The sequence below is a fragment of the Leptosomus discolor genome, chromosome 9 (genome assembly GCF_034619465.1).
Source record: "Leptosomus discolor isolate bLepDis1 chromosome 9, bLepDis1.hap2, whole genome shotgun sequence".
In the NCBI taxonomy this organism is placed as follows: Eukaryota; Metazoa; Chordata; class Aves; order Leptosomiformes; family Leptosomidae; genus Leptosomus; species Leptosomus discolor.
Genome location: NC_141399.1, coordinates 32,594,950 through 32,667,038, shown reverse-complemented (window position 1 = coordinate 32,667,038; position 72,089 = coordinate 32,594,950).

Below are 72,089 nucleotides of genomic sequence, written 5' to 3'. Positions count from 1 at the left end.
CTGGAGTTCCAGAGGACAAGAGCTACCTACCTACCACTGGACCTTCGGAGGAAGACCAGACCCTTTTACAAGATCACTGCTTCAACAGAACTACATCCATCGCTTCAGGAGGACTGCAGCCACCATCTTATCGGACTGCTACTGCCACCCAAACTGGGTGTCAGGTTGTATTTCTGACTCTGTCAGTGTAAACCAGTGGGTTGTGGGGTTTTTTTCCTGCCTTGTGTTATATATATATATATATTAGTAAAGAACTGTTATTCCTATTCCCCATATCTTTGCCTGAAGGCCCCTTAATTTCAAAATTATAATAATTTGGAGGGAAGGGGGTTGCATTTTCCATTTCAAGGGAGGCTCCTGCCTTCCTCAGCAGACACCTGTCTTTCAAACCAAGACAGGCAGGCACCTGGCATTTTGGCCAGGGTCAACCCACCACAAAACCCCAACCAAATAACACTTTCTTTTACTGAAATAGAGAAACACAGAATGGCAGGAGTTGGAAGGGACCCTGGAGACAGTCTAGTCCAAGCCCCCTGCTAAAGCAGGTTCACCTAGAGCAGGTTAGAGAAGCTAGTAATTGACCTCAAGATTAGCTCAGGCTTTAAGAGGACTTAGACAGTTTTTCTTCTCAAAATGACTTGACACAAATGCTTATTTTTGCTGATGATCAATGCCCATCAACAAAGTGTTTTCTGTACATAGAACAATTTCTTTACTTCCCAGCAATTAATATAATTTCTGTTTCACAGCCACCACATATATTCATTAGAGAAAATGGATGGTTAATATAACTGACTGGTCAATGAGACACCAGTTTTAATACTCAGGCATTTAATTTCTTTTTTAGATTCTTTTTATCCAGGTTTTCAGAAGCATTGAACAATAAGGAATGATGGAATCACTGACAAATGACACATTTTAGGACGTGCTTTTACTTTCTAAGAAACCAAACTGCAGGCCTGAAAGGAACAGAGGAGCCTGTTCAGGCTGAAACTTCCCTATTTCATCTTCATTCCTTTCCTCAAAAGTATTTTACCTTCTCTTGCTGCACCCTGCAGAAAATTAAGCCATAAATCCTGAATTTATTGGATATAAGTAGAAGGTACGTGGAATTGCAAATATGTTTCTATGAGCAACACAGATTTTAGACTGAGGCCATCACAGCAAAATGGCAGGCTCTCTTCCATGCCTGGAGAGACACGGTTCTGTAACTCTCTGGCATTAGAAGGTCAGCAGGATTAATCTATTTACTACCAAACACCTAGTATTTCAGTTCTGGGAGCTATTTCATACTCTTACCTTAGCAGTCAGTTTTACAGGACCAAAACACTCAAACACTGAGGAGTAGTTCAGAAGTACTCCTGTGAACCCTTCAGAAGCCTCTGTGCAAACTAAAGAGTTCCCCCCTCCACCCTTATTACATCATCTCTTTTCTTCAAGAAAGCAGAAGATTATATAATCAAATTCCAAGTACAGTAGATTCATTTGCCTAGATTTCGAACTTCCTAAATATTTATGCTACTAAAAAATTTTGATTCGACTGGAAAAGGAATGTGGATAGAAGATACATAAATATAAATAAAACCAAACACTAAAACTAGAAATGAAGGCAAGTATCTATCCATTCACATCATTAAAGAAGTAACCACCTTATGCTCTTCTATAAATTTATTTTTCCTTTTTATTTATTTTTTAATGTAAATTAGTTTCCTTCTGAAAATGTTAAGTGAAAGTCTGTTTATAAGTACAAAATTCCTCTTCATCCCCACCCTACACACAAGTTCTTCAATGCAGATGTCATCATGAAATACAGTATGTGCCTTTCAAAGCAATCCAAGGCTTCAAAGATTTATCAAGAACTGAACAGACTATAGTCAGACAGTTAAAGCTTTTATTTCCCACAGAAAAAATATTTGAGTAGGTCGGTGTCTGAATCACAGGAGGATTAAACTATGAATGTATGTCTATAAATCCTCCTTGTATGTATACAAGTACACCACCCTACAAAAGACTTTTAAGAGAAATAAGGTACAATTCCTGAAAGATTAGTACAGCAAAACTTCTTTCAATTGTATCATCTGAACAGGAGGCCCAGAAACTGTGCAGTGTTCTGTTTAGCACTAATGAAAAAAACCCAACCATCATATCCTTGCACAGAAGATGCAGAACAAGTGAGAGAAAATATGTTTGAGTACATCACGTTGTCTTATGAAGTAAAGCCAGTTGATCCCTGGACTGTATATGCAGCAGGTTTGAATGGCATTCAACTAAAATGCTTTGCTAAAGGAAAACATTCCATAAATCTTAATAATGAGATCTCTTAAGGTAACAGCCAATCAATCCTTTTTAACAGAAAAACGCACATCCTTTTTGAAATAGATTCAATCGCAGCAGTATTCAGATAAAGCAAATAGTGTTCCTTGATTGCAAAAATCAAAAAGGCAAATTGAAGTGGCAGGCAGCAGAGGATGAGCTGCTTCGTAATAGAGTAACAGGAAGGTAATATCAGGCACATGGAGCAACATACACACATTAAATTATATCTGTAACACAATCAGTAAGATGGAATACAGAAAACAGCTACAAATAACTGTGGTGACAGTCCATAAATTTAAATTAAACAATACAAAAAACCCCCCACATAACTACTCCCGTCTCCTCCAAGGCAGGAATTTCCTGCCAAAAATACGACCTTAAGCATAAAGAGCAGGACACCACTCACAACTCCTGAAGAACCATAGGCAAATCTGTGTTAACTAATTAGAAATACAGACATACTCTCGAACATATGTTTTTTGGGGTGGTGGTTGTTTTTGTTTGTTTGTTTTTAAACAGCATTACTGCTTGTAAGGTAAGAAAAAAGCAGCATGACCTGATAGCACCACTGAGCAGGAGAACAGGAGTCTGTATTCCAGTATTCCTGAGCAGCTCAGTCCTCAGAACAGGCAAAAATTACTATTGACATATAATCTTTATGCTGGAGAGCCTTTATGTTTTATTACAGTAGAGATGTAGTAATGCACCATAGTAAGGAAAACATAACTTGTTGTCAAGGTCAATGTTTTAGCACTAAGCAATCACAATTTGAGCACAAGCACAGAGCTAAATCCATATTCACATTTGACAATCAATCCAAAGTAATAAATTAGCAGCAAAACATCTTTAGAATCATAAATATAAAAAAAAAGTCTGCTAAAAATGATCCAATATTACGAGAAATCTACAGGAATGCTGATTAGAGTACAGAGATGTGTAAGCACAGTACAAAATGTGATTAATTTCACAGTAGTTAACACAATATGCAAGTTTAGGCATCACACAGATCACCAGTATATAAAAAATGTTATTGCTGAGATCACATATGTACCTTAAAAAAATTTTTTTTAAATCACAAAAGAAGTCTTGACTACTTCTAACTGAAATTTAGATTGTCTTTGTAACACAAGTCTGAGACTGATTCTCTGCTTTTTCTCCAAATGATCATACCTCTAAAGTGTTTTAAATTGCTATCATATTAAAAGACAAATTATTTTAGAAGGTTAGAAGTCACCCCGTCACCCTGTAATTTCTTTAATTACAACACTGTGTAGGAAAATAGAATCGGAAATACCTATGAAACATACCTCTGTTAGAGAAGTTCTTGCATATTCTCTTCATAATACATACCAAGCCAAATTTAAAAAAGAAGTACAGTTCTGCCTATTACTCACAGGCTGGGCTTTATAGGGCAGCGCTGCTTCCATTACATCCTGTTCTAAACAATTACTGGGTACCTTCTAGGGTGCTGCTAGACAACAGGTGAAACAGCTACTCAATTACTTCATTCATGGAAAATAAGTATGAGTAAAGGCTTGAGGAAGAGTTTCAGGATTCTCTGAATCTGTCAGGCCTTAGCTCAGCAAAGATTTATCTACCTTTTGCACTTGCAGACCATTCAGCTACTCACTACTAAGAAACAAGCAGCTATGATGCAAGATTAACATAGCATTAATGAGAGGATTTGGTAGAACGATTCTGATTATTCTGTAATGAAAGTCTAATGAAACTAACAAAGCTTTATCACAACCTGCAGGAATCTTACCAGAAGTCAGACAGAGTATTTGAATTAGGTTGTGGGAGGTCTTCAGAAAGACAAGAGAGGAGCAGGTGCTGAACAAAGAAATTTGGTAACATATAGGCAAGGATATGTAATGACAGGCTGCATTGGCAGTTAAGAAGAAAACAGTATTTATGTCCATGTGTTTTGGTTCAGGCTATCTTGAGTTGCTAGAACTTCCCATACATAAGCTTCCAAAGGGCATTGAGAAGTTTTACACAACTTGACACAACTCCTCTGTATTGTTGGCTTTAGACAATATTCTTTCTTCTGAAGAGTTCAGTATTAACTAGCAAGAATTTTAATTCTTATTAAAGAATCACATTTATTACAATGGTATTAATGAATGAATGAATCTGATGTCTCTAACACGCCTGCAATTTCTGTTCTTCACTACATATTTTCTGTTAATCTCTCCTGGAGTCTATCTACCTCTGTGAGCACCACAAACCATCCTTTTCAACTATTGCAAAACCAGAAATATAGAGAGAACACTACTACAAATATGCTTTTCATTATCCAACCATTAAAAACCTGTTATTTAGCATTCAAGCATTCTTAAGATGATACCATAGAGCGTTTTCTGAGATTCAAACCAATTTCATAACACTACATTTCTTTTGCTTTCTTACACTTCACATTTCTTACTGTAAAACAGAAGAACACCTTTTGCTTTCAGGTCTACAGTCAGTCACCAGCTTAGTTGTAACTCCTGAAACAACTGTCAATGTCCACTACTGTTAAAAACTTACTTCACAAAAGGAAGATTGGTGTTTATGAACCTAAACAAAATTAGTGCAAATATAATTCCTGGATTCCTCCCTTACAGAATTCACACTGGTTTCAGAGGAAGCTGATCAAGACACTCTCTTGAAAGCTGAGGAAACCAGCCGATGGTCCTGTAGCTCACCTCAAACTCTGCAATGTGGTACTGCCTTCAACCGTTCTGCTTCCCTCTTTCAGAGCAAAGGGAGTTGCAGTACTAATGTGAGAAGCTGGTTGTTTCCCTAGAACACAGTCCTTGGAACACAACTTCTACTCTTCATGCTGCTACAGCACCAGCTGACTCATTTTTGGCTCTGATCTAGTTACAAACACTTCCCACTTCAAATTTCTGTTGGTATCACCAGCAGAGAAAGACAACATACTCAGCCAGGCTGTCTGCCTACAACTGAGGTTCCTTACAATGGCTAATAAACACACATAGTGTCTGTCGCACTGAAGAACCACATGAAAGCTATCCAGAAGAGTCACTCTAGTCACTTCCTCTAGTTTGTCACTAAACAAAAAGTTTTTAATAATAGCAGCTGTATTTCTTCCTTCTGCATGCTGTTTAAAGATACAGGTATAAGACCTGCTTAGTAGAAAGCAACTGGGAATCAAATAATCTTAAATCTGTTAATCAACCCCTGAGACTTGACTCAATGAGCCAGTAACGAGCTACATGCATTTAGTCTATCTAGATTATAATCAATAATTTTAAATAAAAACAGACTGATGAAAGTCTAAGATTCAATGAAATACTCATTCTCACCTGAATCAACAGAAAGCAGGTGAAACATTTTAACTCATGTCGAACAAGGCATTGCCTGAAGTTCTCAAAGCAGTATCTATGTCTCTAATGAAACAAAGCAATCCTTAGTTTAAGTAAGAACAGCCAGGTGCACTCCTGGGCAGGGAAGATCCTATTTCAGGATAAAACACTGAATCCATCTAGACTCTGAAAAACATTCTGGAGCAGAAAACCACCCGTAAGAGTTAATATCCTCTGTGAAGAAAGGAAATCTAGAAGGATGTTGTAAGAATCTGAAGCACAGTCTCTGAAAGCCATCCTTGGATGACAACAGCTCAAGGGAAACCCACCTTACATGAAAATTCCTTAGAAAGGCTTCTGAATTTGTCCAACAGATGCAAATTGAGGTGCGCAAAGACTGAAGGCCTAGCTGCCACTTTATCAGTAAGTCCACTTCCAATACAACCTCAGTCTAAACAGCTCAAGCACAGTTCCCTTCATTTCGTCACCTGTATCTTTCATAGGCCTTTTTAACTGCAAGTCTTGGGTGTTTCACTGTTGGGTTTTTTGGTTTGGTTGGTTGGGCAGGGCTTTCATTTCAGCATAGCTTAAATAAATGTTAATTCTGAGCCTAATCAACAAGCTTGCAAAGTCAGAGCACCAGATAGCTTAATAAATATTTCACCTGTGTAGCCCATTTTCTGCTGTATCCTAAGGGCAACAGAATGGGCCCTACTTCACCTGCACTGGCCAGGCAGAGTTTGTGCAGCAACCAGTGGCAAGCGGGAAAGTTCTCTGTAAGAACTTGTCACAGTCACTTATTAACGCATTGTGTGCTGTTCCCAGAAACAGTCATTAGCAAGGCTGAAAAAACACCAAATAATTTAAAAACACCTTTAAAGTTTAAGTAATACCATTTATATTTAAAACTGTTTAATGATTAAATACTTATTAAGCAAATAATTTAAAATTCATTTAATTAATTTTTTAATTTAAATTAAAAATGTTTGTACTGCATTCCACAGGGTCTGTCCCTAGCCCAAAAACTTCTAGTTTCTTACTGCTTTGACGTTATCCTGTCTTCATTTAAGAATAATGCTATCTCAAAGACAATGAAAAATGAAAACAACTGGATGACATATTAGTGCATTTCCCACAGATGGTTTGGGTTAGCATTTTTTGTTTGTTTTGGCTTTTTGTTTGGTTCATTGTTTTGGGGAGTTGAATTTGGTTGGTTGGTTGTTTTCTTTGTAGTGGCACAATAGCTCCCCTGTAGCCCCGTCTGCCATAGAGGACTACAGGTTGCTAGGCAGGGAGTATCCAATCTCAAGCCTTTACCAGAAATGCTCATCTCAAGAGTACACTAGGTCAAGCAATAGTCACTTGCTCACTGGACAACTGTTTAGAACAAGTCAAAAGCAGCTCAGGCCTAGACCAAGCCCAGAAAAGTCCCAAGAACCTGCACTGGCGGGTTGCTGCAAGGCATGTTGCTGCCTACTAGTAATGGCAAAAATGTATTTATGAGGCTACACCGTACTGTGAGTACTGGGTACAGTTTTCACCTCTATCTCAAGAGGATACAGTGGTGGGAGACATTGCCAACTAAACTGATCCGAGAGGATGGAACACAGTTGCTTTTACAAGGGATGGTTGAAAGGCTAAATCTCTTCCATCTAGAAAAGGTTGAAGGGGATACACAGCGAAAATTTTCAAAACCATGAAGGTGACATACCCATCTGAATACAGAACTGTTATTTGTATAATCTTGCACTACCAAAACACACAGTAAAGGGAATAGCTAACATTCCTAACACAGTAAGCGTGGATGCAGGAGGACTATGAGAAGAATGGATAACTGGAAGTGACTAGGCTCACACAATTGCCCTAAACAGTATTAGTCTAAAAAGCCACTGTTGGAGATCACATATTGGCCTACATGGACCAATGTACCCAGCAGGTCAGTTCTGTTCTTAACAATCCAAGCTGTATAAAGGGAGATGTCCTTGGGCTAAATATATTGTTCATCTGCCATCAGGTCAACTCCAGACACTTCTTCCCTGTGGGATGATTCTGCTCTCTCATGAAATTGTGGATGCGCCTCTGTCTCATAACAGAGTGGTACAGGAAAGACAGAAGCAAGCTGCTACTGCTGCCAGAACAATTAATATAGCCCATAACCAACCCCAAATTTCTTGACAGCAAAAAACCTGCAGGCTAGATTAACTGCATGCTCTGGAGCAGCTGATGAGCTGTTGGTGGGCACCACTGAATCTGTAGACCACTTGAACAGGTTTATCCTGCATAAGAGCAGAAACCTGGAACTACGCATGTTGGAGAACACATCATTCTGAAGTGGCACTTAATTCAAAGGTAGGTTAGACAACTTCCCAAGGACCAACTAACAGAATTGCCTTGGGTGTGCTGGAGTTAATGCTGATAAACCATGAAAGCCTCGTTAATGAAAAGTCTGTGTTAATCATGATAGGAAACAAACAGCTCTTATCCTTTTGAGAATCACTCCTGCAAACACACTGCTGATCATGGGGTGTGTGTGGGGGGGAAATCAATCAACTTTTTCCTCATCTCCAAGGGAAATATTTAAATGCTCAGAAGTTCAGCTTGCTAACTGTTTAACATCATCTTACATGCAGTGTTCACATTTTTTTTCATACCACAAAACTATCCTCAACCTGAGTTATACAGAATATACTTGCTTATTTTCCAAGTTATTATACATCATCTTTTCCTTATCAATTTTGGTCTTTTAAGAGATATTTGAACAGGTATGAAAAGGAAACGCTTTCCTTTCTTTGACAGTGATAAACATGCTTTAAAAAAAAAAATTATTACTGAACTACAGCACAAATCAGTCTATTCTTATTATTAGGTACACTAAGTATTTGCAACCTTCATACCACTGAAGGAGAAACAGCTCCATCTAAAGGTTAATTGGCTGCATATTCTCCTGCCTTGCGTTTTCCTTTTTCACATTAGCTATGTCATAAGCATATTAAACGGCAGCAGTAGTAGTATGTTTATAGGAGTTTGACAGTGAAGGACATAGATTGGAAGGCCTTGTCCTAAAGCTGTGGGGAAGTCGATTTCCCTAACAGAACAGAAACTTGGCACCAAAAGACCCATTAACATTTTGCTCTTCCTTTGAATAATCTCAAACGTTCTCAGTTTACTCATGTTTTCTTAGTCCCTGCTGTATTAACTAACTTTCGGCTTGCAGCTTACGATCCAGTACCACACAAACAAGTCTTCAGTTTGGAATTGGTTTTACCATGAAAACAAGAACCCAAAACCACTTAAAAGTGCCCTGTCTTTTAAAGCCACCCAGAAGCCTCTTATGCCTCGTGAATTTGACTTGAAGGGAAGTATACGCCAGAAAGAGACCTTTTACTTGCAAATATATGATAATTCTTATTAAAAAAAAAATTACAAAAAATTTTTGGACAAACAGCTTTCAGAAACACATTCCTAGCTGTATTGACGCTGATCTTTGAAAAAACGTAGTTTAAAAGCATGCTACCTTCCTCAACCAACAGCTTTTTACTTGTCCTTATAATGGTACCACGAAGTTCATTCTCAAGATAGTGTAACTGCATTTCCCAACATTAAACCTGGAAAGTTACTTTTTACTCCTTATTTCACAGTACATTGAGAGTTAGCCACAGCTAATAATTAAATAGGAAATTATTTTACATAACTTTAAGAATACTCTGATTAAAGGCTTCTAGATTCTTTTTAGGCTCTCATGTCTATGTAAACCTGAGCATGACTTCTGCACGCTGTCAAAGCAATAGCAATGTTTTAATAAAGCCGTTCAGCGGGATGAAGTACTTTGGGACGGCAGCCATAATTACAATCATAATTGGCATTACGTTAATCATGATGACAAAAACCCAAGCTTTTCAGAGCAGAAATTGAGAAGTGTTCATTCTAACTGTGCAGTGTTTAACAAAGTGCTATTCTTAATCTAGACAGAGCATGAGGAACCAGAGAGGAAAACCCTGATTATATTCCAAGTAGCAAAATATTCCCAGTGCATACAGTTATGCTCAAAGTAAATTCATCAGCACATCATTCCTATCTAGGACATAGCCATACTTCTCCTATATTCAAGGCAGGACTGCTTTGGATCTACACTGCCTCACTCCAGTACCATTTTATTCCATAATTTCCATAATAATGTTGATAAAATATATTTACTTTCTATAATTTATTCAACATAATTTAGAAAATAGTAAATTGAGTAATAACAGAGCCCATACTGAAAGTTCTACTGAACATTTCCTTGATTGTATGAGATGAAAAAGACAACAAACCAAATAATTTATGGAGCACCTAAGCTATCAAGTTAGCAGTCTGGTTTTGGTTTTTTTTTTCATTTTGGATTTTTATCGATCTGTGTCCCTGGTCCCCATGGTGCCACCTTCCCTAGTCCTGAATCTGTAGCATTCCTGCTATTTATCTTGTATCACAGCATCAGACTCTTACAATATGCTCCTATGCACCAAACTTCACAGTAATTCCTCTCCACCTCTTCTCCTTGAGAAGACAGCTGGTTTGCTTTATAATATAGAGACTGAAATTTTAAATCCAATGAAGTCTACTTACAGTATAAATTCCATATTGATTAATCATAATGAGGATAACAGCAGCACCCAGAGGCATCCAGAAGAGTCCAGCGGGACCAATACCAAACCAGACACAGTGAACAGGACAGTAATCCTTCTAAGATCACCCTATGTTTCTCATAACTGGCTTACTTAGCCCTTTTGCAAGTTTAATCAGAAGACACCTCCTGTACTTCATTTTGGACTATTTCACTGAGGCAATCATTTGTATATCATTCAGTACAGCCACTCCCCGTGTTCACCACATCCACGTGCAGCACTGTGATGGTTTTAAATGGAATTTCTGTTACAGACTTACCAATGTACATCATATTTTCAGGATGAAAAACAGAAGTGACACTGTATCATTCTAAGAGAAGTTAGTCTCTTTTCTGACCAAAAGATGTAAATTCATTGCTCTTAGCAGTAGTAGTCTTTAGGTGACAACACGTAAAGATGTGTAACTATAAAAATTTATACAACAAAAAAAGAAGTCAAAGTAACAAGCCATAGAATTATCATTTTTTTTTCTAGCAAGCACATAAAATTTAGGAGTTTAGGGGGTTTCTTCAGTTTCTGTTCTGTGACTGAAAACAAGCAGCACAGGGACTGTCTTTGCAGGGCTCCCCACATGGACTAGACTTCATCCTGTTCACATTATCTAAGAACAGAACTGCCCTGCTGGGTCAGACCAATCACCCACGTAATTCAGTACTCTGTCTCCAACTAACAGCAGCGCAGTAGAGAAACAGGGGTTGGGAACAGGACATCTGTGGCACCTAAACTCTCAAAGACTTTTACCCATTACTAAAAATATCAACAAACAGAAGTGAACAGACCACTGATTTCTTGACTAAACAGTATCACCAACTTTCCTTTGAGATTTCAGACTTTATCCAGATAAATACAATGGGCTTTTACATCAGTTATCACTGGCTCCTGTTTTGTCCCTTGGGAAAAAAAAAAAAAAAAAACTTGGTTCACCTTGTTTTTGCATAGGCCTCAGTATCTTCAGCAGCGGTTCTGTACAATGCTTGTGATTGAATAATCCTCTGCAAGGAACTAACGTGGCCAGCCTAACCTTTGTGTTACACAGAATCTGTAACCCAGAGTAATGGTATACATGAGAGACATGGACTATGAAAGTAGAAGAGTTTGTTGATCTGATTTAATCTCTTTTATACATCTACCACACAATGTCCAAGACCAGTTCCGGAAATGTCTGTTTTATCTATGATAGTGCCATCAGTCTATGCTTTTCACTCCAAACTTGCTGCTGGCTGGAGCAGGAATACTGCAGAAGCAAGTACCATGAAGAGTGGGTTTTTGCTTTGCTTCCACTTACTTAGTTTCCAAATACATGACAAACCCAAACTGTAATCCTACCACGTCAGTAACAAGACTGGCCATATGCTTTGCGCCCCTCTCTGTACCCCCCCATACCACCAATGGCTGTTCTGCAGCAATCAGCATAGGTGGCCAATACATGTTAATTCTCTTTTATATTAGTTCTTAAACAGTAGAAAGTACTTCATCTCTAAATTTATCATATTGGCAGAAAGTTCAGCCTGAATACCAAGAATTGGCATGGGGGGAGGGGGTGGGCAGAACTGATCAAGACATTTCATGAAGATTTTCCAGTAAATTCAATTATAATTTAAAATACTTAAAAGCATTGTTCTGTGTCTGTCAAATTTCTGTGTTCAAAACAATCCTTTAGAAAACAAGTCCTTTTGAGACAATGTACCCTAGAGAGTTTTCCCAGAGACTGCTGTGCTTGCTTCTGTTATTGTTCATCAATTCTGTAAAAATATTAGTACTACAGTCACAGTTTAAAGTGTGTGATCTGTGTTTTTTCTTCTGTCAGGGGTGGGAAATAATCTCGATAACATACTACCAATAACAGGAATCCTGGTAGCTTAAATGAAGTTTCCAGTCTCCCTCCACACCTTCAATTTCTTTAGAGTTCACAGTTTGTCTGATCCATCACTGAACTGTGAGTTGTGACTCCATGTCCCACTTGGTTCTCCCTGAACCTAACTAGTTTAAGCCCCAGCCAGCCCCCCGTTGTCCCCAGCACGAATCCTCACTTAATGCCTCTATTTCTGCTGGCAGCCTTGGATAGTCTCCCCAGAGGATGGCACTCCTCACAGACCACAGCTGGAGTCTGTTCCAGCCTTGGAGGTCAACCAGAAGAAACTTCAAGACTGACCCATGCAGAAAAGGTTCCTTTCCCAGTACATCCCTTTCCAGTAAAAACATATTTTATACTTTATAGGAATGTTATTTTAGGTTGGCAAAGGCCTTTTTGCCATGACTACCGAGACGTGTCACAGGGTGCAACAGCTGATGCCTGCTAACCCAAAATCAGTCCTCCAGGACAGAGCACTACTTTCCTACATCCTTCACCAACCCTCACCTGGGCCAAGCCAAGCTGTAACATTATAAATAACTTCCTTCCAGATTTCCCCCCACCCCAACTCACACAACTCTACAGTGTAATTTCCCAGCTATATCTCAATAGGGCGCCATATACACCAGCAGACTTAAACTTTTAAGTCCTAAGCCATTTAAAGCTTTATGAATAGAAGGCCATAAGTAGTTTAAAGCTTTATTAATAAAAAACTAGTAATGCGTTCTAACACTCTTAAAATGTTTTGTGGAAAAAAATTGTAAAAAATCCCAACTTTTTCAAAGCATGCATTTTTTTTTCATTTTATAAGGAAAAGATTGTGAATGACAGATTTCTATCAGGTATGATGCAATACATACAATTAAAGTGACGCACTATAAAATTATAGGAATACAAACTGAGTAGCTGATTAATAATCAGCAAGATTAAACAACATTTATTTGTTTAATACAAGTTCTCAGTCTAATCCCACATACAGCTAAGTATTGACTGCATGCACTTCTTCCCTGTTTAGCCAAATTCTTAAATCACATCAACTCCTATGGTATTATAATACATCCTATTACTAGTGCCCAGATAATCTAAAAAAATGTTACTGTATCTCATAAAACATTTTATTAGGGCTGCTCATGTTAAACCTAAAAGTATCTATTTGAAGAGTTTCCACCTTGCTTTGAATAAAAATTGTTTTGTTTTTTAGAAGCTATTTTTAAGAAAATTTCTTTTTAAACAGACAACTGAAAAATTTTTGTACACTTGCGACTACATTGATTATTCTTAAAAAAACCCATAAAACTATTAAAATAACCTGAGTTAGATCAGTAAAAAATTGCAAGACCCAAATATTCTAACAAAAACGCAATTCATTTGCAATATGCCATTAGGATAACGTACATCAGCTAGAAAAACAATACACTGGTAATTAAGGTGCTGAGCACCAGCCAGGAAAGAATGATATTCTGCATGTAACGACCACTACAATTGCTCAACATAACTGTAATCAGTAATAAGAACTGTCTCAGGGAAGTGTATAAATACTGGTTTAGTCCTTCTTAGTTCAAAGGCAGACAGTCAACTTAGACAAGTAATTTTCACCAGATGTTAGACTTCTACCAGATTTTTATTTAATAGACTATTCTCCTGTGAATTTACTATCCATTTCAGAGATCACATTATTTTAAGATCTTCAAACAACTTCTCTTTCTGAAACAGTAACAGATTTGCTTCTACAGAAAAAATGATTAATTTGGTCTTTGCCAGTAGATTCATGCTTCACTTTCTTATTCCTTATTTAGGTCCCCTGCTGGACCCATACTGAATTAAGGAACGATGACTTTTATAGACTATTCAACTCCAGTGAACATCTAGCATACTGTGCACACAGTGTGCATAAAACATTCATACACCAGAATTAAAGTCTTCTACTATATCCTTTATTTGAGTTCAGGATATACCTTCTCCTCAGAGATTTCACAAACATTAAATATTTTCTTTGGAGTACCTCAAAAAAATCTACATGCAATCAGTTCAATCCGCACACTGATTCATAATCAAGATAGTATATGGACTCATATTCCCTCATCCTCTTACTTGGATTGTAGGGCAATAGGAAATCATCAGAATTACAGTGTGCATCATTATGTCTGCAGCTTTTTTTTTTTCCCCCCTCCTCTTCAGAGCTTCAAGTAAAAGTCAGTAGCTTCTGCATTCACAAAAAATTAGAGAATGACTCTACATTACCTTGAATATCTACATTAGAGCAGCAGAACAAAAGTGGTACTTCTGGAAAGCGGAATCTTAACAAAAGATATCATCCTTTGAGAAACAATACATCAAGACAGAGGAATTAAACAACTCCTAGATGTAGCATCTTACTCTTCAACTGCTGTCTAGGCACTTGATCAATCCCCGGCTACATGTCAAGTGTAAGTACCACCTCCACTTAAAACTGAATCCTTAAAGAAATGTGTTAATCACTACTGCTCCCTCTATCACGAGTGAAGAGCCAATCATCATTACAGTACCAAAATACTTGAAAAGGTAGCTGGGATGTAATCATCAGATATCATTTCCTTCCCCCTACCAAGAAGAACAACATCTCTTACACACTGTACTTTATTATGTGCCACTAAAGCACTTCAGCTCCCTGGAACCTACTCTAACATTATTTTCAAAGCATACCCAACTATGCCAAGTTAGCCCTGATCACACCTCAAACAGTACTTTGGAAATGACTTTAAATACTGCTTAAATAAGTGTTTTCCATCTGCAGACGGACCACTGATTCCTGTGCAAAAGTATCCCCACATTGCATCTTGACATTATTTACACACCTTTTTCCAAAACAACAACAAAATACTAGTCCAACCACTAGAAAAACCCATGAGTATTTCCGATGTATTGCTTGGGGAAGAAAAAAAAGCCATTGTCATTGAGTATTACTTAAACAATATGAAGTTTTACCTGATTAAATACAGTTCACTTGATCAAGGAAAGCCAAATTCAAAAGGCATTAGTTCCCTACAAAGTCAGGTTGAAAACAACAGATACAATTAATGTACTTCATTCACCTGAATTTTATGTATTTAATCACAAAATCTTCGCAAGCAACAGGGAGAAGCCTGGCTTGAATTATTTCCTGTTTTACTAGGTTTTGTTTACAAATCAGTCAAGGGGAAAAAAATATGAATACATATTACAACACATTATTGCTTAATCTACCTTCTGGGATAAATAAAAGAGAAAGACACTGGCTGCATTACAAAAAGAAATAGTGAAGATTGCTGCTCTCTCTTTTCTCACAGCACTGACTTCCAATGGCACAACACTAAGAACATCAACAACTTTGTAACATATAAACTAACCAGTACAACTTCAAGTCTGGGTGCACCTGCCAAACTGACTATGCTGAACTCAACCCTCCACTGAAATTTCATAGAAATATACACAATGGATTTTCATTTTATGGACAAAGGAAAGCAAACTGGCTTAAGGGGCTCAGAGGAAGATGATGATCACTCCAGTAAGTTAATGCCTCAAGCTTAAAATTTCTGTCATTGAATGAAACTTGCTTTCAATCCACTAACCTGCATTTTCTGAGTTTTGGCACTATAACAACATATATATTACACTTCATTTCTGCCCAAATTTTATTTATGTCTGGGAGGCAGGGGGAGCCACCAGCTGCGGCTGAGGTTACTTCAAAGTACCAGAACCTGAAGATCTAGCATTAATCAGCTAAATATACATTTTGTTAATTGAATACATAAACACATGTTGTATTCAAACTTATTTAACTACGTACTGCTTACCACGAAATCATGAAATTGTATTTTGGGTTTCAAATGTACAGCAAATAAATACTCTTTAAACAAAGCAAGCAAGCAAGTCAACCTAGAAACACTGTTTAAATAGTTTAATTTATTAAATATGCTGGGAAATACGAAAGCAGACATTTATGACTGTAGAAAGTTTCAAAATTGGCAACTAAAATTAAGCCTATAGACTTAACATTCCTCTGCACTAGGCAGCAGATGAAGACGACTTTAAAAATCATTACTGCACTGGGCAGTCACATCTGGTTTTGTTATTTAGCTGTAAGTCATTAAAGACCTCTCTTTATGCAAAGAATGGGTAAAGTTACTCTTCAATTATGATGGCATCCAAATAGAACAGCATCTGCTTAATAAACACCACCAAGCCACTCCTGTTTATTAAACAGTAACTGCGAAGAGATAGGAAACAGCAAATAAAGTAGCAGAATCAAAATTATATATATTACCAGTCACGCTGTAATTACGTATCTGACAAATGTTTCAATGTTAAACTTGTAATACAGAACTGATCTCTTCAACATTCCAAACACATTTTGCAACCAAGCTATTGAGCAAATTAAATTTTCTTTGTCATCATTCTCTTTAATGCACTGTCTCCACCGATGGCTATTCATTCTGTAAAAAGTTGACTAGCCAAAAGAACAAGATTAATGGAAACTTCCCTTGATCTATTTTACAATAAAAGGTGGGGCTGTAAATTACACACTCAACTGCTAAGCAATAAAAGGAAAATAATAATCTTCATATTCAGCAGTTATATCAGCATTAACCATATAACAAAACACACAAAAAGGTTTAATTAAATACCAATGAGAACTCTTCAGACATACAAGATCAAAAGTCTAACATTTCTAATGGTACTACATGTTGTTCGTTCAAGCTCGATTCTTACTTTATAATACAGGCAACCATTTCGCTCTATGCAATTTCATATTTAATTAATTTTTAAGTTGAAACTCCTTGTGGAGATCTTTAGCTAAAGCAAATCCAAGCTTGTATTTATTGAACGTCATCATTCAGAATAACATAAAAAAACCCCCACCAAACCACCAAACCTGCAGGTTACTTCTAACATGAAATGAAAATGCCTCCCCACACATTCAAGTTTGGTTGCTGAGCCACAAGGTCAGCTATTTGAGCAACCTATTTTAATTTCTCCTTTGTAGTGGAGGTGACAATCTACATTTATAAATGCTAAAATAAAGCTTATGTATTTAATCATTATAAATGACACTATCATTATAAATACAGGGCTACAACCAACTACTGTGTTCAGTTTTTGACTTCTGACAGGCTCTTTTTTTAAATACACTTTGTTCTGAGTAGGAACATAAGTACACTAACCATTTTGACATTACCGTTTTCTTTATTACAAATAAGCCTACAATCAAGACCTTCCATTCCTCAATACAGCAACATCACTATTATTTCTAGAAATACTGTGGGGTTTGGAAGCAAATTACCCAGTGAGATAGGTCTGTAAGACAAGTACCTATCTCGTAAGAGACACAAGACAACCCATGTTCCCAGTACTGTGTCCAGTCACTTATACTAATGTTCTGGCTCCAGAACCAAATAGGAGCAACTGCATGAGTTACTGCAGAAAAAAAAATAATTCAATGAAGAAAGCCCCAACTGACTTCACACAAAAATTCAATCTATTTAAAGCCAGTATAATTCCTTTTCATCTCCTCTCCAATACTATGGCTTGCGAGTGATGGCATCTAGCCCCCCCTCTCCATTAAATAGTATCTGTAATTGCCAGCTCAGGAAATCAGTATAATCCTGAGCCAGTGAATGCCTCTTAGAAACCATATCATGTTCTAAAAATATCATGGACTTACTGACAGACTGTAAAATACGAATCCTATTTCCATTTAATCAGTTCTAAGGGACCCAAAAGCCAGAACACGAGGGGCTGGAAATTGGTAACATGAATACTTTTCACAAATGTCATTAACTTAAAATCATTGTCAAGTCAGTAGCTACTACCAGCTGTCATAACATCTATCAAAGGACTAGTGGTTGCTTGTCACTGCTGATGACTCACGCATTCTTCTCCACTTCCCCTCAGACTATAAAATGCTACAAAGATGGCTTTTCCACCTATGAAACATCAAAGAACTATGGAAAAGTAAGAAATTGGTCATTTTTGGTCTTTCTTCAGGTTTTACATGAGAAACATTTCAAGCAAAATTAAACAGCCCAAAAGCTTTTCTGCAATTTTTTTCTTCCTTGCAAATGCCACAATTGCACACATCTGCAGAGACTGTCTGTATGTGTGCTAAGTTATTCTTTCAGGAATCTTTGTACCTCTGATGCAAAGAAAGCTTACCAAGCTTTGTTTCACCACCGAATGCACTTTTTAATAGTCTGCCACAAGATACAAATTACATGGCAATTCACCTTGTTTTTACCATCTTTGTTCTCAGGTGGCACGTTTCGTTGTCTTATGAATGGACTACCTGGTATCTTATATCACAGTAAGCTTTAACTATGACTTGGCTTCTGTAAGACTCATCCAGATTTGCTGATGAGGTGAAAAGTTTAGCTACCACAAGAACAGCGAAGAGATGTAGCAACTGTGTCCTTTTAACCTTATATCCCTTTCTCTCTTCCTCCTCCCTCTACCAAACAAAAATTAACCATTTCAAGTCTTTAATTCGGACACCTGTGGTATTTCATCTCATGAGAGGGTTCTCCCTGATCAGTCTCACACACTGCTAACACCAAGTCTCCATAAACAGTGACTGTATGTTGCAGAGAATCATTTATCAGCTAAACAAGCTGTCACACAATTGCTGTCTTCTTAAGACTAATTATAAAACCGCACTTTTTAAACAGTTTATGAAAAAAAATTCATCAAAAACCCAACTTGGTAAACAAACTTCCACAGATGAAGAATACACATCTCAAAAACTGCACATGCACTTTATTATTCTTGATACAGCTTTCAGCACCTTGTATAGCACAGGCCATCAAATTTCCTACTACAAATGTAAGGTCTAGGCACTTCAAATCAGCACAATTTTTGTCCATGTTTTATTTCTTTCACAAGCAAGATAGCGACTCCCTTTCCCCCTATACTAGTAATTTCAAATCTTTTTGAGGTCTAAATTGTCTTTATTAAAGAGAAGTCACTGCCCTGACAAGAGCCTCACGGACGGACAGGAAGAAGAGCGGGTCACAGGACACTGCCAGTCAGGTTTGACACTAAGGTTGCAGAAGGGACTCTTGCAGTCCTAAAAACCTCAACTGGTGACATCTCTAAATAGCATCCATGATAAAGATAAGGAAGAATAAAAGTCACCATTTCTATGCTGTCCAACATTTCATATCTAAGTTTTATTCTCCTTCTACTGAAACACTAACATATTTGATGGAACAGAAGGTAAAAGCAGAAGAAAACTCAATTTGTCAACAGGAAAGCATTTCATAGTAACAATGTTCTGATACTCTCAAACTGTAATAATTCATTTGGCATTGCTGTGCTCAATATTTTCATTTTGAATTATTCAATATTGACTTATTTTATGACAGGCTGCATTGTTTCAGGAATGTTTAAAAGTATCATTTTTTCTGTTTTTGTCATTATGCCCCACAGAAAACCACAAAAATCTATTTCATTAGGTTGCAGATGCAGAGACAACGTGCTTTCAGGACTCTGTACTTAACTCTTGTAACAATACCTCAACATCACACAGCAGGTAAATTTCAAAATTACAAAAACCAACAAAGATCTACAGTTTTACAGTATCTCATCCACTGTCATACACTTCATCTCAAGAAAACTGTCTAAGGAACAACTGTATTTTGATGTACCCAGTCTTCACTAGGGAATCAGACATAACTTCAGTCAGGGACAAACACATGTACAGTAACTCTGTATGTCAATTCTGATCACCAATTTTACACGTTTTTATAATGCCAACAGAAAGAACACACTTCCAACATTAAAGTTAACATATTTTCCAAAAAAAACCTGTGCAGAGTATTTTTAACTTTTATCATAGAAACAGATACAAATATTGACAATTCAAGAGCTTCTAATGCTAATTTAACATTTCTTCGTTTTCAAAATGAAGGAGACTAATAATCAGCATCATAACTTCACCTTACTGGACAGCTTTATTTCCCTTTGTAGTGGAAAGCAGGAGATAAACAGATCTTCAGCACTGAAGCAAACCAGTCTCTCAAGAATTCAGAGATATGTGTAAATTTCCTTGCAAAGTGGTACTTAACCAGAAAAAAAGGACTCAGAAGTGCAATTCATAGCATCCTTAGCTTCTTAAGCACACAGCATTAGCTCCATATTCTCAGCCTTTGGAGGAAAATATCTGTATACTAGTTAAAATTTCAACTTGGGGGTTGGGGTAGGAAAAAAAATGAGCCTTCTAGAACTGAATTCAAAACATGACCTGAGTTTTATACCATTTTTATGTTGTCAGTGCTGAAAGAAATTAGGTTTTCAGTATCTACAGCTTCATTTAGGTACAAATTATATAAAATACATCCTATAGTATTTCTTTAAATGCCTATTAAAGCTTTATGAACACAATTGAAAGCATAAAAACCAAACATGAAAAAAAGAATACTGTCAAATCTGTCCAGTACTGTGACAACTGGTATTGTAGCAATATAAGACATAAGGAGGGGATTTAATCCTACAGATGCATTAACATTTTCTGGGATAGAAATATTATTGTAGGAAACAGGGATATCACCTTTACCTACATACAAGGAACAAAGACATCTTGGGTTATTTTCTGTAAACTTCTAGACACCAAAACTGTGGTATCTTTATCATAGTAACAATTATATTAACATTGTAACAAAAACCTCTGGGAAAATTTTCACAAGTACTTCAGAGAGACTGGACTTATTTGTCTTCCAAACAACCACTGAAGTAGATCTGAGTTCATAAAAATTCTGATAAAACCAGTATGTCCTCAGGTATTCAAGGCTGTAAGTATTTGAAATCACTACTTCATTCTGAAACCACAGGGTAGCTGACACTTTCTAGTCTCGTTGAAAGTTCTGAATGAAAAAAGAAAAATCTTACCAAAGAGATTACTGTACTGTAAGTAGCCCTTGATACTTTAAGTAGCCCTCAAACATTTTTCCATGAAACCACCAGATAATGAACAAGATCAATCTGGAGAGGGTTTTTATGTTTGTTTTTTCTGCTGTAGAACTGTTTTGACTGCAGCTGAAAATTTGTCTTTGTGGGACATATGTATAATATATTCTGTGGAAGAACTGTCATTATACAGAACATTTTTTGCCTCTGATATTTCTTCATGCCTCACATTAGTTAGAAATATGCTATTTACTTAAAATAAATCAAAATATTTAATAATTTAATATTGAATAATTTTCTTACTCTGAATGTCAAGCATAAATCATGAAGTAGACTAAAGAAGTTATTCTGCTTTTTGTTTATTTTGTTAGTCTTCCCTAGCAGTATCATCTAGGCATCCATTATGCATCATACTATGGGAGTTTAAAGCCTTAAAAACCAGCCACCCTCCTTGAATTTTGCAAATTCTTTTTTGTTTGTTTTAAGGAAACATTAATTTGGGGCAATTATTTCTCACTGAGCACTGTGCTAGCTTATTTAACTCTTAATCCCTGGCATGTTGTCCAAGAGCTACTGTTGTAAGTTTACTACATTAGCCAGACATTATTAATTACTTATTGCTGTAAGTAACTAAGGCCGGAAACACTGCAGGGCTTATAATGCCAGCTGATGGCTCTAAAGGCTTCCTCTGCACAACCTGGTTTTCAAATGGAGTCAATAATGACTGGACTTCTGTATTTCTCTAAAATATAGCAAGTTTTCCATTTTTGACAGTTTTCAGAATTTTTTTTATACTACTCTGCCATCAAGGGGATTCTCTACATATATAATTGGCATAGTAGCTTTATTTTTCACATCACAGTATTGCAAGATTGGTAACATCCCCTCTAGATCAAACACAGTACATTGAGGACTGACTACAGAGTTACACAAAAACACTGACAGAAAGCTCTGTCATACTCAGCAAAGATATCAGCGAAACGCAACTTCACCGGCAGCATAAGGAATGGAAAAGTCTCAGTGGCTTGATTAAAGCTATTTTTGTAACAAACATAAAACAGCGCTACATTCTTTGAATTCTGCAATGGATGAGAATGATGCCTTACAGAAAGAACATTTTCTATCAGAAATTGCCCAAATTATTCTTATTCTAGTATTATAGGAGCAGAATGAGCCAGGGAGTCTACCTGTCTGCTAGTGAGAACTCTGAAGTGATTTATAAAGCTTTTTGTGCTTGAAATTTTATTGTAAACTTTCTTCAAAAAACAACTCACTCATCCATTAATACTGAAGAACACATGCAGGGTCTGATGTTCGCAATGTTAAGCAAACAGAAAGGATTTCAAAGTTAAATAAACATTCTCAGAACTTTCTTTTCCATTAAAGGCTGAAGCTTGTTAGAGGGAAGACAAAGCACTGAGAAGTAACAGGGTACTGAGAATGGAAGACTGACATCAAAGTTGTGCAATACCTTGTAACAGTTGATTCTCTTTCCTCATTGCAAAATAGGATTTCTTACAACTTCAAGTAGAATACACCTTTTCTAAATGCTATTTTTATCTGCCAAATATACCTCAAGTATCTGCTTTCATATATTTTTTACTTAGGGTCTTCAAAAAGATACAGTTCAAAGAACTAAAAGATCAAAAAATCCCAGTTACATATATAGAAGTTATAACAGATATAGATCTCTCTATATATATTCATTGATCCTTTTTTGTTTGTTTGCAGAATTTATTACACACAAGTTTGTGTTATAAGCCAGAATCAGAATCATGGAATGGAACACTATGAAGCTATTGTTTTTAAAACACGTTATCTTTGAACTTAACACAACTGGAAAGACAAAAAGTACGAGGATAAACATAAAAATTCAAGAATAGATGTACTTATGTCCAGCAGCACTGATGACAGTCACATTCTTGTAGAGGGAATTATACATAAATTCAGCAGAATATTATTTGTGATGCAGAGGAAGCCTACCAAGAGTAGTAGGTCTTTTGCCAAGCCACACTTTTTAAATGTGGTTAATGCAGCTCTCCTGTGTCTTGCCATCTGTGACTTGAGGATGCAGGAGTTAATTCTGCCATAGTTCTCTGAATGTACAAAATATTAGTTATGTTAACCAAGCTGGACAAAACTGGCCAAAATTCAATTAATCTCAGTGAAGTGTCGCAAGAACATAATACCTCAAAACTAACTTGTAGGACCTAAGTCCACATCAGACACAAAATGATCTAAAACTACAGACAATTTTCCAAATGGTGCTTTGACTTGACAGTAGGTTTAATATTCTACAAACACACTGTTTCAAAAATTTTGCTTTCCTATGGTATCCAGACAGAAAATACACTGTACTTGCTCACAGCAGAATGAAACTGAGTGTTACTGACAGTTTTGATTTGGAAAACTAGCAGCAAAGTTTACACAGTTTCTGATACAAGTTATGTAGAGAAAAGGTATTTCTTTCAGTGGTTTAGTCTATATATAAACCATTCCTTCCAGTGATTGCTGTCATTCCATAATAAACTTCTCCTTATGAAAGCGACAGTGACAGATTATCTTCCTTTAAAATTTACATCCACATTGAAAAGAAACTATTCTCTGAAAAAATAAAACTTGTCTAGAACACAAAATATATCAAAAATAATTATGATAAATGACTTCTTAGGCCCCAAAGGAAAACATACTCTATTTGCAAATGCAGTACTGTCAGATTTACTTCTAAACTCTACTTAGACCACACCCTCCCCTTGAAGCTCTAACATTGTAACGAGAGATGCAATAAACATCTTTTCTCATTAAAAATCATAACCATTTTTATTAGAAAAGTGAGCTAATAACTAGAGTCACACCTGATTGTCAGTCAAACAACAGCAACAACAGTTTCATCCAGGGGAGCACCTCAGGAAAAGCCTTTCTTCAAAAGGTACGTTAGATAAGAAAAGTCTGTGAAATAGAGACACTTAATAGAGACACTTGTTCAAGAGAAAAATCCTGGTTTTCTATGCCATTCTAGGCAGGTATATATCTATCTTTTTTCTTTAGAATATGACTATTCTGATAGTACTAAAGCTCTCATTCATTCAAGTAAAATTTGGTCGTAATTAACATTTTAGTTCTGTTAAGGAACAAAACCTGGAAATATGATCATCCAGTAGGACTTTGTTTAAAAGACAGGCTAAAAATCAATCTTTTAATTAATCTGAGTAAAATTACACCTCTCAGATACTCACCCACTCTTGATTTTAAGATGGCTGTTAATGAGAAATTCCTCACCAACTTGAATAAAGCTATCCAGCACTTGTGACCTTTACTGTTGAAAGCGTATTCCTCTATATCTCACAATCTGTCTAGATTCAGCTTCCATGAAAAAACACTGTATCTTTCTTGATTGAAGCAGAGAGGACTAGTGTATCTTTGAAGAGCATGGGGACACACCATAGCTTTTACATCAGCATTCCAAACCTGCTCCTTTTGTTTCCCATACATAAGCCACACTATCCCTACAATAAAGAACAGTAGGAGCATATTGCTCTTGCCTGCACTTTGCATCCTACCAGAAATTTACTACAAAACAAACCAAAAATCCCACAGCACCAGCAGCCACAAATACCCGCTTTGGGGAAAAACAGGGCAGGAGTCTGATCAGAGCCACCTCAAACCGTTTTGGGGTTACAGGTCAGTTACATTAATGTTTCTGGCATTTCAATATAAGAGCTTTCCAGCAGAACAGACAAAATCTTCCAGCATTACTGCCTTTCTTACCATAACATGGACATCTTTCTGGTAACATCAAGATTTCTAGAAAAGCATGTATTCAGAAGCTTCTGTGGCTCCAAAGTTTCAATAACCATGATGATATAGCCAGCAAGTTTCAGAAACAGTTGATCACCATCAATTTTTCCATATCCTTCACAACTGTCTAATAAAGACAGCTCTGTGTATAGTTACACCACAGCTCGAGATACTCGTTTTCAGTTTATTCCTCCTTCTGGAATTTGAACACAGCCAACCCTGCCATGAGTTCCTTAAAATGTAGTCTTCTTTCCAAGTGTCACAATTAAGGTAAAATCAGTTTGAGCACAGCAAAACCAGAAACTTAAGATCAACACATGGAAGGGTAAAACTACTTTAGTTTAGAGACGTTAGTAAAAAGTGAGCAGAGAAATACATTTTTAAATTTTACTGACAGTACAAAAGCCCTAATTTCTTTTCTGTAAAAGCAACTTCTATGGTATTTCAAGAACTCAATAAAATGATACTATCTCCTTTCTCCCTCCCTCTCATGAATAGGAAAACTCAAACGCACACAACTGTTTCTCAGCAATAGTGAATGTTTTACATTCATTTGTAACATCAGCATTTTCAACAATTTTTAAAGTTCATAAATTTGAAGCAATGATACCAACAGATTTAAGTGCGAGTTTAGTCATTCCTACTAACAGCAGTCAGTTCAACTAGACCAGTGCATCATCTCACAGGATGTACACACACACACAATAATGAAGGATAAAGGGTAATGATTTTTGAAACTATATAGCTATTCATTAATTACCAGATGAACTGTATCATTTTCTACCAGCTCAGACGTAAAATTAAAGTTAACTATACTCTAAATAATTGAAATACTTCACCACTGACATCATAGTATACAAAATCCTCATTAAATGTATAATAAAAGTAATTAAAGATGTCCATATTATGTTTCCCATTACAAGAAAAAGTGTAATTACTAAAACAGCTTTTTCACCACATGGTGAAACAAGACTATCCAAATAACTTCAAAAAATATACCAATTCCATTCTCAGAATTAATTAAAATGTACAGCTCATCTACACTGATTCCCAAGCATCAGATAATACACTGTTTGTGCCCTCAAGACAGTCAAATACTTATTTTCAAGGGTCATGTCTGTTTCTTTAGGACACCAAAGAACAATTGACTGTGTGTAGAAATCCAGTTATGTCACCACACAGATTACTCAAAAAAAGCCATACTCCCACTCCAAACTTTCCTTATCCCTAAAACGGAAGCAGAAAAGATTCTGACTGGATATAAGAAAAAAAGTTCCTCAGACCACTCTGAGGATAGTTAAGCATTAGAACTGGTTGCGGAGCGAGGTTGGTGTGATCTCCACCTTTGGAGTGTTTCCTACACCCAGCTGGACTAAGCCCAAAGCCACCACCCAGTTCGAATGCAGCAGTAACACAGTGACACTTTGTTGAGGCAGGGACTGGACTAGACACCAAGGCTCCTTCCAACCAGAAATCTGTGATCCTGTGAAATAACACGATTCTGTGAAATATGTAATTTTCAAATCATCCTTTTGTAGAAGTAGCATAAAATAATCCAAGGAGAACATAGCAACTTCTGTTTCAGCATCTGACCGTTGCTATGTGATATAATAGCTCTCTCACACATACACCCCTTTATTCCATGGCGCTCCTCTTGATTTTATGTATTTACCTAGGGAAAAGAACACAGCGGGAAATAACACAGGAGCATCAGTTCCAAGATGCCTGCCTCATCTTTCTCAATGTGTACTTCTGCAAAGGAAGTTAAACGATATTTTGCCGTTTATTTACACGTAAAAACAATCAGACATGTTTTCCTGCAACATGACGTGCACCTAGTAACTTCAACTTTCTCTGTAAACTACACCTTTATAAAATTATGACAACAAAGATGAATAATTACCAAAAAAAAGGCATCAGGATTAGCAATTTATTAAGGGGAGGGGAAAAAAAAAAAAATAAAAAGGATTATGAGGCAGAAGCTCCCCCACCCCCATACACTAATTTATCCGTGGAGTAACAGAAAAAAGATACACCAACACAAAACTGACAATTGTTTCTGAGATTTTTTTTTTTTTTCCTTCAGTGATAAGACCACAACACTGGAGATCTTCCTTACTATTTTTAGGCCTAGCTTTCACAGAATTCCATACAGAGGCTGTTCTGAACACCTGCTGCTTCTAGTGCGTGAGGGAGAGGTCACTTAAAGACAGGCTGCTGGATTGACCTCAAATTTGGCTTAACGAGAGTCATGTTGGGATTTAATTACCTTTGGTTCAAGAGGCAGTTTTCCTACAATGTGGGTGGAATTTTGTACTGTTAGGGAAAACAGCAAAAGTGAGAAGAGCGACACAGAACGAACTCTGCTGTGGTCGATAACTACCTATCAAACCACTCCGAGGTACAGGCACAGTTTGACCCAGGGAGAAACACCCAGGCACGCGCCAAGGCCCAGAGATGACGTGTTCAGCGGGTCACCTCCTGGTGGCGGCACTGACGTCCCCCCCGCACCGCGCAGCGTTCCCGGGGAAGGCCCGCCGAGGCTCCGAGCGCCGCCGCTGCCCAGCAGATGGCGCTGCAGCCCCAGGAGCCGGGCGGCCCCGCCCAGCGCCGCTCGCGCCGCCGTTCCCGCCGTGGCGGCGGGTCAGGGCTCCGGGGGGCCGGTCCCACGGCGGCGGGGAACGGTTGCGCGGGAGAGCTGCTCCTCGCACCTGTTCTGCTTGGGCCTGCTGCCTCTGGGGGACAGCGGGCACGGCCAGCAGCAACGCACGAACGCGGCGGGTTCTCGCCTGCCGCAGGTGAAGGCGCATCCTTCAGGGCCTTCCTGCGCCGCAGCCCTCCCGCACACCCACAAACCCAGCCGCGCGCAGCCGTTTCTGCCACAGCCTGCGGAAAAGGCCGCCTTCTTAAACCCCTTTTAAATTTACATTATTTTTTTAAAAGATAAATTCAGCTTTTTTTCCTTTCAGGAAAACTAACGCCAACACTGCTGCATCCGCTGAACACCACTAGCTGTATCGATGCTTACACCTTCCCCCGACTCACCTTACCCGGCCACATCATCACCAGACAAGAAGGAGCCCCGCTACATCCCTCTACTGTAAACATTTAAAAGGACAGCACGGGAGAACGTTTTAAAAAATGCTTTGCAGGTTTAGAACAGACACACACACACCCTCCTTACCGATAAGGAAGATTTTAATAAAGGCACTGACACATCAACCTGTCAACTAGTGTGGTTTTTTCCATCTTTTTTTTCCAACAGGATAATTTACAGGTGGAATGTCAAGCTTAAGCCATCAATTTCCTCCTTCCGAAACTAAATCCCCAGCTGTTATTTAGGCTTTGCCCACCACTACAAACCTCATTTTAAAACAGATGACTCGATTAACTACACCTTCCCAGACATTTACCAGACACAAATATCAAGCAGTCTTTATGCAAATCTACTGCACACAGCCATGTTCCTACCTCAAAACATACCTCTCGGGTAAGAACAAGTATTTTTGCTGTACCAAGATAAGGGATTTTTCTACCAACCTAGCTTCATTTTAGTATCAGCCTGCAAAATGTACGTATTGTACAGTTTATTGAGAAATTAAATTAGTGCTAGCTTTGTGGTAATTGCAAACATCACTGTAGTAGCAGAGGCATTATACATACGACTATAAAAAAAGATTTTAAGCGATAATTTTCAACTGGGTAATTTCAAGCTAGTTTGTCTCATCTCAAAAACATCAAAGTGACATGTTTTCACAGTCAAGTCTTAATTATTGTATTTTGCAGACCTGTTGATAAAGCCTACAGGAATTCTAATTAGCTGTGCTTCTGCATTACTGCTTCTGCTGTATATGCCACTGTTCTCAGCATGTGCTCTCCTCTTGCAGCTTGCTCAGTCAAGGATGAATACAACCACTGGAATCTTGGCTTCAATCCGAGTTACAAAACCAGTAGAATTTATTTATTGTTTTAATCATTTATTTATTCATCCTTTCTCATTTCCTATCTCCAGCTGCCTATATTCAGAGAGCAAAAGAAAAATCTTAGTTCCTTAAAATCAGAAAACTGCTCTTTGGTAAATGTAATTTTAAATAAAAAATAGTGAAACTGAATAATAGTAATAAAGTGACAGTAATAAAGCAACAATAAAATAAAAAGGAATAAAAGGCAAAAAGCATTTAAAGTAATGATTTTAGATACTCAGACTTAACATGAATGGGGAGAATTCTAATGAGATGTTAAAGCACTACTTTCATCTGTATTTTGCAGTGAATTATCTCCCAAGGAAGGAGGTTTTATTATACTGAAATTTGTATTTTTAATATCTCTATTTTTATACTAAGAAGTAATCAATAGTTTAAGTTTGCTGGATGTCATGCATGAAATTAACTTTCTTACTGGTTTTGGGATCTGCTGCAGTAAGAGTTAGTGATGGATGCTGGTTGTGCAGAGTCAAAAAAATGCAACACCCCTATTTAATTCCCCTTCCCCTGTTTGCTTCCAGAAGCTACATTAATTCACTTCCCCAATGTTATTAGTGCAAAACCAAGATACTAACTATTTATTTATACAATAGCAACAATTAAAAAATAAACACCACACCTGGAAGAATGGTAATAAAACACACCTATCCATGGCATTTTTTCTAACTTGCTAAATAGGAGAGGCAATAGTAGTACTTTCAACATGAAATCTACTTTGATACTGGTTTTGAAAGTAAGTTTAAATTTATAAGATTGTATTTATAATAAATTTAAATAAATATTAGAGTTTGGATACGGAAAATAGTTCTCAACATAGCATTGATCAGAACAATCCTGTACGTTGGAGCGTCATATTCCCAAGCAGATAAGCTGCAGTACACTGAATAAAGGAAATACATGGGAGCTAAATATTTCAAGTTGAATTGAAATATTGTTCTACTGTCCTTCACCACCTTAGTATGGCCCAGAGCACAACTGGGGAATACAACATACCATACAAACTGGAAAAGGCTTAGAGCTTACAGAATCACCAGATGATAAATCCTTGCTGAGTTTAAACCTCCTGAGCTCAGCAGACCTAATGTGCTATCAACATTATTACTGATAGGTGGAATCTTACGAAGCCCTGTAAGTCTTGTTTTGATGGAGATGAAATCATATAATGTAGATCACTGTATTTACACATACCAGAGGATGTGATTAACAGGACTATCTTCCAACTCATGCTAATAGAACAGCACACCAGAAAACCAGCCAGAAGTCTTCCTACTTAGCCAACAGTTTCAAGTTTATGGCACCAAATGAATCTTAAAAGACATAAAAGATAAACTGTGTTAAGGTCATTGTTAGGTTCTTCTGGTGGTTTGGTTTTTTGAGGGGGTGGGGCTTTTATCTTTGGTTGGGTTTTTTTTGGAAGTAGAGTTTTATCTGTAATACCACTCCCTGAGATATTCCACTATGAAAACAAAATGTAAAGACTTCATCTGTTAATCAGGAATTAAAATTACACAATTCTTCATCCAGACCTGGTTCGATTTCTGCTAGGTTTTTCAGTTAACTTTTTCCTTTCTAAAAAGATTAATAGGAGGAAAAAAAAAAAAAAAAAAAAAGAATCTTTCAACAAGTTTGATTTGGAAATTTTCCTTCAAGAAAGAGCAGCAGTTGATACTGTGATCAAAGGTCTCCAAATAAGAGTTGTACAAAGCCTGACATAATTCCTCTTGAAGCTACACAGATTTATGCTTCACCCTAGATGGCATATATACCAGTAACTTAGCTCGAAGGAAGCTTTGGACATCCAAAACATGGATATCTTGGAATTTCTGAAATAAATTCACCAGGAGGTTGGAGGACAACAAAGTATAGCATGAGATACAATACATACTCTTTGACATAAACCAAGACTAATTAAACTATATTAATAAAGATGAACATTCCAAGCATTTCATCGCACAAATATGCGTAACAGAAGTACCTTAGAGGCAGATGACTGATCTTCTGATCATGTTTTGTCTTGGAATTAGGCCCTTTGCTCTCCAGACATGCCTTAATGTAACAGTAATTTACTTAGCAAAGCTTTCTAAAGCCTAATGATTTAACAGACTGGAAACACATCAACCTGACAAAAACCAGCAACTCATTTTGAGAAACTTGCTGACGTTTTGAGATAGTATTTGCACTACGCACTCACAATTTAAGGTATTTCTAGCTCCTGTGATATCGGGTACCTGAGATCTACCCTACTCTATCCTGTAACAGCTGCTGGGTTTTAAATTCTCATATTTTCCATAACACTACAGGAAGAAAAGCCATTAAAGGCTGATAATTGAATAGGGGAATCATGTTAGGCAAGGAGCAAGGAAAGACTCTGTATCAAGCAGAATACTGTTTAACCTTACCTTAGGATCACAACCGCTAGAGATGTTGAATGAGTACATCCATTGCTGTCATGAGGAACAACAGCAGGACTACTCCAAATTATTAATATGCTCAAATTGCTAATTACAAAAAAGCATGAGAAAAATTACAGCCTTCAAGTACATAAAAAGTGGCTTTCCACTAAATTCAGAAAAAAAAATGTCACTATACTAAATTGTTCACCTCTCCTGCTATGTTACTTGTACACATGGTAGCAATGATTTATAGTCCAGCTGTGTGACAGACAGCTATGTCTTTATGCGAACTCTCTAGGATACCTTTTTCATAAAAGTGAAGAGTGATTTAGCTGCATGAGCTCCATTAACATTAATGGGTGTCACATGGCTAAATCCCTGTGCCCCCTCTAAAATTTTACATCTGTCTGTGTAATTAGAAATAATTTTCTCTGAACTGACTTCCTTTCAAAGTGAGCGTTTGAGGAGACAAGCAGGAAAATATTGCAGTGCCAACCCACCATGTCATCAGTGACACAGTTCTAAAAGAACACCCAAGAAATGATTTCCCATGATTCTAACCATTTCACTCTTGCTTTCATAAGTTCTTAGTTTCTTCCTCCAAGGTATTTTTATTGCTGAAAATAGATTTCATGTTCTTTTACTTTCACAAAAGGCATAAAATAATGATATTAAGCTCCCCTCTCTTAACAATTCAGTCATTGTACCAGGTATTTAAGTTCTGTGCTTCTATTTTTTTGGCCCTGCTACATCACTTAAACCATATCCCACGCAATGAGCTAACAGCTCATAAGCACAATCCTTTCCTATGCTTATGTAACTGGTTGTTTTAATTTTTCCAAGCAACTGCTCCAGTCAGCTTTTCTGTACCAGGCCAGAAAGATTATTCCACGGCTGCTTCTCCACGTCATGTTCAACAATTCAGTTCCCTGCTATTTCTACCATGATACACAACCCAATGAAACCACGATCTTGCGCATACACTGACATATGTGTGTAAAATGGAGAATGACAAAAAAATACAACTTATCCACATAGAGAAAGTCTGTATAGGTAAAAACCCCACCTTTTCAGAGAAGAGTCAAATAATCTGCCAGAAAGAGATGGAGGACTTGGGACAAGCAACTTATTTGCACACTCTCTAGAGAAGCAACTGTCTCCAGACAAAGGAGCATCAGTAGAGGTTAAGGTACTTACTGAGAGCTTTTGCAATTAGATATGGAGAAGAGAGTAAGTGTGAATAATGAGTAGGGAAGACAAGGTAAAAATTAAATCTCAGACAGGGCTGGCAGGGCAGGATTACGAGTGCCTTTTGGTAAGTGCCACGTCCCACCCCTCAGAAGATTTGAGCCATTGTAATCATGACTTGAATAAAGGAGAGATGGGGCCAAAAGACAGTTAAGGCAAAAGGTAAACACCACAAGCAGAATAAAAAGCAAATGGGAAAACAGACAAAACAATATAGACAAAACAAGAGCAAACAGGTAAAGAAACAGGGGCACAATGAAAAAAAGCATTTTAAGATGTCCAAAATGCTTGTTTAGAGAAAATACTAAAAGTTGATCTCACTGTAATACATGCTTCACCTGCTGTTGTGAGCTATAACTGATAGAATTTTTGTATCAACTGCAAACTGAACTGGAAACTTCAAACGGAAGGTTTTCTTAACTGTCAAAGTGTCTCTTAAAAGCTTGCACATCACCAGAAACTTTGCCCCACTTTCAATGATGCCAATGCTATCCACCACTGTAAGCGGCCAATTGTTTGGTTCATGCACTCAGGTCTACTGTAACCGAGAGCCATTTCCATCTAATAACTGCTTCTTCATGCATACAAATTGAGCCATTTGTTTCAGTTAGCTTCTAGCTTCTTTATGAACATGAAGCAAATCCCACATTACTGTGATTGTTGCCATTTTCATGTGCAAGCTGAACTGCACTTACTTATAAATTTTTTCATCTTCTTTTGGTAATAGCCCATTTTAGTGCTACACTTTGAACAAAACCCCCTCTATCTTCCTAGTTTCTTCTCTCAAAATTTATTTCTCAAGTGCATTCCAATTCTACGAATATAAATGGGTGTGGAAAACAGCAAGCTATTAATTTTTTTTTTTTTTTGTGACACTGGATTCCTAGTGCCCCTTGTAAGGCTGCCGTTTTCTTTTTAAAAGCCACATTAATGAAACCACAGCCTCCCATGTGAGCTCCCTGAGCAACTGCATACATGAAGTTTTAAATAGCTTTATAGAGCTTTTGCTCTTCTGAAGTCATGACCAGTACCATGCAAATATACTCTAGAAACACTTAAAGGCCAGAATTCTGTGCCTGTGCAACGTAACAACAGCCAGTATAAAAGATTCCCACCATCACTATAAACTCAAAGTCACTATACTTCGACAATGAGACAGAATTTTGAAGGACAGAGTGAGTTCTAAAGATACACAGACTAAAAAACTATCAACTTAGTAGCATATTAAAAATGCTTTACCATTACAAGCCACAGCTGTGAAGTTACTCTGTGCTAAGAAACTCATCGGTCTAGTAAGCATCTTTGATAAAAGCTCAGCACAAGTGTAAACAAATTTATGCCACAGCCATGACTAAAGCATCTGAGAAAATCCTAGATTGACTGGAACACTAAACTATTCAGATTTCCTTTTTTGTTTTCTTTTTTATTCTTAAGCAATTACATACTTTTTTTTTTCTTTTTAAAAAAATGCAGTACCAAGTCTGAGAGAACATGAATTTTTTCAGTCAAAACCCACCTACTGCGCATGCTGGGTGTTCTTTCACTTGGCAAATACATGCCTTACATTAAAAATAAATGCAATGCCACTGCCTCCTGAATGGCTGAAACCTGACATTCATGGTTACTTACACAGCAGCTCAAAAGAACAGCTTTACACTGTATAGGTAAAATGCAGAAGCACATTATCCATCTTGCTACGTGTTGATATTTGATTACTACACCATAAATGACCAAAATGCCAATGCAATGCAGTTTTAATTAAAAACTACAAGGCATGTAGATACAGTAACTGATCTTCATGAAACCCTAAGTGTAAGATTCCCTATGTAACTTTTTTCCCAGGTAAATCAAGACAAGAATAATTAACGTTCTTCCATTATAAAAAGAAGCAGCTCAATTTAAACAGGTATAGCAAGAGTCAACTCGCATTTAAGACAGAACAAAGAGGTGACAAAACACAGGAAACATTCAGGAAAAAAAAAAAAAGGAAGGAGGAGACTTCAGAGGTGCTGACAGTGACTCATCTACTGTGGGCACACATATTCGATAGAATAGTTCAGTTGGAAAGGACCTACAATGCTCACCTAGTCCAATTGCCTGACCACTTCAGGGCTGACCTGTTCAGAACAGTATTCATACTACTACTACTAACAGGAGAAGGAAAGGACAGACTACAAAGATAGTATTTACATCCAGGCAGATATTTATCAATGTACTTGCCAATTTATCTAGAAAGAACTGGATATTAACAACATCCATGAAAACCAGTTGAAGTCAACTGCGTCATCTCACTTTTCCTAAAACTTTTTTTGCCCAGTGAAGCCACACAGAAGTAACTAACAAACTTATCAAAGGTTAAGTTTGATTCATCGCACACGCAGTATGACTGAAGGAGACACACCGTGACTTAATCATCACTTTGGTGCTTACCAGGCTGTCAACATTTTGATTTTTGATTTCCACAGGAGTGGAAGTATAGGTACTTTCCTTAAAGTACTTTTATTTAATAGACAGAAAACACTATCCAAGACACAAAACTAATTGCCTGTGAAAACAACATCGTATACACAGTAACACATCATCTTTTTAAGTATCGGTGCTTTTATTTGTGAATGGATCTGGGACTTCCTTTTCCTCCCCAGTCTAGTAGATCTTCATTTCTAGTTTTTATCTTTCCTTGCAGGCTTCCCCTCCTTTTCCTGTCAGCTTTATTGTTAAATTGATCTTATTCCTGAAACCCTTCATCCTCTTCTCTTGTATTTTTGTACCATTTTTACTCCTAAATCCATATTATTACTTCAGACTTTTTTTTAATCCTTTGCCATTTTTATCTTTCTTCTAGTTAATTCCTTTTACCTCTGTATCTGCCAATCTTCCAAAGTTCTGAACTAGAGGCTGGCTTCTCATGTCTTTATCTTTCAGGTTTCTCAGGAATTCATCAAGTAGGAAACTTGCAAATAGATAAGTTTTGCTGCTCTCAAAACAGTATCATTATACCCTCACTCAAAATGATCTTTATTAAAATGGCCTGAGAAGGTCATAATTCCAGATGAACAAGTTATTAGTTTGCATTTGTAGAGAGTTTGGCCCTGGCTGATAGTAAAATAAGACTAGCCAGAAATGGAAATAAAGTAAGCTTTGCAGCCAGGACTACCAATATACCTAATTTCCAAACATCAAAACTTTCATCACCCTCCATCCTTAGTGGGCATGCCAATCATAACAGATTTCATTACATGTATTTGTAAACCGTGCAAAATCATGGAGATATTTTCAGTAGATGTTCAATGAGCACATTTTTCTTGCTGATCAGGGGAAAAAAAAAAAAAAAGTTAAGCTAAATTTACTGATGAAAGACTACAAAAGTCATGGGTTACATCCACACTCGCTCACTTACGTAGTTTGCATCTTCACATTACATGACAGTACCACTGGGGAAACCAATACATAAACACCATTTGAGTTCAAAGTGAGTTCATGCAAGAGTCGTGAATATGTATTAAAGTTAACCATCTGAGAACAGTCAAGAAGCTCAGACTACTCAGAGCACAGCAGGCACTGCTCATTTACAACCAGACTCCTGTGAAGTAAGAGTTGAGTTCTATAATGAGAGAGGACTAATTGGACTGTTTACAATCAGGGTTAATCCACAGCTCAAACTGAATTCCAAAACTCATGATAACTTTAATAGCTTCAGAATTTACTTGTAGATGTCAAACTCTGTGCAAGTAGCTCTTGCAAAGTAAAAAAAAAAAAAAAAAAAAAAAATCAATTAAATAAAAGGTGTCCCTTACCACATTTGTGTCCTGGAGTTGCACAGTAAATTATAGTTTCTACAACTCTGTATCACCAACTGTAAAAATATTACCTACATTATCATACTCTCCATTCATCAGGGTTAAATAACTTGTTGTGACAAGCAAGGAAAATAGCACTCATTTTTCATTACCATTAGGTAAAATATGAGCAAATAGACTGTCTAAGCAGGTAAACCTCATGATTATTTTTCAACACTGTTTGCAATGATGTCAAGTTAAAAAATACTCCAATTTTGGCACTGCAAAAGTAGAGAAGATGTGCCAGTCTTAAGAAAATCTCCTTTACTGTGCACTGCTGCTGCCTGTAAAACTCAGCAGCAATTTGTTTTAAATCTGTTGCTTAAAGATGATGTGGTATGATTATAATAGGTATACAAGATTGTGTATTTTATACTGCCCCTCTGGGGGCAGCAATATCACTTGTTATTCTCTGTAGACTTAGAATGTGATGCCTCTATTAAAAAACTTTAAAAACAAACAAATAAAATAAAATAAAAACCAACAAAAGTAGTAGTTCTACCCGCAAGCATATTTTGACATTATATATTATACATTTGATTGTTGTAATTAAGCACTTTACCTTCTTCCCCTATCTTCCGTCTCAATTGCCCACAACAGCACCACCCACTTCACTAAGTTTCTCAGTATTGAACTCCCTGGGAATGAGAAAACTTGCTATTTTTAAAGTTGCTATTACCTTAATTAGTGGACATTAAATCAAACTTTAATGCAGTGTATGAGAATCTTTCCTTGATTTTACTTGAATATACTGGAATCTAAGGTGTACACAATGAGAGCTGGTTCAGTAATGCAAATATTTTAAATAAACATGAAGCTGATAGAAAATTTCAGAGTGACAATCCAAATGACAGTTGTAGGACAATGACAATGCAATACCACTGCCTTCTTGCAGTCTACCTGAATCCTGAAAGAAAATTAAACACCTAAGTTCCCTATTCTAGTCCATTCTGCAAAGTTAATGGTATGATTTCTCGGCTGAGACTGCAAATTCTGGAAAGGTTTCTAACATTCAAAATTTAAAATATTCATCTCAGAACTCTTAAGTTCTGTTTCTGCTCTCTTTTCCCACAGCTGTTGATGCACTCTCCAGTAGTCCAGTAGTCCCTGACCTACTAGCATACAGACTATTCTTACACTAGGGATTAAGGTGGCAATCCATCCCTCCCTGAACTTTCCAACACTCAGTAGAATCCTTCCAAGTTTTATTTCCCTGTTAGGCTAAGCACAGGTGATGCAGATGCTAGTACCAGGCCTGGCAGCATAACACATCAGACAGCAACACACCTGCACAGCAGATCACAGTGGGGACTTACCTGGGTATCCCCAAGCTCAGTTAGATAGGCATGGGGCCACAACCAAGAACCTGGCACACTAGTCCTACTCATGTTGGAAGCAAGGACCCAAGGGGGAAACCTGAAGAGGTGGTGGGAATAAAGATGGCCATCAAACCAAGCAGGCTTCTAGGAAAAAGGGGAAACAGTAGTAGAGAACAGTATGGGAACCAACGATGACTAACTAGCCGTTCTATTAAAACAGATTTTAATACCAGTAATACAATTCTGTTCCAGTCTGATGCAGCAGCAACAGAAAATGTCTGCTTTTGCTGTAACACTATAGAATGATGGACAAATTTTATTTAAATATGGCTATATAATGTAGGTGTTGACAAACTCAACTGTACCAATGGCTGGCATAGCCTCGGGACACAGTTATTCTCAGATCAAGATTTTTTCATAACAATCTCCTCAATGCTTTATTTTTCAAAGAATAAAAAGTAAATTTCCTCAGAAAATTTGATGTCTGGTATCATCAAATTTATCAGCCCAGATAAAAGCAGAAAAATCACGACATTTAGACATCAAAATAAGCAGAAACAGAGTATTTTAGGAAAATAAACTAATCGAACTGATGTCCTATTTATTTAAATGGGAACTCTTCCTTCCAGTCATCATTTGGGCGATTGCTGTATGTATGTGTGTGTCATAATATGAACTCCCTCCTCATTATAAACCTGGTCTTTCCTGGAGGCCTGCCTTCTACTGAGTCAGTCTACAACTCTTATTACTTTATTTCCATTAGAAGAGCTACAAAAGGCATGAAGTGAGAGTTTCAGGAAGGAAGAAGTCACTTGGTAAAAAAACCCCGTCAAGACAAATTCAAAACAAAAAGAAGGAAGCCCATCAGCAAGTTTACCTGAAGCAAGAGTGAGAAAGGTATGAAAGAATAACTCTGCAGTTTGATTTCTATACTAATTTTAACATGAAAGTGAGATACTTGTACTACCTAGCTCTTTCTCATTAGCTTGTGCAACACAGCAACTGCCCAACATTCACATACTCAGCTGCCAATCATATAAATATATATTTTGAAGAGAGACTGAGCTTGGAAATGGAAGGATACTCCTTTCTCTCTCTTTCTTGAGCAAAGTCAGAATATCACAGAAACTATTCAACTGCTTGAGCTTATTCTAATTGAAATTACTGAAGTTACCATAGCATTATCTTACAACTTCTATTTACCCACCACACTCAGAATTTGTCTTTCTATCACCAAGGAAAACCTTGAAGATTCTAAATTAAGAAATCCGAGTTAGTTAACAGAGATAATTCTGGAATTTTTAACAGCTATCATACCTTTCCAGAAAGTGGTGAAGCACTTTAAGCCAGTATTATTAGTAACAAATTAGAAAGTATGTAAGAAGGATTCATAAGCAGAGTTAAACATTAAAAAGATCCTTCTTTGCTTAGAGGAGTAGACCTTGGTGAAGGAAAGTGCTGACAGAAATGTCATAGAAACTGCACAAATGACAACTGCACTACTAGCTCACTAGTCAATATACAGAAAAAAATAAAAGCAACGAACACCAGCTTATACTACTCCCCACCAAAAAACTATCTAGACATAAATGGACTATACTTTTAGAGATATTTGCATAAAACACACTTCAATCCAACACCTAGAAACTTCTGCTTTTCCAGTCATGATTTCTAAAGGCATTTATCTTAAAGACTCCCCATGCAGGAACGGAGGATCAATAGTCAGTTTCACACGCTCAGACCACACAAGGCAAACAGAAAATTGCACAAAAGCAACAACTTCAGGCATCCTTGAGTGCCATAAAACAATCCTCTCCTGTCCCCTTAATTTCCATGATAACAAACAGTTCAGGATTCCTTTGGTTCCCAACTGCAAAACACAGGGAGAGGAAAAAAGGAAAAAAAAGGCTATTTAGCAGTGGTGATGGCAGCTCTATGCAGCTCTGATATGCACTGACAGCTACAAACCTGCCTCAGGATTGAAGTGATCTACTCAACAGCCTCAAATACAACAAGTTCTGTGATCACAAGTCTTACCACAAACCACACCTACAAGCAAAATATTCTGCCACCATTTAATTTGCATCCTAAGAATTCTGAAATCAATGGAACTAGAAGGGAGGTAAGCAAAAGGAAGTGATGTCATCTATATAATGTATCCTGTGAGATGTGAATGAACCACTCAAACTAATAATGGGGAATTTTTTCACCTTAAGCCACAAATTTTGAACCCAAAATACATCTGATTCTTGGGGGCTGGTTTGTTTGTTTTGCTTTGCTTTTGTTTTGTTTGTTTGGGTTTAAGTTGAAAAAGTCTTCATCTTTGGCTTCTAACTGTGGATTATTTTGCCCAGTCAAATAGTTTTTCTAGTAACAGCCCTTGTTACAATGACTGCTATTTGTTGGCTCAGAAAAGACAAAAGACTAAAACCACTGGACATCAAATAATTCTGTGGGGAGAAGTTCTGCTCCACCAGCAGAATGAGACAGCAGGCAGCCTTTGACACCACTTCTGTTGTTTGTCAGTTCTGGCAGCAAAGAATCAGTGTCTTCAGTGTTGTTACTACAGCAGCCTCTGGGAAGTAAATTCAATTATTAATTACATCAGTGAATGAACAATTTAAAATTAGGGAATTAAAGTTTCATTAATTATGTCCTGGATTACCAGCTTTTAGTCATAAAAATTAACTGTAATTATTCAGGAGGTACAAATGATCAAGAGAATTCCAGTAACTGACCAATTTCATTGTCATCGCTTCAAAGAAAGTGTTCGTAAAAAGAGAAGATGATAAACCAGGAGCATGTTTAACAATATCCCATTTCTACTCCAGCTGCTCCAATTATTTTTGTCTTTAGCATCTGCTGATACTGCCATTTTAAGAATTTCAAAACTAACAAACAATATACCCTGACTAGGTACCTATATTATTTTCTAAATGAATGAACTGATTCCAGTGTATTCAGAGATTTGCTAATTAAAAATGACTGATGGTCAATACCAAAATAATTTATAGTTTTTGTCAATATATTTATCTTGTTCCTTAATATATTGGACACATTATGAGATACTAAAATGCATCAGTGACAAACTTGGAGAAGATCATTGATTAAGCCTGTGTATCAATATTCACTGTATTTGGAAAGAAAGCAGAGACCCTGTACATTATTCAAGAGAACAGGGTCATCCAAGTATCTCAAGATGGAATTAACTAACCTGGAATCAGGCAAATAAATAGGACAGAAGCAAGCAATTAAGCAATGTGTCCAGATTACCACACAGCTGGTGGCACAGCAACACTATCTGCAGTAAGAATTATTAACAAATTACAAACAGTACTATCCTGTATCTAACGATATGATAATTCATAATGATAACTCATACCTTGGGACTTTAGTAGTTAAACCGCATCAATCACTAGGAGCCAATGAATATAGTAAGTCTGTGCAAAGACTCATGTCTTATGTCTTTCTTGCTGCCATGTAAGCTCTTCATCCTAATGCAATAAATCCTAGTACAGGTGGTCCTAAAGGTCCCTGCAACTACTAGTCACAGAGTTTTCCTAAGCAGTTTAATTCTGGAAGATCTACAAGAACATGCTTTCACAAGTGTTTTTAAAAAAGCATCCCAAAAACCTTAGGATGGATCTGAACAGCCTGACTGTAGGAGAATGATTAGCAGCATGACCATCAACAACACAACAAAATGCACAGAATTCAGCAAGATGAAAACAAAAGCCTGTTACACTTTAGCACATGCTAAAAGCTTAGGCCTATGAAACTATATCCTTTATATGCACATCAAGTCTGAACCAGTGTTCTTTGCATCTTTGGGGAGTTTTCAGCAAGGTTCAGGAAGGTGTCTTAGACTTGAGAGATCATATTTTATTATAGGGACTATTATTACTTCTTGGGAGTAATATAAAGGATTAAAAAAAAAAAATTCAAACAAATGCCAAAGAATTTAAGCCACTATTTAATAGTCAAGGTGATAATTAGAAGCTCCTTTGGAGGGTCGAATTTATCTGACTGTTGTGGTTTCACTTTTTGATTTGAATTATTTAATTGGCATAAAATCAGTTCTCAACATCAGAGATCTCAAATCTCAAAAAGTTCAGTGTAACTGAAAATAAATACAAAAAAATACTATATAGGATTCATACATGTAATTAAAGCTAATACACTCATACTAGAACTAGCATGACACTTGATGAAATTAATGTGTGGAAAACTCAAAACCAACTAGTAATTTTCTTACATTAAAAGCCACTGCCACAAACATTACTAATAACAGGACTTAAAAACAGATTAAATATTTATAGCTACAAAGAACACCCAGAATCATCACAGTGACAATTACAAATTCATAAGGGATGCTAACCTTTGTGTATCCCAGTTTAAACATATTTTAGTATTAGAGAAGACCTATAGGAGACACGTGTTTTACATAAGCATAGCAAGATTCTTGGGCCTCACCATAAGAAACCAGTTTCGTGTCACTTCATTATCAATCTGAATCAGTACAAAAATCCCTCTGATCTCAAAAGCATGTACACAAGATGACTTATCAAATGTGGTACATCAGGATGAAAAATGTTTTACCACTATCACATACTACCCTTAATTTTATCACCAATTTTATTTTATAGGTCCTAAATTTTGACAAGGTTTCGTTTCTCCTCCTTTTTAGTCAGGCACTTCATTAGTAAGAACTAGACTTCAACAATCTCAATAACAATGCTCAAGGTTACCACCACTTGGGATTTTAGAACTGTGTAATTGTTCATGAACTTTAACTAGATAAAAATCTCATGTTTATACCTTAATGATAGTCTGCTAGGTGAACAACCAATATCAAATCAGAGATGATTATTATCTACACATGAACAGCATTTTAGCAGAAAGGCAAATTCTCCTGAGAAAAACTGAAATTCTAGTTAAGGCAGTAATGGTCCATAGCTACTATAAATAACAATCTTGAATGTCTGACTGGCCTGAATAACACACTCATGAACGATCACTGGCAATTTATTGCTGTTCCTAACACATTTGATGATTTCACAAAGTAACAAAACAGTTGATTTATCAACTATAACCTGAAAAAGAAAAATGCTACAGTATTTTAAGTTATAAGGAATAAACTGAATTTGTAGTGTTCTTATATGTATTTAGTAGGTACATACGTACACACTTTTCCTTGAGGAGAAAAAGAAAACCATATTTTCTTTGAGTGTAATAGCAGAGAGGAATATGGAGAGGAAGAGTATGTTCTCCAGATTCTCCATTAACCTTTTGAACAGAAAGGAAAATAAATTTAACAAAAATCTGGGAAAAGGGGATGAAGAAACACAGGAAAGGATGCGGAAACAACAACTTACAACAAAAACCAGTTATCTGCGTCTACCAGTAGAGAACTGTGATGTTCTGAAAGCTCAAAGGAACTCACTTACCCTGAATTTACCATTTGTAGAATGAAGCTATCTGCATCTGCCTGGAGGAAAAATGCCCAGGCTTAGTTTGCATTGCTAAAATACAGAGCTCTTAGAAGTTCAATGTTACACATTCACCAGAACACAAAGATCATATGCCTGTTCTGAAAGAATGCTAAAATAGCCCATTTCTCATTTAAATTGTTAAGCCCATGACATCCCAAGACATACTACTAGATGTTGGGTTGTGGGTTGTTTTTTTTCCTTAAGGAACCCTGTGGGAATAGCATACTAACTTATGCTTTTCAGTAAACTCTTTCCTCTGAAGGGTATGTCTAAAATAGTAGCTTTTTTCAATCAAATTACTTATTTTTTTCAGTTTTGTCACTACCTAAATAAAATTCTAAAAAGTTAAGCTAGGATTGTATTACAAATTAAATACCAAACAATTCCTTCAACACATGAAAGTTTCTCAAAATACTGGCCCAGGCCAGGGTGATCCATATGAATACATATGGATCATCTGCAACAACTGAATACTTGATACTTCACAGGAGACAAGTCAATGTAACAAGGTTGTTTGATTGCTAACATGGGACTCCTTCATATTCATGTCTTCTTCATATATATGTCTTCAACCACATAAAAGCCATCAGCTCATAACACATGAAAAAAAATTGATGAAGAAACACAGTAAAGCACATGTATTAAGAGCTGAATGAGTGCATTTCGTGTATATAAGTGAAAAATGTTCTTGTCCCCCGTACTTCTGGGGTGACTTGCTTTGCTCCTAGACAGTCCTACTCATTCAAAATTACACAGGTCAGTTGGTCAGCTTGTGGTTCTCAGAATCAATGCACACTGTGCTGCCATCTTTAACAATGTACACTGAAATAAAAAGGAGGAAGACTTATTCTGTACCTTCCAACAAGAGCTGTCAAGTCTTGCTGGGGGAAATTCTATGCATTTGCGCATAGTTCCTCAGACTTAGCTGTCATTATCTACAAACTGCATCTCTGTGATGGAGACTAGAATGCAAGCACTGTTCCATGGTTGAGTCACATCCTCCACTGCCCACCATCATCTGCAAAGAATTTAACAAATCATCAAGGATTAAAAATGTGAATCACTAAAAATAATAACATTTTCATACCTACTGTTTCCTGTTGCCATGGTATTTTGTTTCTTTTAAACTACACACAAGATGAGTCTGTAGTCCAACCTCCTGCCCAGAAGAGGCTTTGAATTTAGACTGGTTTGCTCAGAAGTTTGTCCTTTGTTTACCAAAACCCTCCAAAGCTATAAAGTCCACCTCTGTAGGCAACCTGTGCCAACGGTTAACCATCCTTTGATGATCTCGAAGGTCTTTTCCAACCTGAATCATAGAATCATAGAATGCATTGGGGTGGAAGGGACCCCCAAAGGTCATCTAGTCCAACCCCCCTGCAGTGAGCAGGGACATCTTTAGCTGGATCAGGTTGCCCAGAGCCCCACCAAGCCTGATCTTGAATGTCTCCAGGGATAGGGCCTTCACCACCTCTCTGGGCAAACTGTTCCAACGCTTCACCACCCATATGGTAAAGAACTTCCTAATATCCAATCTAAATCTACACGTTTCTGGTTTAAAACCATTGCTCCTCATCCTATCGAATGATTCTATGATCCTCAGAATGCATAATTTTCAATGCAGAAGACTAATTATCAGCCTGAACATACGCTTTTAATTGCTCACATGGAATAATCATGGCAGCATATTCATGACATGTCACTGAAGCACAAATGAGCTCTGAGGTACTTTCTTGCCAGTATGGTTGTTGCAGGGTTTTTTCCATAATCTTATGTCAAAATACTGGTTATAGTTGAATATAGTTGAGTTGTGTGAAAGCACTAAATAATTATTTACTGAAAAAATGTCAGATGTATTTTATAAAAACTTTTTAGCACTCTGACACTTGCAATTATATACCTCCCCATCATAACATTAGAAAACTAAGCTGTAAAAACTGTATTGTTCTGATTAACGTAAATAAAGGAAACAACACTGCTCTCTATCTCAAAAATCTACTTTTCTGAGCAAAGCAGACTTTAATAATTCATAGTTTGAAAAATTACAGTTTCATTTCCACTAACAAAAATTACTTGATAAGAGTCTGGATTGAATTGATTTTATACTTCTGGAAAAATCAGCAATCAGTCTTTTATGTAACAGACTGAAATAGGAACAACATTGTGCAGACATTGCAACAACATGCCAATTACCATGGTGTAGTCTCTGGTGAAATATATTTCCAATTTTCAAAGTTGAAAGACCTTCAATAATGGTAATTAAAGATATTCTAATGCTTAAAACCCTAAATACACCAGGGATGGAAAAAGAGATTAAACCGTTTCCAGTGGCTTAGCATACAGCTGATGTTGCAAAAACGTACTGGGACACTAGCAAAGAACACCACACAGCCTCATTTTACAGGCACTCTCTGGAACATCTGACTGCCAAACCATAGCTGGGACTTGTTGTCATAGTTCAGTAGTTGGAAAATGCCAACATCGTATCAGGGACCTTCCTAAGAGTCTGCCAGCAGAGAGCTGGGTCCCAGCACCCAGGACATCCCCTAAGTACATGTGAATTGAGTATATGTTCAGCCCTATTTGCAATTTACCAATTTTGCCTCAGTTGTCTCTGCGTTACTGAAATCGTGCATTCTAAATCCTTTTCTGTGTCTAAATTGGATAAATGAACTGATAGATATTAAATAATACCCTCAATGGCACAACTAAATTTGATTTAAATCAGTAAAAAATAACTCAGCAGGGCAGATCACCAATCACCATTAGTTCAAGTCTTCTCTTTTAATAGAATAAGCAGACTCTAAATTGAGAAAAATTACAGTGGAAGTAAAATGCAGTAATAGAGTTCATGTAATCTTCTTCAATACACTAATATTTCAATGGATTCAAATGCAGAAAACACTAAGGCATACTTAACTTCTCTTCCATATTCATTTTCTTTCACAACAGGCAATTGAAAAGCCACACAAGAAGGACAAACTACCCACATTTTATCCGCTGAACAGTCACACTGAAATAAAAAAAAAAATTAATCCATTCACTTTCAATTTGTATTTCTACTGTATTAATGCCCAAAGCTTGGCCCTAGTTTAGTACTTACCTTTTCTTCACAAAGCAGACTACAGCCTGATTTTTATCCTTACCTTGATTTATATCAAGACTTTCTATATAGAACTACAAAAGTACCCAAAACTCAGAACTGACATTCAACGCTACATAGATCAAATCTAGAGTACCTTCAAAGCAAGTTGACATGGCATGAAATGAAATTGGTGGACTTCTATTAGTAGCTTATGCTCAGCTGTAAACTCATCTCTACACCCTCCTCCCCCTTCAACTACACAACCATTTTTTTCTACTTATTCCCCATTCTTACTGATTATCCCCACCCCTACAAATCATGACTTGCTCCGTATTGCCTTCCCCTTCTTACCAACCCATGTTTCCTAGCTCCATAGAATCACAGAATCGTTCAGGTTGGAAGACCTTTAAGATCATCACGTCCAGCTGTTAACCTAGCACTGCCAAGTCCACACACCCACAGCTCCTAATCTGTAAATGCAAATACTTGTAAAAACACTCCTGAGCACACTAAAAAGCGAGGGATCACTATTATGCACAACCAGGAATTTTTTAAGTGGCCTAGCCACTAATGTACAGACAATTAATTTTAATTTTACATCATACACTTTTAAATAGTCAGAGTCATTACTTGCCACTACTTCCAAAACCCATGAGAAACTGTAAATACAGTAATGCTGTAGCGTTAATTCCTCATATCTAATCCATTGGGTTGTCACTTACATTGGGCTATATTATGAACAACCAGATCATGTTTTCTTTCACCCTTCTGTCCACATAATGTGGTTACAGTCTAGAAATGCCTCTTTGGTATACAGATAAGGAAAAGAACTACTTGATGTAAGCTCAGATAACTTTAAAAGTTTACTGATACAAGCAGGTCATATAGCATATGCTGTGGAATCCTCACCCGCACTGCCAAAGGTATGCAGGGGTAAGCTAAAATGCACAACTTGCACATTCAGAAATGTTAGAAGTGCTTGAAAGACAAGCAGCAACTTTTTTATAGATCTGAGTTAATTTTAAAAGCTACAACATAACAGAAGAAACAGGAGAAAATTAATTGAAGAAATTAAATTAAAAATTAACAGAAGAAAGTTGTTATACTTACGTACATTGTAGTAAACATTAACAAGGCAACAATCATTAACAATTATCCAAGATGCACGGGAACATCATTTCCACATGCAAAACAAGGAATGAAAAGGGGTATGAAGACAAACTCACCACGCTGAGGAAGAATAAAAAGCCAAATACCATTAAGAGGTTCATTTTCTTTAATTCATTGAGTTAGATGTTTTCACACTAGCCCAAAATCTGCCATTACGGCAGTTAACACAAGTTAGGCCTAGTTAGCATAGCTGCTACCTTATGACTGGTGAAGTTAAATTTATTTTAGAAGATGAAATATGACCAACCTCTTGTCCCAAACAACAGAGTGAACTCTGGATGATTTCTGTGCTCAAAGAAATAAAGCCAAATGACACAGAAAACCTACTGATCATCAAGAAATGCAAGTGCATGTAGAAGTGTCCTGAGCGAGCAGATGGGACTCTACCGTGTCTCCTACAGAATAGGGAAGTCATGTAATTTGTAAAATTGCATACATCTGCGATTCAAGTGTTTTGGTATCTGAATGTGTTTCAGTTCCCATACTGCTATTTGCTCTTACTGGAGGCATAATTTGACAAAATATAAGATGTAACATGTCATGCAGGAAATTTAAAACCATGGGAGAAGGTTTATTTCCAAAAATCCTGCTTTAAGTTGCCTCAGAGATATTGTAACAATCCTGTAATGGGAAAAACCCATGTATTTACAAAGATTATTCATATCTATCTAAATATAAAAATTCAGATCCTGTATTTATAATAGTAAATTTTAAATAAAATATTACAGTAAATATTTCAAATATAAATCTTTTCTAGCAATAACTCATACAGATTTCTAACCTGATTTTTTTTTTGAATGAATTACATCCATTTGTCATTTTTTTGCTTCATATGAAGGTCTTGTTTATTTCTACAGCAGTACCCACATTTTATGATTACTAGCCTTTTTTCAGAGCTCTGCAGCGTTTCATTACTGACTACTTCTGTTTCTGAGATTTTATTGTTCCATCTGGCATTTTAATTACAGACCTAGTATCAATTTTACATACTTGCTGAAGAGGAAAAAAAGCTGACCTTAATACTGACTTCCCTGCAAATTTACATCATGACTCCATTAAAACAATTCATTTTGCAACAGAAGTCCAGCTTTAAGTATTTTTCCTCTATAACACAGAAATATATCTGACTATATGTTGGACAGCATTAGAAGAAGTAAATTAAACGAAGGCTAACATTTAAAAACTCATCATTTTCAGTTTTACAGGAAATCGCTGAAAAAACCTAAAGTTGAATTTCAACGAATATATAAGAAACTTGGTCAAGATTAATAACATGACCAAGTGCATGAAGCTAAGTGTTTCTGAGGAAAAAGGCAGCAATATCTGCCTGCCTTCCATCGATCTGCCTGCCTTCCATCAATCCAGTACCAGGTATGTACCAGACACACTGACTGCATGCTATATTCTGTACCAAGCACAGTAAAATATGAAAGCGTAACAGAAATTGGCAAGAAACCATTGTAACCCCTTTTTTGGCACTTCACTTGAGATTCAGAGCCTACTGATAGGTTCACAGACTTGATACATTTGCTTATATGAAAAAAGTCGTGATTTGGTTTCAAAGGTCCATAGCTGGAAAATCTGTCACATAATGCATGTTACATGGACAGACATGTCACCACAATTTAATCTGTACACGTCAGAACTGCAGACGAAAGAGGAAAATATAAAGAGAACATCAGCAGAGATACTGTGAACTGGCACAAAGATTCTCAAAATCCTCACTAAATTAATTAATCAAGTAAACATAGAAGAGTTTTCCCACAGCATTTATTTACATAGCCATATACATAACTTCAAAAAAAGCATTATTCAACATGCCTTCCTCTGGGTAAAGTACATCAACATTCTTGGTCAAATCCAACCATTTGTTTTCAACTTTCTACTTGAACCCTTATATTTGATATATCATGTCATGTTGCTTGCCTTTTCAAGTACTGTCACATTATCCAGTATGATTTGACAGGTGTAACTTGGCAAAATGTAAGATGTAACATCGTGCAGGAGTTTTGAAGCCATGTGAGAAGGTTTATTTACAAAAAAAACAATTCCCCCCCCGTAGAAGTGTCTTCAAACAGCTATTTTGAAATATAAAATTAAAAAACCCACCATAGTTGTGTAATTTTCATATCTACGAATGATATGAAAACATCAGATAAATAAATCAGAAAATTTTATTTTAGCATACCCTGTTTCTCTAATTTACTATTTAGGTGTTGTCTCCAGAAAAAGCGCATTGCTCTTTAGAGAGTCAAATGATTTTCTACTCAACTTCTATCTTTTATTCCTCCATGGGCAAGTCCAAATTCAGAGACTTGTATAATTCATTTCCTGTCCACAGCTGCTTCAAGATTTACACACAATATCTACTGTCACAAACTAAAGAATCCCCTTCCCCAGTAAAATACTACAACTGTTCCTGTATATCAAGTTTATGACTGAGACTGCTGTTTTGAACCAATCAGTAGAAAAAAGCAAACGATGACAAGAAATCAAAAAGCATTAGCTTTGCTGAATTTTCTACTGACTAAGCAGATTCATCAATTCAAGGGTAGAAAGGGAAAATGGGGCAACAACTTCAACTCTCCTTAAATGCAAATTAGTGACACAACTGAGATACTTATGCCAACATAAAGTTGAATTCAACAGGACCCTCTGGAGTTCTAAATCCTCTGTACAGTGATTCTAACGGGCAGCATGTGCTTTCTTTCAGGCAAACTGACAAAATAAAAATTAAAAATATGCAAGTTGGGATATATTCACCTCACTGAACTATTCAGAAAATAAAAATTAACTATCATTGTCTTGTTTATGTCCTGTCCACAGATTATCAGTTTTTAAAACTGGAGCAAATGCATGATCTACATTTCTTTCCATTACCACAAATTCTGTTGAAGATCATGTGGACTGAGACTGACACTGACACTTGAGAAATAATTATTGTTAGAGAATAAAAACTATTTTCAAATTTAAGTAAACTGCAGAAATAGTTTGCTATTTTGTGCTATGCAAGTAATTTAATAGTACATTTTACTGTTAAAATACATGCTGCAAAATGAAAAGGCTTCCCAATTAGTGCCTTGGGTCCTTCCAGTCATTCTATTCCGTATCATAATAAATTCACAAGGAAGCTTAATTCATCATTAAGAAAAGCCACTTATAGGATGAAAATCCAAAATCAATTACCAGATAGAGGCTGGGAATACTAAAGCAAATCATCCTGATGATAGCTGTAAGACCACAGACCAGAGCAGCACACACCTTCTTTCAATGCAACAGAAATTTCTACCTGCACACAGACTGCACCGTCAGTGCAGCCTAAATTCAATTTCATTATAGCATCCTGAGGAGCCGTATGCAGCTACACATGAGGCTTGACTGTTTAAGAAAACAAAGTCCTGTTTGGTCCAGGCAGACTGCTGGGGTACCTCCCTGGAGTCCTCATTCCTTCGTGGTTAGCAGTTTGTGCTTTGTAACATGGAATCTTCACTCAGACTTCATCTCGCACAATGCTTTGTTCTGACAGTCCCTAGATAAACTCTCTTCCCTGAGACAATGATAATCTGATGCAAGGAAGCCAACTTTAAGGGGAAAAAAAAAAAGCGCAGCAGGGGGAGGGGTTGAGACTCTGTAGCAGTATTTCTGAATCAAACTCCCCTTCTGAATAAATCACTTAAAGTTTGAGGGCTTCTTACTCACATCCTAAGCTATCACTCCCAGTGGAAAATTTTGTATTATTTTGTTTCATAACTAGGTTATTTGACATAGAAAAAGTTGTTATTTTCCAGATACAACATAATGACACTTTGTACTCAGTTTTGGAAGGAAAGGAGGTAAATTAATGTAATATTGTTACTTTAAACAGCATTGTAAGTTCTCTTAGTCACTAGTAGTACAAAGAATATGACAGTGTCCTAACAAACTTTCACACATCTATGGTCTTCTGTTTACCAAGAGCTACAAGCACAGATGCTCTAAAATCTGTTTGGTGGCACTAGTATAACACCACCACAGCATTTCTTTGAAATAGAGATTACATAAATTTTAAAAGTAAAGATACATACCTGAACATCACAGGCAAAGAGACATAAGGATTTTCTGATTTATGTTAATCAGTGATCCTGAGAGACATGTGCATGAAAAGTGACTCAACAGTTTAACTTCAGCCACACTTTTCTTTTTCCCCTCAAGTATAACATACAGTTATTATAAATATTTTTTAAAGAATATCTGTGGGTAGATAGGTTAAAACCCCCCCACATTTCATGCTCCTGATAATATAGCCTAGCATGAAAGGAAAAGCTCATCTCAGACATCTAAGGTACCATCTCTCTTCAATCTCACCCTCAAGTATGTAAGATATCATACACCTAGAACACAAATGCTTCCAAGAATTACATAAGGAAAGAAAATAATCGGGGACAAATTGAGGATCAGTCTAAAATTACACTACAGAGGTCAAACTGCAGTACATGACAAAAACTATCCTAATACATTATCAGCAAATGAACTCATATGACCAACAGGTACACTCTTAGATTGTATCAAGTCTTAAATGACTCACTCTCTCCATCGTAGCTGGGTCCATCATAAGGGTTAACTGCACACATTAACAGCGGCATTTCATAAGCTGCAGGGATCATTCTGGTTGCTCCATCCCCGGAAGTGCTCATGACCAGGCTGGACAGTCTTGAGCAACCTGGTCTAGTGGGAGACGTCCCTGCCATGGCAGGAGGGTTGGAACTAGATGATCTCTGAGGTCCTTTCCAACCCAAACCGTTCTAGGATTCTATGATTATTTTCACTGAACATGTAACTATTTTGCAAAATCTTTAATCCTAAAGAGCACATGAGGAATCATACTAAATGCTTGGGGATAGTCAAAATATTTTTCTCTCTTTAATGTTTCTCAAGGCATTAAACATTTTTAGCAAGTTAAACTTTACTAACTCTTGACATACAACACTTGCAATTGCCCTAATCAAAGAGGTGACCTCTTCAAAGGTTTATTTAAAGGACCTGAGAAATCTGAATTCAGCTTCTTTTTTTGAAGCTATTGAATACACTACCCATTTCAGAGCTGCCAGAACTGAATAACAATTTTTATTACTTTATTTATTTAAATGCTAGTGGAAACGAGATACAGTAACATCTCAAAGGAGAACTGGCGTATGGAGGCAGGCTGTTAACTCATTTCCCATTACCACCTGGAATTTCTTCTTTTTAATTATTCATAACAATTTATCATCTGTTCTGCTTAGTCCAAACCTATCAAAGTACATTCATAAATAAAAAACTGAAAACCATAATTTTCTGATATACTACAGCTGTAAACTGATCTGACCAGTGGCCTAACAACATTCTAAATTAGTGTCTCCAGTGTTTAATTTAGATGCAACTGGAAGCTTACTGTACAGTATGTTAATTTAAAAAAATCACTTGTAGGTGGAGTTCCTTTGCTTAGGTTACTCAGGCTCCCATTTAAATAAGTAATGAGTCTCTTAACTGATTCTCATACTTAGCCCTTTTGAGTACAAGCAACTACCTAAAATCATTACCTGAGCCTTTAGTACTGTGGGGGGCAGGGGGAGCAGGGGCTGGTAAACACAAATCGTAAATCTTGGACATCCTAGTCCTTCATTCTATAGTCTTTTAGTAGTGGAAAAGCATTTTTAGTTCTATGTATTATTAGTAAATCAAGCCAAAGTGTAAAGTAGATATGATCACAACCTTGAAATAGAGACTACAACACTAAACCATCCGGGGAGCACCGCTTTCTGTAAAACTAATTCTGCCAGAATACTTGACTGCACTAGTAGCATACACTATAAAGGCACATTAAGTCAGAACCTTCATTTCACCTTTCTAAGGATGCCAACTGCCAGCCCCTTTCTTAATCATCTTCCTTCTACAGTGGAATGTTTGTTTTTTTTTTTTCCCAGCTGCTTGATAAAACCAAAAAAAAAAAAAAAAAACCACCAGCCAATTTTTGAAGTGCAGTGCTAGAAGATGGGCTTCCATAGTGATACCGAGCAAACTTGTTATTTACCAACAAAGACATTGTCCCACCCTACTCACTTCCTTTCCTACATACATTACAGAGCAAAAAGGCATTTACAGTGACAAGTTCTGCCCTGAAATTGTTTTATGGGTAAAACTTTTGACACATGAATATAAATACCACTGATTTAGCAAAAGCAAATGTGGCAAAAGCACAAAAAAAATTTTATTACAGTAAACAACATAAAGGCTATCTTAAGTGCATCATGTATTTCTACAAACACTTCATTAAAGCTATTTAATTCTTTTAATTAGGCCATCACGTAACTTATAGCCTACACTGCCTCTCATGTTACACTGAATTGCTCCATAGACATCCTCAGAACTACCTTCTGAATACAAAAATAGCAGTCATATAGCAAAGAACACTGCATTTCTGGACTTTAGACAGGCTAGAAAGGTATATCATCTGCTTTAAGTTACAAAATCTTTTGTTGCTACAACTTGCCACACTTCTCCAGTCATCATCAATTAAAAATAAACAAACAAAAAAACCCACACACAAAAAGAATAATCCACCTTGATCTCTCCAGAGAAAAGCCTCCTCTAGTCTTAGCAACTTACTTTCGACATGTTGCTGGTCACTGTCTAAGTTATCTGGGCACACAACTAGACTCAAGAGCAATTCTGAATTTTGCTCTCAATCATTTGTATCAATTGTGAATGATTGTCTAGAGTCACCTCCCTCTCCTCCTGTCCATTCTAGAAAAATGCCCATGTAAATAAAATCAAATATTTACGTAGAAATGTCCTACGAATTATACTACCACAAAGTACAAAGTAATCTTAAAGTGCAGTATAATGTTGTGGTCTCTTAAGACACCATAACTAATATCTCTCATAGAAAGTAGAATAATAGAGAGAAAAAGACATCAAGACTTTAGCAGTTTCTCATCGTGTGTAAGAAAGTGTGGGGGGGGGGGGGGGGTAGTAATTAATCCAGATTTTCTTATCTTGTGCTCTGTAGCTTCTATAGAGCTCTCCAGCACAGCAGTCTTCCCTCAGATTTTAATCCTTCGTAGGTTTCTTATTTATGAAACTATCCTGGCAACCAAACTACTGTGTTTTCAGCTTTTGTTTTGTTAGGTTTAACATATATTTAGCATTTCAGTTTGAAGACTGTACATTAAACATATGGGAAAAGAAAATGGGTGTCATTTTTTTCTGTAAAGATGGGGCGATACATATTACTTCAGAAGTCACATAACGATAGGTGCATGTTATCAAGATAGAAAACCCTCAAATCTTTAGGAAACAACATAAAATTGATTTCCAAGCAGTCAACAGCAATTTTGAGAAAGACATTAAAACGCAAGAGGAACTCGGACTGCTCCCTACATAGAAACCATTCAATAACATCACACATTCAAAAGCTTACCAAAATTAATCATCTTTTTGGTTTTTTTATCTGAATACTGCTAGAACTTTTGCTGTTGCTGGTTTTCTGAGTGGGTTTCATGAGCCCTATTCCAAATAGGCCAGTAAATTCACTTACAATTTATCCACCGGAGGGCACCACAGGATTTCACAATAAGCTAAACTCAGAAGGTGGGAGAGCAAAGCACTGCTACAAAAAAAAAAAAAAACTAAACAAAACAAAACAAAAAAAAACCAACAAAACCCCATGCAAGGTTTCAGCAGGTGCTTTTTTTATTTCTTTAGAAATTTGTCTTGGCACCCACACCCACCCACCAAGTACCTTTCTGTAGGATAATGAACTTTGGAGGCACAGCAGAAAGCTTTCAAAATTAAATTAAATGACCCAGTAAAATAAATCTTGTACATTCAGAAGTCAACAGCACATTGAGACCATAGGAATGATTTCACGTGTGCCCTGTCTTAAATCATTCTCATCTCTTTTGAGGTTCAACTATCATGGTCAGGTTGGAACCAGGGAACAGCCCATCAATTTATTACAGCTCATTACCAACATTTAGTAATCCTACCCTCAAGCATTTTTCAGTTAATAATAAAAAAGCCAACGCTTTTAAGAGAAGAATGTACAAATATAATAGAACATGCACAGCTTACACGTATGGTCAGACTGCTTTAATTTCTTCTTACATAGCAAACAAATCAGATAAACTTCTAGGATTCATTTGGTTTGTATTACCCACCAAGTTCCCGAGCTGCAAGGACCCAGCTAGGCTTCTCCTGTCTGTTTCCTTGTATTTATCTGCACTTTTCCCCAAACAAGAGTGGCCTCAGTGAACCTATGCCTAACGCCCAGAGTGACTGGTGCTCGGCCCATTTTCCAAGTCTTGCATCAACTTGAATTGTTCCTTCTCAAACCGACCAAGAACATTTATACTATGACCCATTGATTACTGTTTCCTGTGTGGTACTTACTGAACAGCTTCACACATGGCTTCAAAGTAAAACCACTGCACTAAGTTAATTAACCCATTTGTATTGGCCATTTGTTCCATCTCAACTATTGCCCAATGACTGAAGATCTTATTTTCTGAATCCAAAACTGTAGAGAATTTATTATAATTACTGGAACTAGGCAGCGGCCCAAGGCAAAGCCTGATGGTTGCTGAAGGAGGCAAATGAGGGCAGCTGCTGGCACAAAGAAGAGGACCAGCAAAGGCCACAGAAAATGGCAGAAGTGGAATTTGGTTGCACTTTAAGAATCAAGAAAAAAAAACATCAAAAAGCTTCTAAAAACATATGTATGCATCCTCTGACTGCCTTTGACCCACCTGTCAGTATTTCAACAAAAATACTGGCAAAAATGCTTATGTATAGAGTACAATGTTTGGTGCTAGAAGCACATGGCTTTATAATGAGCAAATATGGGAAGCTGAACTGATTCAATACCTTCCATTTGGAAGTTTTAAAAAAAAAAAAAGTATCCACTCTATAAGTTCCAGAGAAACCTCTTAAACTCAAAGCACATTGCTGCATACGTACGTCACCAATCCAGACACCAAAAATGATGCTACACGTTAAACAGAGGCTACTGCCAATATTCTCTGAACTGTTCTTCTTGCAGGTTTTCTTTTCGTCTAGATTTTCCAGGTAGATACCTCTAATCAGAAATTTGAAAAGCGGGTTTTTAATGTTCTAACACAAATCTGCTTCTGGATTATATTGCCACTGTGACATTACCAAAAGTAGGAGGTGCTTGAAAGGGCTTATTTGTGGCTTGGTTTTGCTAAATAGAGAAAGATCTTCCAGAACTGAAAAATACAAATACAATCCACTTCTCTTGACTAACAGCAATAGCTGCTAACTCTCAAAATACAAATTAAGGTTTTGGCTTTGGCCCTTTATTTGGGAAAGTGATTAAGGTCAAACAATTTTTTTAAAAAATAATAATTCTTGCTTAAATTTCTCTCAAATTTGAAGAAAAATTAGGGGGGTTTGTATTACACTGGAGTAATTTACTCACAAGTTCACCCTCTCCACAATCTGCCATTTTAGGTCAGCTCTAACACTCACACAAGTCAATACATCTGGAGCGCAGCTGTTTAATTTCATGTTTGTAAACTCTCCTGCAGAAGACGGTATCTCTTGGAGATTACCTGTAACAGTTGTACCAGCAGATAGCAAAACACTATCTTTCACTCTTCCCTGTGAGTTTTAAGGTTGATACTCAGATTTCCAAATCTAATCGAAATATTCTCACTAGCTCTTGTCCATTTTTTTTGCCAGATGGTTCTGGCAGCTGCAAAATTGGTCACAGGTGATCTGAGAAATGCTAGGAGATTATATTCATGTAACACCTGCAAGTTCTCTTCTTGTTACCTTTACCATACATTCTTCATCCCTTGCACACCTCCTCCAAATATACTTGAGGCTCACTGCTACAATCACTCTTTAACAGGCAAACAGAAACAGTCTTTCAACCGATGACCCCAGTGAAACAGGACAGAGAAGCAATGTTCTCCAGCTTCAGTCTGGCTGATGAACTGCAGCAACCTGGTTCTGCATGAGCACAACCACAGCACTGACTGCAGCCAGGTTTTGTTGGCTTTTTCCCCATCCCCAGGGCTGGAGGTGGGCCTATTTCATCTTTACCTTTTCTTTGGGGGAAAAAAAAAAAAACAACAACGAAAAACCAAACAAAACGAACAACCTAGCATGTTCTTACAAATGACTGGCCCATGGAAGGTGCCTGCCAACATGAGTCTTCTGTTACAGCACATGTACCATATTAAGACAAGCACACACACATAAATGTGTGAAAAAATGAAATGGCAAAGACTGTTACAAAGAAAAAAGTGTGAAAAACTGAAATGACAAAGGCTGTGTTAACAGCTTGTCTCACAGTCACAAACTGGAATAGCTGCTAGCAGTTGTAGAGTTAGAAAGCAGTAATATGATGAAAGGACTGACTTCAGACAGCCCCATTTTCTTCTACATAAACAGGCATTTTATTCAGCAGTTGAGGGTTGTTGACACAGTAAAATGCTTACAGATAGCCAGATGTAAAGTTTGGATAGATTCAACACACCATCAGGAGATGATTGCCAATAAAATATATAGAAAGCTAAGCTATTTAAGGGGAAAAAAAAAAAAAATCAAACAAAATCAACCCAGACAGAAAAAAAAAATCCCACCACACACTAAACCAAAATACCTATGAATTGAGAAGTATCAACTTGCAACTTCAGCATTCTGAAAAGAAAAATTAAATAAATTTTTAAAAAATATCAAAGAATATTTGCAATAAAGCTGCCTAAAAGAAAGGAAAACAATAAATGAAGTGCAAGAAGCACTTTTGTTGTTGGTTTTCAATGAAAAGAGACAATATCAAGACTGCATACCAGCACTTTCCAACTCTTGGTCAAGATGTGCCCAGAAGACATTCTTATGGCACTCGTGTTCACCAATGGCATTTCTCACTGAAGTACAATACTGACAACAGAAGAACTGACAACAGAACTGCCCACAGAGAAGGATTTGCTCTGCAGTCTTCTCCAAGTGCCTAAGGGTGAGGTATTACTGTCTTCAGCCTGTAATCCAAAAGAACAATGCAAGTTTTGGGAGCTTCCCAAGGGTTTAGAAACCATTTTATGCCTTGTTTTTGAGATCCAAAAGCTGGCAGAGGTTCACAGGTCCACAGCACACCTACAAGCCTCACACCAGAAATGAGTTTTTGTATAGAATCTATTATAATAATGAACATTGCACACATAAAGTGAAGTGAAACGGCAACCTCACTCTAGAGAAGTTTAGTATTTAGAGACTAGAAACTTTCAACAAAGCTCTACTGTTGAGAACCTATGTCCTTTTTATGGTAGAGATACTGTTTGAGGGAAAGGTTAAAACAGTTATGCACTACCTATCCCAGTTTTCATTTATTCTTCCTGTGCATTATTTTAAAAATTTTAACAGAATTAGTTTAATAGCACTAAAACCAAACAAAGCTTTCTGTGATGCTAATGAAAAATTCCTTGTAGAGCACCCACTCTGCTTAACATCCCATTTCTGAATTTAAACAGTTAATTTAAGCCGTACTGAGTTCCTTCCCAAAGTAGAGAGTGATGTGACAGATGTGACAGCGCGCACACAAGATGCTCTGAATTACATCTGTTGCATTGCCGAAGCAGTCAGCACTCCCAGCCATTCTTCCACCTCAGCAGTAGTATTTTCTTACTTAAGAGACTACTTCATTAAATAGCTGCTGCAGTGTGGTCACCCATAGAGGGAACGAGGACTAATGAAAGATTTGAGTAGTTGGCTTCACCTTCACTTTTCCTACACAAGAGATGAAAGAATTGTAGTTCGTTATACAAATAAGTTTGATTCGGAGAACAAGCAGAGTTGTTTCTCTTAACTTTCCACTGACACTGAAACTCAGTGCTAATGTACAAAGGTAAGCTCATCCCAGTAAAACTCTACTGAACGGTTTTATCTTTCCTAGCAGACTAACACTAAAAAAACCCTAACAAACCCAAAACAGAAAGCCAAACCAAAACCAACACACACCAAATCACCAAACGTCCAGGCTCCATTGACAAGACATTTCTGTCCAGAATTTGGAATATACTATCTACCAGTTTTATTTTTCCTGAAATACATTTAGAAAATAAAACTTGAATTTTTTATTTGTACCAAACAGTGACAACTCACTTCAACACAGTAATACATACCTCTAGTATCTCAAAAGTTACCTAATATTTGAATCACCTTTCTAGAATTCTTTCAACATGGTTAGGGCTTTAAAAAAGGCTTGCAAAGCACAAGCATTATCTTCTATCAGTTGCATGAAACACAACCACTAAGACTGACCCTTGTGAATTCTCTCCTTCTCTTAAAGGCTTGTTCGTGGTATCAGAAGATACCACAAAAAACCCACCAATACACTTATTTACAACAATAGGTTCAGCTCTTAGGTTAACAAAGAAAAATCTGGAAGCATCATATAAGAATAGATTAAATTAAAAAAACAGAAAGTCAATAAAGTGAGCCCAAAATGTAATATCCTTTCAAAATTTCAATTTCATATACAATCTTGTGATCTTCATTTTTTACATAATTTTGACAGACTGGACTTTAAGATTAAATTAAGTCTATGATGCTCACCCTGACTTTGGGAGACAGACCTGGATATTGTATAGAAGATAGCTTACTTGAGAAACATGTGCACACACCTTCCAAACTAAACTCAGAATCACCATTTACTTTTGCAGAGTTCACAAGAAACACAGGCCTTAATTCTAAACCTGACATGGAGTAATCCTACTATCAATATGAAATGTCACTGCTTTTAAGCTGGAGAGTGATAGTACATGACAGCAATATAATACATTGAAGTAACTACACTGTATCAACATAGTCCATTTTAACTGATAAACTCAGGAAAATTTCTCTTTAAAAATAGATTAAAAAAAAAAATCACTCCAAAAATCACAAGGACATGAACTAAAAGTGACTATCTCATCTAGTCTTTCTTTCCTAATACTACACACAGCTATACAGCATAGCTCTGTATAAATAATTTTTTACATATTCTCATCTTAATAAAGAGATCCTCAACACCCCTCATGAAAGACGTGTTTGTCAATTAGTCTTATACAGTCTTTCCAGTTTAAAAAAGAAAAACTTCACTAATAGAAACTTTCCAAAGTAGTCCAAACCGAGACATCTTTCATGTCAAGAGGAAAAGAAAAAAAAATTGTACATCTGAACAAAAAAATCTGGAAACACAAGTAAAGGAGACAACGGGGAAAAGATGTTATCAACATTCTAGGGGGTTGAAAAAAATGGCTACAGATGATAAAAACAGACAGAAAATCGACAAGTATTAACAAAATATATTTCCCTGTTGTTCTGAAATCTTCTTACAGTGCACAATTTAATAAAAAGCTAGATATTAAAGCTACTGAATTTCAACTTACCGGTCAGCCCTTTTTATTACTATAGCAACTAACAGTCAGAACAGCAGAAGTAACATTTGCCTTCTGCATATGTAACGATCAAATTATCTTTTTCAAATTTAACTCCTCTCCGAGACAACAGTGCCTTCTATCTTCATCACATTTTTGCACACCACAAACACATCCCCTTACACAAGCAAACAGTTTGTTTTCCCTCATTCTCACCCCACATTCTCGACCAGCTTTTCCAGTTCTCTCCCCTCAGGATGTATTTATTGTCTTTCCAGTCTCCAATGAAACATGCAATTGTACAGCATTAATTCAGTAGATTTACCTAACTAATTTCTCTGTAAATCAAATAGCATACTACCTCAATGTCATCAACGAAGATGGTTTCCTAAGTGCTATTTCAGAACTCTATTAGAAATTTGTTTAGAAAGTACTGTAATACTTAATCTATGCTGGTTAACAGGTTGGCCTTTCTTTCTTTACAAGGCTTTCAGAAATCAGTTTAACATCAAGATAGAACAATAACCACTGACACACTGTCATCTGGCCTTTTGTAACCGAAGTGAAATTTCAGTCCCATTTTCAGAACACACACTGAACAGGTACCAAGTTTATCTTTTGTCTCCTAATGCAACTGTTCTATTTTTGCTTTATCTTATCCGTTTGTCTGAAAGATAACTAAGAATCCTCCATTATCTTTGTCTGTATCATGCTGCAGTACACTATCATAGGCTTTCATATCCCAGACAGCAAATGCATATCATTTTAATGGATTTTTTATGGCACTCTCTCCAGACTATTTATTGGCCAAAAGTTTTGATCACTTCTAATATTCACATACCAGAATACTAAATCTCAAAACAATCAAACAAAAAAGGTCTTTTAAACTATTTTAGAATCCTTTCACAATTCACCATGCCTTAAAGTCCAGTGTGTGGGATGTGCAGTCAATAAATTCATCTTTGGTACCTTACACGGTGAATTTATTTGTAAGACATAGAGATGCCAAAATGCATTAGTCCAGTCAGTGCTTAGTGCACTCAAGTGTGTGTGTAGATCACAGCAAGGTGTACGCATTAATCATTAGAAGACTTCCCACTGCAAATCACAGCTTCAAAGACAGTTTTCATGTACTAAAGCGTGACTTGTACGCCTCCTAATTTTATCTAGTTCCTGTTGATGAGCTTTTGAAAAATTGGACCAATACATGTAATCTTTCTCTGATTTTCAGGACAGAAAATTATTGGTTCTGCTATATTTTAGATATTTCAGTTTAATATTTGTAAAAGCCGGAAGATCAAGGAGGCAATAGATTCAAATGACTAACCCTTCACATGATACAGATCACTTAATTAAAAAAGATAATAAGAGCAAGCTTTATGCCATTACACTGAATGGGCTACACCTATCTACCTGAGATTCTGGCATGTATTTTATTAAGTCTTTTTCGTCTGTGTTACATACCAAAACAGAAAACTGAAATCTGTTTTCCTAGATCCAAGCCAGTGTATATTAACAACTTAAATGACATCCGCTGGTCCTGATGATGAAAGGGATCTGAACATTAGAAACACAAATAATCTACAACCCAGCTTCTCTATACAAAGTTTTCTAAACTTTTTCCAAACAACCATAAACATTCAGAAGGGAGAAAATAACAGATGATTATGACACTGTTACCATGGTCTATGGGAAGAGTGACATTGACAATTTTGAATTTTAGCATACTTGGACGCTCTGTGAAACTATGCAGGCAGTGAAGCTTTCAGAATTACAAGCCAACAAGTACAAACATCCATTTTGGGGCAGCTTGAAGTTGTCAAGCCTAATGTCAATTTTCTAACAAGATCAATCTCCTCTCCTTCCTACTAAAAGAAGCTGAGAAAAGGTTCACAGACTTTTGACACTGCGGAGCCCAGCGACATACCCCCCCCCATCTTACTGAAAGTCAAGGAAACGCAGAAACCAGCAAAGAAACTGATCTTGAAAGTGTTTGCATTTCTTTTCCAGGAGTTCCAACAGACCTACAAGAGAACTAGTGAGCCGAGGAATTAATTTGAAACACTTCTGACTGCCCTTTGCAAACAGGCGATTCAATACCATGTTATGAAAGGGTATGATTTTCACTAGCACTTAATGGAGTGGATATGAGAAAACACTATATACTAATTAAAGAACCCCTTGAATATTGGCAAGCATGACATTAGTCAAATTCCTCATCTCTTCCCACTAGGACCACCTGGTGATATAAACCTGTGCTCCGGTTCATGCTCCAGATGGATGCTTAGGCCCTCCACCACCCACAATACAGAAAGACCTATGCCACCTTCAGTGAAACTCTACTAAATGTCATTCTTTCAGAAATTATGCCAAATCCTGTCCTGGGTAACATTTTGCAGCGTGGTAAGATGAGCTTTGGCTTCATCTTCAGCAACAAGACAAGAGTTCCCTGTTATCTTAGTAACTTTAATCACAATACTCAAAATTATTTTCCAAATAAAGACATCAAGTGTTTTTCTTTAGATACATGCTTTAAATTCACATGTATAAGACTTTGATGCGACCACTACCGCAACCTTTCAGAAAAAAAGGCTTTTCATTCAGAGAAATTCTAATGAGAAAACAGAAATTACTGACAAATGAGAAATTAGTATTTATAAATACACAGGATGTACAACATTAACACAGTTGAAATGAATGCTGACATTTAACTTCACCCCTATAGGACAACGCTGCTGCATACCAGTTAAAAGCCTTGCTTCAGTGTGTCAGCAGAACCAGTAGCTGAACGTTTCAGCAGGTCTGGAGCGGACTGTGGTGTTTTGCATGGGGGCTCTATAGTGGAGTCAACTGCACTGGCAATCATTTTCCAGCAGTATCTATGTCACAGGCAGAAGGTTAGAATCCACCTGAAGTGGTGTGACCTGTCAAGAAACCATTAATCCATACCCTATGGACACAGATTTAGTATCTGATGAGGAATTCACTACATTCAAATGACCTTTCTGTGGTTCAAAATGCATTCTTTCTACTTCATCAGCATTTGACAACAGGCATTTAATCTTACTAATCAGAAAAGGATTATACCATGAGACCTGAAGCACTAATGAAAGCTTTTGATGCGGTTCATGCATTTAAACAGATGTGACTCGCATTGATAGGCACATAAGATTTGATGCTCAAATACGCTCTTCCTTTTAGAAGTTTGCATTTGTCAGTTGTTATATATAAACATATTATATTATTATATATAATAATAGTTGTTATAGACAACATATAACAGATGTTATATATAATATTTTCAGTTGTTATAAATAAATGAAATTTATTTTCACTAAGCTATATTTGGGGGGCAAAAAAAAATAATAAAAAAAAAACACCAACCCACAAACAAATCAAAAGAAAAGTGGATTCTGACCTATTGAGTTTTCATGCTATGTGTCAGTAACAGAATTTGGAGGGGGAATAAGAAGCAAAAAGAATAAACTGTGTATAAACCCGAAATCTTCATTTAGTCATGTATCTTGAAAACTGTAGCTCACCACTATAACATGACTTAATGTTAAAAATCACAGTTTTGGAACATAGATTTCCAAATAATGAATTATAGTAAATTATTAAAATCCCCAGATAAACTTTTCAGATAGTGGCTCTCCTACCATATTTTATGTGATAAGTCAAAAAGAAAAAAAATTGATTAAAGAAACACCACTCTTTGACAAGGCCATTCACAAGAACAAAATCAGAAACTGTACAAGGAAAACCTGTGTTGCTCCTAGCCTCTAAGTCACTGGGCTTAAAAGAATTAACAATACAGAGGAAATCTTAGTTCCTAGACAAATTTTGACCATGGTCACTGATTAGACTTACCTTCCTGTATCACTGTTGATTCCCAATAATTTCCTGAGCAAGGAACTGGTATTTTGCTAGGATAAATTTCAGACAGCTTGCCATTAGATGCTTACCACACGCATTAGACCACCTTTATTGCATGACTTGCATGACTATATTTCAGGAAGAAAATATTTTATGTGTTTTCTTGGCTAAAAACATTACGTCTTGAGGAAAAAAAAAGTTTGCTTAGATACCTTTTCTTGACAACATGCTATTGCAAAAATCATTCTTTGAAAATACTACCCTATCACTACTTAAAATATATTCATCACTTTTAAAGAAGTGCTTTGCTGAACTTATTACTAGTAACAATTTTATGTCAGAGAGCTGTCAAGAAATACCAACTAATGAAAACATAGGACAGAATGGAAACCCCAGAGTTCAGCCTGAATTGAAGGATAACTTGAATGACCCAGATGTATAGCACTATGCTATATGCAAAAAGCATTTTTAAAATTTTTGATCCACCTACCCGCCCCGTTTTTTCTTGTTTTTTTTTAAAAAAAAAGTCTTACTTTTCAACTATACTATAAAGAAAGGGGTGTGGAAACTTTGTTGCAGTTAGGGGAAAAAAATAAGCAAAATCATAAAAGATGGCACGCACTTACAAGACTTAGAGGTAACAGAATATGGTAGTAAGGTCATGACTTTCAGCCAAGATGTGACATCATCTTGGCTATCTTTCAGTTCCACAGAATTGGTACACTACACAACACCAGCAACATCTCTACTTGTTCCTCTTGAAAGGCCAGAAAATGAGTTGTTATAAATTATGATAAAAGATTACATCTGATAAACCGCCACTATACATTAGAATCTCACAATCTGCAAATTCCTTTTTAACTTTCATGAACCAAGTTCTAGTCGAGCTGGTACCAGTGAAAAGTCTTCTTGGATGAAGTGCACACTGAGCATTTCCAGTAATCAGAAGTTGTAAAAACTGAGAAAGAAACTGATGCAAGGCAGAAATCAGATAAGCAATGGTTCTTGGAAATAAACTCCAGGTATGATACCAAGAAAAATCCTGGAAACCTCCACACCCAGTAATTAAATATCTCTGAGGAACATCACTGTACTACAAAGCGTAAACCTTTGGTATTCCTTTTCAAGACTTGAAACCCTATGTAAAGTTAAGAGCTGCGTCCACAGGACTATGCTGAAAAAAGGAAGCTGCGTGTCCAGCTGCAAGGAGGAGTTGCCTTGCAGAAAGATAGACACGCTAAAGACATAAGGAACTTACTCTTTTCTGCAACTATTAGAGAAAAAGATTAAATATTAACAACTCATTATTATATTGTGTCAAACTCTTACTTACACTTGACCAACATTACATCTATGATTTCCTGCTTTTTTTGTTTTCTGCCCTACTAAATTATCTTACACACTCCTTGGTACACTTTGTTTTCTTTTTCTGTGAAGGGGAATAGATTCACCATGCGTTACTACATAGCATCCTTTTTAACAAAATAGTCAGTTATGTAAACTAACATGTCCACAACATTTTTAAATTGATTTCCTAGCTGCAACTACCTGAGTGCAAAGGAGAAATGTAAAAACTTTGGGTATAATTAAAGTCTCCTGCTGTATCACTTGTTACTTAAAATCTGGAAAATACTTTGGCATAAAGCTATAGTCATGTCACTGCCCTGTTTAATAGTTTCAAAAATTGCCCTACTGCTTATTTTCCATGTTCAATTTTAAAGTTCAGAAATCGCTTACAAACCACAGCTCAAAAACATTTAACATTATCAAATCTGGAAAGAAAAGGAAAAATTAAAACAGCTTCAAGAAGTTCAGTAATACAGGAAGATATACACCTTAAAACTTGTTGAGCTACCAAGGATTCTGCATTTTTTTCATTTGATCCCACACAATTAAAACAGTAAGGTGGTATACGTATTAAATTTTTATGGAGATTGATTCCTACAGAGACTTCAAAGACTTCCCCCCGCCCTTACAGAGATATAATTATAAAAAACTCAAACTTTTTCTTTGCCAAGAAAGCCAAGCTTTCTACATACGAACTTTTGCTGCTTTCCTGGGTAAAAATAACTATGTTCTAAAAATTAAAGTATTTATCCTCATAAAATAATTACTTTCGTTAAACAGTGAAGCACCATTTTGATAAGAACATCTCAGAAAGACTTCTTACACAATTATCCATAGTACCCCTACAGCCAAATTTGTGAGATATGGACTGGATAAGTGGACGATGATGGAGGTGGAGAATGGTCCAGACTGGTAGAATCAAAGGGTTCTAATCAGCAATACAAAGTCCAACTGCCAATCAAGTACTAGGGGCATCCCTCAGGAATCAATACCCAGGCTGGAACTGTTCAACAGCTTTGTTAACAACCTGGAATAGGCTAGAATGCACTCTCAAATTCATGGCAGTGGCCAATACACTGGAGGGCAAAACTGTTATTCAGAGGAAAGGTGACTGGCTGGAGAAATGGGCTGACAAGAAACTCATGAAGTTGACAAAGGGCAAACGCGGAGCCCTACATCTGGCATGGCATAACCCTACACAGCAGTACAGGCTAGGCAGTAACTGGCTAGAGAACAGCTTTAAAGAGACTTGTTGGTCCTGATAGACAAGTTGAGCATGAATCATTAATGCCCCTACACTGAAGAAGGCCAAATACATACTAGGCTGTATTAGCAGAAGTGTGGCTACCAAGCAGAAAGAAGCAATTACTCTCCCTATTCAGCATCCATGACATCACATGTGGAGTATTGTGGTCAGTCTAGGCCCCACCCCAATTTAAAGAGAGACACCGACATGCTGCGGTGTGTTCAATAGAGGCCACAAAGATAATCAGGGGCTTGAAGACATGACCAAAGAGAAAAACTGAAAAAAAAAAATCATAACCAGATGTAACGCTGAGTTAAACCTGCATCTTTTCACTAAGTTGGTTCCTATTAGAAAAGCTGTATGCGAAGGAGTCACTCAAGGAAAATAGAGTACGCTGTGACTGTATTTCCTTAGATTAGTACCGAAAATTCATGTATGACACTGCTCTTTTGCAAGCAAAAAACATAGTGATTTCATGTGTATAATGCATATACAGATGTCCTTCTTGCTTGTGTACCATTAACAAATGCCAACAAGGGCAGAGGAGAAATCGTACTCAACCAAATTGTTGCTAAAATGTTAGGCTACTAAAAGCAAAAATAATTAAAGAAATACTTTAATTATGTATGTAAAAGCCCAATTTCAGCTGTAGAATCACGAAAACTGAGTGGTAAAGCTATTATGTACTAACACACTATTGTACTTGCCACAAACATCAGAGCAGCTCAATTAATTCATTTTAATTACTGCAAACCAGTACAAAAAGTAACAATTTACCACATATTAACTCAACAATTTGAAGTGCAGGTAAACATTGATGGACAAAAAACCACAAGAGACGAACAACTGATAGAGTTCTACACTGAACAAATTAGTAAACATTAAATGCAGTGATGTTTCCAAATTCACAAAACTGAATCAGGTAAAGCTGATGAGATAAAACTGAATAAGCTGACTTTTTCTTAAAGCAAGAAGAGTTGGGGTTTTTTTAGTGCCCTTCTATTACATAGAAATAGAAAAGACTAATTTGGGTATCATTTTAAAGCATGAATCACCAACTGTTAAAACTTTCAGTTGTCATTTTAATTTGTTAAGATTGATGAACAGTTATTGATTTTATGGTATAGAAACCCTTTGAAGTGGCTGTACAGAAACAATCAATATATTTTGACAGCTATTCCCATAGCACCACTGTCCAGTAAGGCCAACTGTTCCTCCTTCCTCCCCCAAGCTGTTTAAGACAGATATCTGTTTAGTGTGGCAGCTGTTGACTTTTTTTTTTAATTTTCCCCCAACTTTGCAATGTACAGCAAAGTATTGATCTTATGTTACCTCAAGATTTTCTTGAAATTTCTTTTTGACAGAAGAAAAAGAAAATAGTATACAAATTTGCATCCCAGCTGCAATTTGCCTATATTCCATGATGCCATAACCCATCTACCTCAACAAACTCAATTGTTCAGTATAATTCAGGGCTTTGACTAAAAATTGAAAAAAAAACCCAAAAAAAATCACTGCGAAATGCTTATTGAAGCTATGGTTGAAAGTAGATAATGTCACACATGGTAAGAACATCATGCTGCTAACTACAAAATTTTTACCATTCTGTTCACCAGTGGAAGAAACAGACTTTTAGGTCACTGACCCACCTGAAAGTCAAAACAGTTACAGAATTTGACATGTTCTGCAGTAAATATTCAATTTTGAGCTCAAAGTCATGGGGAGTGTTATTAGACAAATCCTTTAATACATGTCTAGGAAGGTGCAAGAAAAAGCCGGAAGGCAAAGTCACTTATAGTTGTACTCACAGAAGCACAAAAGAACCCCTGTGTCACTCTGCCACACTTGTTAAAAATCACGAATTTCTTCAGAATTGCACAGAGCTTTAAGCCAGAAGTTGGACTGGCTGCAGTATGAGCTGATTTGCTCTGATTTACAACATTCTTCATAAGGTCAAAACTACATATAATCTGTTTATTATCACAGCAAAGCTGAAAGAAGTCGTCCAAGGACAGAACAAATATGTTATGCTTAATAGCATGTGTGCATTCGATATTGAGAATTCCTTCACACTGTTATTATTATTTATAAGGGCATGTGGCTTAAGGAGAGTTTGTCTGTCCTAAATATATTCTAATTAGTACTGTCAGAAACAAAGCTCTTGGCTGTACCATTGTCTGGCAGGACAACTGCCAACTCCTCTAGTACTACCTGCCAGGGATCCTCATCAGCACACAGCCTGCCACAGCTTTTAACATCACCCACAGTGACACAGCTATGACTACCACTCTCTTGTCTTACAAACAAAACAACCACCAAAAAACCCCACCCACAAACCAACCAAAAAACCCAAACCCACCACAAAGATAAACCCATAACCAAAATCACTACCTGTTCCCATTTTCAGTGCTACAACTCTTGATACCAACTACTGCCCTGTAATTTTAACACAAAATAGTGTTCAGTGCCACAGCACCTAGGTGCCTATCAAGTACTGAAATCACTATTGATTACAAACTGGCATTAATATAATTGTTTAGATATCAGAAACCACAGATGTTGCTGACAAAGAAACAACAAAATAAGAAAGCAGTAAGACACCCAATTCCAAAACACTTTATTGTATTCTACTCAGTCATTTACTAATCTAAGCTTTGTCCAAGCAAATCTGATGCACTGCAGAACTATATATACAAGAGATGACAATCACTTGACATTTACCTAGAATTATTCCAAGTAGTGTCAGTAAAAACATTTGCGCTTTATTCAAAGCATCACTTTGTCTCCTGAAGCACTGCAGCAGCACAAGGAAGGACTGGAGACTTAAGCATCAGTTCTGTGTGTGCAAAGCCTAAGATTATAACTATTAGATTTGGATCAGGATGTTTAAGAATAAACAGAGTAATGAATTAGTAAATTCAGTGAATCAATCAACAGCCATCTTTATAATAATTCAAAAGAACATGGGAACAAAACTAAAGAATATGTGCACAATACAAAGGGAGAGGAAAAAGAAAGATTCAATCTACTTTCAAGATACAGTCTGCTTTACAGGTTACAGTCTGTAGAAGCGAAAGTGATAAAACGTTTCGCTATCAGTTTGCCAATGGGGTGAATTTTACATGTTCATTAATAAGATTTGATTCTGGCTGATCTACTTTCTACATCTGCTCCCACTCTTTGGAACATTTGTGCATAAAATTCTGCTGGCTGGGCTGGAATGCTGATGGAAACATATATTTTCCTTTTTTCTTTTTTTTTATTTATACTATCACTAACCTATTTTTCACTTTCGCTAAAGTAGGCAACCCAGAAGTTTTGTTATGCAAATTCTACAAACAATGTCACACCACTGGTATGTAAAAATTGAATTCTCAGTATTAAATATTTACAAGCCATTTAAAATCTAAAAATCATTCTTCAATATTATTCGACTAATCATTTAAAACAAATACATTTGAGGTAACTGTAATGTCATTAAACATTTTCAAGAAAAAATTACTTTCACTGAACACATTCTCCGCTGTAAAGCATTTATTCAGAACAACTCAGTAAGTTTCATCACTGTTTTTTCCTATCATATTCAAAAAGCTAATTATGCCTGGCCAGTGGGAACTTATTCTATCAATGCTATTTCCAGAACACCTAAAGCATGTCTGTTGTTTTTTTGTTTCTCTTCCCAGTAATCACAGCTACTTTCAGCATTTGGCCTATTGGCTCACATGAACTATCTGCTTGTTTTAATCTCTTAACTGCTGTTTTGACATTTATTTTGATTCTTTCAAGCCTACTACATAGAGGTCAAAAGCAGAATCAAAAGGTCTGACACGCAGCATTTTGCTAGCATATTACCTCGATGAAGGCAAACAATGCAGTTTTGTCAACCTTGTTATTCCCTTGAAGCATGCCCACCAACTTTTTTTTTTCCTTAATTACTTGCTGATTAGCAGAGTCATAAAGCGCTCCGGTAATTGTACAGCTTCACAGCGCTTTTTTGTGTACAATGTTAATCCTTGAAGTCATACTAGCCTCAACATTTGTTATTAAAAATTCCACAAATATATATATTGCTTAGGAATTCTTACAACCACAGTTATTATAGAAAATGTCAGCAATCATTCAGGTATCTTCACATGAATTTAATTTTTCCAGTAACAACAACAACATATAAAAATAAAATTCACAAGAGGTCATCAAGAACATACATATCATAAACTCACCAAACAAAAAAGTACTTCTGTAAAGAAGATGCCAGGAAAAAGAAAGACCTCACAGACATTCGAGAATTTCAGTGCAATCACGTTTGGCAGCATACAGCAGCAGTAACTTTCCTCTGTTGCCATTTCATTTCAGAGTTTGGGGGGGGGGGGGGGAGAAACAAGAAACCAGGAGAGGTGGCTACTACAGGAAGTCTTTTTCCACCACCACCACTGCTGCTCTCTTACTTTGAGTACACAAAGCTATCAGCGTGGCTTACTCCCGTTCATGCAGCAGCATGGGTTTAACAGCTGGGAGTGGACAGAGAAAGGCAAAAGATTTCAGCAGCAGATGACAGGATACTAACTGGTGAAAGAAAAGATGACTGAGAGCAATAAAGAGTGTGGTCTGACAGACAGCCACAGAGTTATGCATAGATGAAACAAGTCATATCTGCTCGTCTACTTGAAGTCACATGTCAATTGTTACACAGTGAAAAGAAGTAACATCACCTTAAAGTACTATTGTTCCCCCATCAGTATCCTTTCTATAAAAGGCTTCCTTAGAAATCAACAATATTCTACTCATGTTTTTTTAAAGATAATTCATTTTCTCAGCACAAAATTTTACTACATGCTGT